Raw genomic sequence first — 72,089 nt, forward strand, 5'->3', positions numbered from 1 at the left:
ACACAAACATATTGAGGCAATGTGTACATTTACATAAATACACCCATTTCAGCCATTTTGTACTTGATTCAATTGCCTTAAGTAACGTTTATAAATACGTCAATGATACATATCTGTACCAAATTTCAAGTCAATTTCACCTTTGGTTCAAGAGAAGAGGAATTTTGAAGGTTTTCCCAAATTATCACAGTACAGGAAAATCCATCATGGCGGACCTTATGGGTCTTTGAGGCTATTTTGTTCCTCATGAAAAATGAGGCATGCACACCAAGTTTCAGAAGAATTGGAGCAATGGGGTGGAAATGCCATCACTTTGAAAATCGGACTTTTGGGCGTGGCCTGTGGCGCCCCCTATGGTCCGATGTGGCCCATATTTGGTGTGGGGGTACCCACTTGGATGTAGTATCAATGTGCCAAATTAGAAAATTTATGACTAGGGACTTTTTGAGATATTGGGGCGCAAGGAGAAGAAAAATAAATATAGCTGCAAGCTGCGATGTGGGTTCCTCCGCAAAATGACAAAATATTATAAACATGTACACTATCGAAGATCGAGAGTTGGAAAACAAGAGAGCAAAACTACTTCATGTTTGGCCAACAACAGGCTGAATGGGGATTTGAACTCATGAGCATAAGGTTACAAAGCAGTCTCTCTATCCTCTCTGCTACACACCAACTGTTGAGATATAGAACTGTTTCTTTGAATAGAAAGGGCAGAGTATTAGCTTTGGTCAACATTGGGACAAAGGTTAAGAAACAGTTGACATTTCAAGGTGAAATTGCATGAAATTGTGCATGGTATTTCAGAATGATGTCATCCTGTTTAGCTAAACAGATAATCAAAATTATGACAGGCCAAAAGATAATGGCTGGATTCCAACATACTACCTTATACTTTACAGATCACCATCCCAGCCCATTGAGCTATTCTCAGTGTTGAATATTATCATGTTCAGTTACTGTATAAAAAAGTAAGCTGTTTCTCCTGTGGTAAGCGTTGTTAGATTCAGCCAACTTTGAAACTGCTCTAATTCAATCATATTTTCACATACCAAGGTGAAATTGTTTGTGGTACTTCAGAATGATGTCATCCTGTTGAACTGAACAGATAATCAAAATTATGACAGGCCAAAAGACTATGGCTGGATTCCAACCTACGACCTTATACTTTACAGGTCACCATCCCAGCCCATTGAGATATTCTCAGTGCTGAATATTGTCATGTTCAGTTACTGTATAAAAAAATAAGATGTTTCTCCTGTGGTAAGCATTGTAAGATTCGTCCAAAGTTGAAACTGCTTGTACATTTCCTATAAAAATGGGACAACGGAATGACTGGGTTGCTGCTGTAAAGAATAACTTACTCATAGTTTTTTTAAAAAGGTTGTTAGGAGTGCCATAACTTGTCAAATTTCAAATCATGCCTAGCATCAGTGGGAATGTGTCCTGGCTCAGGTTACTGAAATGAATTTGTGCAACAGGCAAGGGATCCACCTGAACAATTAATTTACTTCATTAGAGATAACCATTAGAGTTATCTCTACCATGCGTAGACTACAAGTAGCTAGCTACTGTGGTGAACCTGGCTTGTTTTGCAGTGGTTTACACAGTCTCGCTAAACAGATGATCAGAGTGTTGTGATGGGCTCAAATAAACACGCATTGCTATGTTTTACAACCGGAGGATTTATCGGGAGACTAGAAACCGTTTTGCCAGAATAAAAAATTAAAAACTATGCTTCTGACTGGTTTTGAACCTACAACCATTTGCTTACCAGCCAATTGAGCCATTCCCAGACATGGATTACACAAAACTGGATAATAAAAAAAGCTGTTTCTCCAATGGCGAGCATTGTCAGATTTGGTCGAAATTCAAACATCTGTAATTCAGTCATATTTCAACATATCAAAGTGAAACTTTGCATGGTACTTCAGGGGCATCTCACCTTAAAGCCTATTAAGTTTGAACCATCCTTCAAAAATACATTTGATTTAGTGACACAAACATATTGAGGCAATGTGTACATTTACATAAATACACCCATTTCAGCCATTTTGTACTTGATTCAATTGCCTTAAGTAACGTTTTTAAATACGTCAATGATACATATCTGTACCAAATTTCAAGTCAATTTCACCTTTGGTTCAAGAGAAGAGGAATTTTGAAGATTTTCCCAAATTATCACAGTACAGGAAAATCCATCATGGCGGACCTTATGGGTCCTTGAGGCTTTTTTGTTCCTCATGAAAAATTAGGCATGCACACCAAGTTTCAGAAGAATTGGAGCAATGGGGTGGAAATGCCATCACTTTGAAAATCGGACTTTTGGGCGTGGCCTGTGGCGCCCCCTATGGTCCGATGTGGCCCATATTTGGTGTGGGGGTACCCACTTGGATGTAGTATCAATGTGCCAAATTAGAAAATTTATGACTAGGGACTTTTTGAGATATTGGGGCGCAAGGAGAAGAAAAATAAATATAGCTGCAAGCTGCGATGTGGGTTCCTCCGCAAAATGACAAAATATTATAAACATGTACACTATCGAAGATCGAGAGTTGGAAAACAAGAGAGCAAAACTACTTCATGTTTGGCCAACAACAGGCTGAATGGGGATTTGAACTCATGAGCATAAGGTTACAAAGCAGTCTCTCTATCCTCTCTGCTACACACCAACTGTTGAGATATAGAACTGTTTCTTTGAATAGAAAGGGCAGAGTATTAGCTTTGGTCAACATTGGGACAAAGGTTAAGAAACAGTTGACATTTCAAGGTGAAATTGCATGAAATTGTGCATGGTATTTCAGAATGATGTCATCCTGTTTAGCTAAACAGATAATCAAAATTATGACAGGCCAAAAGATAATGGCTGGATTCCAACATACTACCTTATACTTTACAGATCACCATCCCAGCCCATTGAGCTATTCTCAGTGTTGAATATTATCATGTTCAGTTACTGTATAAAAAAGTAAGCTGTTTCTCCTGTGGTAAGCGTTGTTAGATTCAGCCAACTTTGAAACTGCTCTAATTCAATCATATTTTCACATACCAAGGTGAAATTGTTTGTGGTACTTCAGAATGATGTCATCCTGTTGAACTGAACAGATAATCAAAATTATGACAGGCCAAAAGACTATGGCTGGATTCCAACCTACGACCTTATACTTTACAGGTCACCATCCCAGCCCATTGAGATATTCTCAGTGCTGAATATTGTCATGTTCAGTTACTGTATAAAAAAATAAGATGTTTCTCCTGTGGTAAGCATTGTAAGATTCGTCCAAAGTTGAAACTGCTTGTACATTTCCTATAAAAATGGGACAACGGAATGACTGGGTTGCTGCTGTAAAGAATAACTTACTCATAGTTTTTTAAAAAAGGTTGTTAGGAGTGCCATAACTTGTCAAATTTCAAATCATGCCTAGCATCAGTGGGAATGTGTCCTGGCTCAGGTTACTGAAATGAATTTGTGCAACAGGCAAGGGATCCACCTGAACAATTAATTTACTTCATTAGAGATAACCATTAGAGTTATCTCTACCATGCGTAGACTACAAGTAGCTAGCTACTGTGGTGAACCTGGCTTGTTTTGCAGTGGTTTACACAGTCTCGCTAAACAGATGATCAGAGTGTTGTGATGGGCTCAAATAAACACGCATTGCTATGTTTTACAACCGGAGGATTTATCGGGAGACTAGAAACCGTTTTGCCAGAATAAAAAATTAAAAACTATGCTTCTGACTGGTTTTGAACCTACAACCATTTGCTTACCAGCCAATTGAGCCATTCCCAGACATGGATTACACAAAACTGGATAATAAAAAAAGCTGTTTCTCCAATGGCGAGCATTGTCAGATTTGGTCGAAATTCAAACATCTGTAATTCAGTCATATTTCAACATATCAAAGTGAAACTTTGCATGGTACTTCAGGGGCATCTCACCTTAAAGCCTATTAAGTTTGAACCATCCTTCAAAAATACATTTGATTTAGTGACACAAACATATTGAGGCAATGTGTACATTTACATAAATACACCCATTTCAGCCATTTTGTACTTGATTCAATTGCCTTAAGTAACGTTTTTAAATACGTCAATGATACATATCTGTACCAAATTTCAAGTCAATTTCACCTTTGGTTCAAGAGAAGAGGAATTTTGAAGATTTTCCCAAATTATCACAGTACAGGAAAATCCATCATGGCGGACCTTATGGGTCCTTGAGGCTTTTTTGTTCCTCATGAAAAATTAGGCATGCACACCAAGTTTCAGAAGAATTGGAGCAATGGGGTGGAAATGCCATCACTTTGAAAATCGGACTTTTGGGCGTGGCCTGTGGCGCCCCCTATGGTCCGATGTGGCCCATATTTGGTGTGGGGGTACCCACTTGGATGTAGTATCAATGTGCCAAATTAGAAAATTTATGACAAGGGACTTTTTGAGATATTGGGGCGCAAGGAGAAGAAAAATAATAATAACTAGAGAGGGTACAATTTCTGGGGAAATTGTAGGGTGTGCTTGCTTGCGTCGGTTGCACAGGGGTCCGTTTTTGAATGTCATTTTTACAACTGATATTTCTGTATATTTTATATAAAAATGCATACTTATTATTATTTATAAAGATTACATAGATTTAAAAGCATTTTTTTTTGCTGCTCATTTACAACTGAAAATACGAGTGAAGTGTAGAATGAAATGGATGTCTTCTCATTTCCCCTGCAAGAGGCAGCCTCATCGTTGAATCAAAACGAATAAATTTGGCAGACCGGTGTACAAATTGACCTAATCTCTATGACTTAAACGTCCTTTTAAGTTTTTCCCTTCTCGTGATATTTTCATGCATTTAGCCTACTCATTGCATTCATTCATTAATAAAGAACCCCCTTTGAAGATTATTCTATGACGTTACCCGGCAGTAGAAGATGGAATCGCGATTCAAACAGTACCATCTGCTAACTGAAAATATGCCCCCCAAAACGTAAATAAGCTTGACATTTATTTAGTGGAAAATCGCTCATTCATAAAAAGCTCACTGGTAGCGATCATTGTAAGGTAACAACGCAAAATGCGATATAGCCCTGTGTGGAGAAGCTGTCCCGGTAAATTCTACTACTACGGTACAGTACTAGACTACTGCTGTGTTCGTCTCGGTAGCGATTGCGTTGGTTGAATTCGATTAAACGTTCCGTTGTACGGTTTAGGCTGAAATTAATTATTTTCATGAACAGATTGACAAAGTTTAGGCTGTAGCAATGAAGTTCAGGTTAGTAGTTAGATAGACTTTTGATTTAAGTAAGGGGAGTGCCGAACATGTTCTGTCGCCGTTTGACTTCCTTAACAGCTGTGTATGTTAGATGTTTTTGTGTCTCGCGTAGGCTACAGCGTTGCAGTGATACACTGGATTGAAACCACAGGTAATGATAATTTCACCCACAAATCGTTTACTTGTAATCTAATGTCATAATAAATCCTACAACGAAAATGTATATGTGAGGAATGTTTATTTTAACGATTGAAAACAGATACATCATAGACCACTGTAGTATTTGTTGCCCGGGCAACAGAGGCTAATGTCATGATGCTAATATTTCAGTGAAATAGTAGACAACCGTTTCCGAAAGTAGATGTGGGCTTACTTCCTTAATAATATCAGCTAATATTGTACATTACACATCACAATTGTGTGTCATATCACAAAGTAAAATGAGTAAATAGTTATCACCCTGGCCTCTTTGCTTGTGGCGTTCCTGCAGCTGCCTTGCAGTAAAGCTATAGTTAGCCTAGCTATCCCCCAAGTTAACAGATGCGAAACGAATGTTCTGCTACAGGTAGTCACGCGTGTTTTAGTGACGTTAGTAACGTCAATGACTGTGGCTAGCAAATAGCCACCGTTAGCTTCACTTTTCGCCACAAAAACTTAACTTAAGCCCAAACCATGCAACGGAACGTAAATTCCAATAGAAGCAACGCAATCGCTACCAAGACGAACCTTTTGACACCGCCGTTGTGTATGTAGGCCAAATATTGACTGAGTTTTAGGGGGGCGAAAATAAACAATAAATAAATATATATATGAGAGAACAAAGGTTGTGCTCTCGCCGAAGGCTTGAGCACACTCAATAATAAGAATACCAACAATAACAATAGGTTCCCTCCTACCGGAGGAACCTAATAATAAGAATACCAACAATAACAATAGGTTCCCTCCTACCGGAGGAACCTAATAATATATATGTGAGAGAACAAAGGTTGTGCTCTCGCCGAAGGCTTGAGCACACCCAATAATAATAATAATAATAATATATATGTGAGAGAACAAAGGTTGTGCCCTTGCCGAAGGCAAAGCACACCCAATAATATATATGTGAGAGAACAAAGGTTGTGCCCTTGCCGAAGGCAAAGCACACCCAACAAGTACTCTTGTTTTGCAAGGACAAGAACTCAGGTAGCAGTTGTTCAGTACCAGTAACACAGGTGTCAGTAAACTACCAGTAACGCAGGTGTCAGTAGACTACCAGGTGAGCAGGTGTCAGTAGACTACCAGGTGAGCAGGTGTCAGTAGACTACCAGGTGAGCAGGTGTCAGTAGACTACCAGTAACGCAGGAGAAGAAGAAGAGGACAAGAGAGGAGGATAGGAATGGAGAGGAGGGGAGGGATCATGAGGGGAGGAGGAGGATATGAAGGGAGAGAAGAGGAGGAGGGGTCAAGATGGAGAGGAGATGATATGATACAAGTGAGTTCTGCAGTGCGCTCTCACTCACACCCTACCCTGACCCACACACACACACAGACAACACAGAAGAAGAGTCCGTGACAGCAGTAGACAGCCTGTTCCTCTCCCTCTAATACCAGGAGAATATTTCACAGCCACGGCCGATTGGTTCGTGATTGGATTTGTGCGCGTGGCAAATAAAAGGGGGAGCGGTGAGGCGGATTTCTAAATGAACGAGGGGGGGGACGGGACGAGAGACGGCCAAGGCAGCAGATCGATGCAAGGTGAGCTGTAGGTGGGATTGAGCGACGGAGGGGTGGAGGGGAGGGAGGAGTTGTCCTGTGGTGAAGGAGTCTGAGGGAAGTACGGTATTTCGCACAAACGTCACACACGCACACACTCTCTCACACAAGTCCTCTCTGTCTCACACAAACACACACACATACAGTTTCTCGCACACAATCTCTCACACACACACACAGTCTCTCATACACACACACGCTCGCTCACTCACACTGGTACTGTACACACAGGTGCACACTCATACACACATTAGACACTCTCACGCACATATTGTACGTGCATGCACAAACACACTCTCTAAACACACACAAACACACTCCATTTCTCTCTTACACACGCATCCACTCACGCACAAACAAGATGTCACAGTGTCACACACACCCTCTGTCCTCATAACTCTCTGTCTCACACACACGTACACACCTACAGAGTGAAATTGTGCAGCGACCCATCCTCATAGTTTGTCATCCATAGAAATGTTCTGCACTGTACAGTGGGCAGTGTGCCAACTCAGGGAGTCCACATCCTCATTGAGTTCAGCAGCTGAGCTTCATATTGGGAAAGGGCAAACCGTCTCCCTTTAATTCAAGAACAGACACATTATCTGTCTTAAACACATGCATACCCGTACTCGTAATCTGGGGTTTACTACAAGAACAATCACACAAGTTCACCATCTGTTCAAGTAGGGCCCACTGGAGTACACAACAGGCCTCATTTACTAACGCTTTTGTGCCCACTTCAGGCGTATGTGTTTTGCAATTTGCGCGTAAAAGCATGGCGAGGTATGTACAAACAGCCTGGGTGCCAGCCAAACATAGCCCGCCCACAAACAAATTTGGTCGGGAAGTTGGGTCTGGGGTCGCTCGGTTGGGGAAAAACTATGTCCGAACAAGAGCTGTTCGGACCAATCAAATTGTCAGGGCGGGCTTTATACGATGATGGACAGATGATCAACAGTAACATAATCAACCACTTCACCAAAGAGCGCTTGGGTTGAATTCGTTTTCATCAAACAACATACTACGTTGCTCTGATGGGTTGTAGGTCTATCCAATTGAGTGAAGAGCCATTTTTTTCCGGGTTCGGTTGAAACACGCCCCATACTCACAGCCCAACGGAGCGGTATCAGACATATTCTGACTAGAATTATGAGTATGACAACGTCAGGCTAGTACAAACATGCCACACTGGGATAAAAGCGCAGACTGCCTGTCGCGGGAACTGAAAATGGCAAATTGCGCTATTCCGTGTCATGCATATGCATTCACGGGAGGGTCAAGTGGAAAGTGGGAGTTTCCCATAAAGAGACTTGAGGGGATGCGTAAAGTGTGCCTAATTATGTATTCCGCGGTATGTACAAAAACCGCCCGTGAAAGTGCGCCTCTATTTCTGCTCCTCTTAAAAGCAGGTGTAAACCTGGATGCACGCGGGTTCCCTCGCATATGCCTCCTGGTGAAATGACAGCAGTAATCCGAAGACATAGGCCGAGGAGACCATCTGAAAGGATTTTTGCCACAAGGATCACACTTTTCAGTTGAGTGAACACGAAATCATTACGTGTTACAGATTAAGCAGCCATGCAATATTACAGTTACTGGAATTTTTCATTTCGGTCCAGATTGCATTTTTTGGTGTCGGTGTGGAATTCCGGACTTGTATAATGTAATGTATGGATACACAGGAATAATTATTGTTTTATTTTGTATTGATGTGTTATACCATGACCTTTGACCTGGCATGTTGATTGGATAGACAGAACTGTATAAATGCTTGCGCGCAATCCTTGAGCGCCCTTCTCTCCCATCTTCTTACGTACTAATGGTACATTGTGTAATGAGCTCAGATAATTTTACTGCGTTAGCAATAAAAGTGAAAAAGATCAAAGAACCTGTTTCGGAGTATAATACCTTCATTGTAGATACACGACATATAATATTTAAATTGAACAAGCACATCAATTTTGTAATCACTAAATCTTTGTTTTTGCTGTTTTGACTTTGGTGGCTGATCCATGATGGAAAGAGAGAAGGAGGCCCAATCAATTGCGCGTTTCAATGCTCACAATTTATGGTATAGTGGACGGAGAAAGGCGCTGATTATCCGATGAACTGCAGGTTTCGTAAATACAACGTAAACTGAAGTATCACAGCGTGCGCAATCTGCGGGTTGGCCATGGCGCTAATGATACGTTTGCAAATGTAGGCTCTGTGTGTTTTTTTCAGTTGGTCCAGTTCAAAGTCCCACACAAATCCTCTCTCTGGCTCGCTTTCTGCAGGCTCCACTGTAAATCACACCCGCCCACAAGCACATACACACACACACATTCTGCTGAGTTATAATACTCAAGTCTGATTTAGGATTTCATCCCTATTGATCTGTGAGAAGGAAATCCTACTTGTTAGCTCATCAAGGACACACGTGCACACTACCACATACAAGTTATATTCTTGGAATAACGGACTTTGCAGATAACTTGGCACCTTGGCCAAGAAAGGAGAGGAGAGGGAGAAGAGACGATAGCAGGAGAGAAGAGGAGGAGGAAAGGAAATGGAGGGGAGGGGAGAGGAAGGATACAAGGAGGACAGGGAGGAACAAGAATGGAGGAGAAGAGGAGAGGAGGCTGGCAGGGGAAAATAGAAGAAAGAATTAGGGGAGAGGGGGAGAGGAAGAGAGAGCTGTTATTTTTCCTCTAACTCCATGCCCACCCTGGGGTGAGTCGATAGTCCTTCCTTGAGGACACACCCTGCATCAGCCAGCATGCCCTGTGAATACTGATAGGGCAAGTTTGGGATCCGAAACTCATCAACAGAGATGTGTGTGCGTGCGTGAGAGTGTGTGTGTACTTGAGTGTGTGTGCATATGTGTGTGTATGCATCTGTGTGCGTATGCATGTGTGTGTGAGTGCGCGTGTGTGTGTATTTGAGTGTGTGTGTGTGCATGTATGTATGTGTGTGTATGCGTGTGTGTGTGTGTGTGTTAAATGCTCTGGCGAGGAGGAAAGAGCTCCCAGCAGGAGAGACAGTGGGAGGCAGCAGACAGACTCAGGAATCTATGTTCCTCTCGTGTTCTCCCAGGGTCTCCTACTGGGTTCCTCCAATGGGTTTCCATAGTGGGTTATCCTAGTCTTTACTCCTAGTGTGTTCCCAGTGTGTTCTCTAAGTGTTCTCTTAATGGGTTCCTCCAATGGGTTCTCATAGTGGGTACTTCTATTTGTTTCCCCTAGTGGGTTCTCATTGTGGGTTATAGTGGCTTCTAGTGGGTTCTTTCAGTGTTTTCTAGATAACCGCATGACAGGAAGACTCACTACTGTAGACTTTACTCATACCTAACCTAAAACTACAGAACACTGGGTTGATAATTACAACTAAGCAGAGAGAGAGAGAGAGAGAGAGAGAGAGAGAGAGAGAGAGAGAGAGAGAGAGAGAGAGAGAGAGAGAGAGAGAGAGAGAGAAAAGGGGGGAAAAAAGTTTTGGTAACCAAAATTACAATGCCCAGATATGTAAATTGTCAACACTTTTGTCTACTGGATAAAACAATGATTGCGGTGATTTCGTTGTCAGCTATTGTGATGAGGCTTGACAAGTGAGCGGGGCTGTCCTTGTTAGGCAGATTTTAAAAGCACTTCAAACTTCTCTAAATGCTGCTTCTTCAGATCATGCAGTGAACTGAGCCTGGATCCTCAGGGACACACAGAGCTGCCAAGCAGCCCTCTGTCTCTGCCAATACTCTCCGCGTTGCTGATTGATGCTGTCCAACATTGTGGAAACACACACACACACACTCACTCTGACACAAACAAACACACACACACGCACACACATACACACACAGTTTTCCTCTTCCTCGCTCACGCAGTCTTTATCTTTCTCAAACACCCACGCACACACTTGCTCTTTCCATCACACTTTGGAACAAACAGATACAAAAGCACACGCCCACAGGTACACGCACATACACACGCACACACCAGTCAATGCTGTGCAATTAAATTAAATATATTAAACGGTGTTGACTGTCCTTCAAAGGTGTCATTACATCAATACAAGGCGGGGCTTGGGTTAGAGTTAGATTTGGGTTGGGCCAGGGTCAATCTGGAGCTTGAGTTGGGTTCGGGTTAAAGTTAGAGATTGGGATTGGGGTTGGGATAGGGTTTGGGTTAGGGTTAGGTTATTTGGGGTTGAGGTTATTATCACATGCTGAACATTCTTTTATCAACAGTTTGTGACCAAATTTGATTATCAGCAATGTACTAACCAGCATTCAGGTGCATCAGGTGACATGAGATACTAAGGCTATGCTTTCTGTATACCTGTAAGGCAGGTTTATGTTATGTTGTACACTCAGCATCAACAAGATATCTAGAAGATACTGCATACGGTAGTAGAAAATGTGGAAGTCTCAATGCATGGTGGGAGTTGTGGTCCCCTGCCTGTCTGAGTGCTGGAATAAAATCCAGCTGTCTCAACCTCCATGTTGTTACATTTTCCTCTCTGTCTCCTTGATCTCTCTCTCTCTTTCTTCCTTTCTCCATCTATTTACCTTGTCGTTTTGTTCATTCCGTTCCCAGCACAGCGAGTGTACACCTAATTGAAACTGACTTGCCTCTCTCTCTCCCACTCTCTTTCTCTCTCCTTTCACTCTCTCTCAATCTCCCCCTCTGTCCCTCTCTCTTCTTCTCTCCCTCTCTCTCCGTATCTCTCTCCTTCTCTTTATCTCTACCTCTCTCACTTCATCTCTTTCACCTCATCTCCCCCTCTTATTGTCTCTGTCTGCTCCCTCTCTTTCTCCCTCTATCTCCCTCTCTCTCTCAACTTACCTACTGAGATGTCTGCCTGTCAACCATGTCAGTGACAGATCTGTAATAAGTTTATCTGCTCCACCCAGCCTCCGTCCAAATACACATACTGTCCACAGGCTGTGTGTGTGAGCATGTGTGTGTGTGAGAGCATGTGTGTGTGTGTGAGCATGTGTGTGTGTGTGTGTGTGTGTGTGTCAGAAGCAGGCTGAATTAATGATACACATCTCTTTACGTCTACAGGCCTGCAGGAGAACAACACAGGGAGTGAATAAACCTACATTAATTACTCATAAGGATAAATTGCATGGGTTCTCTCTCTCTCTCTCACTTTCTCTCTCACTTTCTCTCTCATTGTATCCCTGTTTCTCTCTCTCTGAAGGTTGTGGACTGAACTTCCATAATGCTGGTTGCTTGGGAAGGTAAAATAGTTTCCTGCTGTGTTTGGGGATTGGGGTGTGAGATGGATATGTGATGAGAAGGGGGTGATGAGACTGCTACATTAGTAACACATGAGTCTGTCATCTTTTTTACTGTTGAACTTGACTAAAACACACGTTTGACTCTTGATTTCTGTACAATAAAATGGCCTTTATTTAGCTTTAAAATGCACTTGAAAGGCTTTTAGAATTCAAACGATGTCTCTTCTGACCTCTCTCTATGTTTCCCTTTCTCTTCACTGCCTCTTTTCCTAATCTGAGTCTCTCTCTCTCTCTTTGCCTCTGACGATCTCTCTCTCCTTCATTCCTTTTTCTTTCCTCCTCTCTTCCTCCTCTCTTCCTCCTCTCTTCCTCCTCTCTTCCTCTGTCCATCTACCAAGTCTCCTTGTTGGTCTTTGATGTGTCTTCTTCCTCCAGACAATGAAGTCAAGGTTGACAGGCAGGGTGGCTGCAATGTCTGAAACAGAGGTCAGACACCCACACACACACACACACATGCACACACACAAAGGCACCACAGACACACACGCACACACACAGGCACCAGACGCATGCACACACACACATACACGTTGACAGAAGCAGTGCCGTGCATACATATTCCAGAGGTGCCCTCTAGTCTTGGTGACCAGAAGGCCAGCCACACCAGTCCTCCCCAGCACCAAGCCAGCTAACGGGCTGATAGACCCATCGGAGCCTCTGCTCTCCCAGAAGAGGCTGGAGCAGTCTCAGGCCAGGCTGGAGCAGTCTCAGGCCAGGCTGGAGCAGTCTCAGGCCAGGCTGGAGCAGTCTCAGGCCAGGCTGGAGCATGATGCACAAAGCACAGAACTGTACATGAGGAGGGTACAATGGTCCATTCAGTTACCATTCACTAGAAAACCATGTTTGCAGGAATCCCAGCATGGGAAATGGGCCAGGGTCTCTGTGCAGCAGGGGGAACAGTTCAGATCTCACTTGGTACATGTGGAATATTTTCCTAGAGGGTTAGACCCTCTGCCACAATGGCAGGAGGTGCAGCAACACGGACGGTCGATGAGTGTTCTAGAATGTTCCTGCGAAACATATGCAGACATATGAGAGCTTCTACTAGAGAGCAATCTTAACCCTATATGTTCTCCCAAAGGAACACTGACCCCATAGGTTTTACCAGAGAGGAACCCTAACCGTATAGGTTCTACTAGAGGAAACCTAACCATATAGGTTGTGCAAAAGTAACTCTGACCCTATGGGTTCTACGAAAGGAACCCTACAAGCTTGTGGATGTCTGAAGCGGACCTAGCGTGGTGTGTATCACAGAAGAGCCCCAGTCTGAGAAGTTGTTTCATATGCCAGATGTTGATCCCATCAAATCCATCTAATCTGGGGTTGTAGAGGTAGGGAAGCAGCAGGGGGTGGGGTGGGGTGTGGAGGGAGACGGGCCAGACACTTCATTAGGGGATGGAGGGAGAGAAGGACGGAGGGATGGAGGGATGAAAGAAAGAGGTCTGTCTGTCCATCTGTGAGCTGTTGCTTTCTACTCTGTTTGTCGTCCTAATGATGTCCCTCCACTAATGACCTTCTGTCCAACAGCTTTCCGTCTCTCTCCCTCTCTCTCCCACTCTCCCTCTCCCCTTCTCTCTCCTCCCTCTTTTTGTCTCTCATTTCCTCTCCTTCTCTCCCTTTCTAATGCTCTCCTCCTCTCTCTCTCTCTGTCTCTCTCTCTCTCTGTCTCACTCTGTCTCTCTTTCCCTCACTCCCTCTGTCGCTCGCTCTCTCTTCCCCTGCCTGTCTCTCTCCCTCTCTCAACTACCCCTTCCTCTCAATCTCCTGGCTACAGCAGGTTTTTGAGGTTGTCACCATCATTTAAATTGATGTGAGGGAGATATGATGTTTGGTGACAGAGTGATCCTAACAAGAGGATCTTTATTCTGTGTGTGCGTAAGGAGTAAAGGGTTTATGACCATGAGCAGCTTAACCTGCCTTGTTAAACCCCCCCCCCCCCCCCTCGCTCTCTCTGTCCATTTCTTTATTTCCCTCCCTCTTCTATGTCTCTCCCCCTCCCCCTTTTTTGGCCTTAACTTAATGAAAGTGTTGTTCAACAAGGCTCGGAGGCATGGTGTCGTAACCCTGGAAGGCAGCAATCCTCCAACCCCAGTCTAGATGCCCTTGGTGGGGGCCGGAGTGGATTGTTCTCAATTCAATCATCTCAGATCAGCACGCGACAGGAATTTATTACTGATGTACAAGATTGGAGGATTGGAGGTCCATGACTGTGTTGTGTAACTGGCCCTCGGGTTATCTTTTCCTCAGAGGCCAGGACTGTCAGACAGACGTTACTGATAACACCCTGTAGTGATAACACACACCCTCTCATCAGCCCCCGGGTTGCATGTGTGTGCCTTTGTACGCTACGTGGGTCTACGTGCGTTTGTGTGTGTGTGCTGGCGTGCATGCATGTGTGTGATTGTGTGTCCGTGTGTGAGTGTGTTTGTGTGTGTGTAAGGCGTACCTCCATTTGTTGTTTGTGCCTGCCAGCAACCAGGCAAACACAGTTATTGAAGCGCTCCACAGGGCTGTAAAGCACAACTGGACTTAATTATAGAACACTGTCTTTAATCAGTCGCTCACAGGGAAGGAATGGATTGTGTCAATCTGAACGAGTGGAGGGGTGTGGGGAGGGAGGGAATGTAGTGAAAAATGGCGGTAACAGGGGAGAGAGGGGAAAGGAGAGAGAGAGGGATGAGAAAGGAGAGGATTGAGAAGTGGAAGAGAGAGGGGGGGAGAGGTGGAGGGATGAGGCGGCAGGGTCAAGGTGCAGGAAGGATGAGAAAGAAAGAAAGAAAGAAAGAAAGGAAAAGGTAAAGGAAAGGAGTTATAGATGTGGAGCAGGCTTCCCCCTCTTTATGATCATAAGCCCATCTAATCCAATCTATCCCCTCTAATGCTGATCTCTTCGCGCATCTCTCTAATCATCCCTCCCTCTCTCTGCCTGTCATCCATAAGTTATTTGTCTTATTATCCTCCCTTCCTCCAAACATATTATCGCCCCCTCAATGCCTGACACACACACACACACATCGTCCCCCATCCCACATCCCGCACCCCCAGACATCTCACACCCCCCCATTACTATTACTACTACGACACAGCAGACCTAGGCTCACCCCAGAAGCATCTTGTTGTCCCAGCGTTGCATAAACCGGGCTTATTCATCATCCCTCTCACCCACAGCAGTCAGCCCCTGCGTGTTAGCCAAGCAGTTTAACTGACAGTCCTGGCGAGGCGGGGACAGCTAAGTAGCCATCGAGGGGGGTTCCGTGTGTGTGTGGAGGGGATTGGGGAGGCGGGGGTGCTTGATGGATGGCGGAGGGACGTTCATCCAGGCCTAGGTTTATGGGCGCAAAAGGAAAGAGGCGGTAAGGGAGATGGATGGAGGGCTGGAGCCAGAGGCAGAGATGGAGAGGATGATGGAGAGAACGAGCGCTGCAGTGTCAGAGTTGGGCTGGGGGAGGGTGGTGCAGAGGGGAGGAGTGGTGGTGGGGGGGTGGGGTGGGTGTAGTGAGGGGGAGGGCGGTGCAGAGGGGAAGAGTGGTGTGGGGGGGGGGGTAGTGAGAGGGAGGGGGGTGCGTAGGGGAGGATGAGGGAGGGAGGGAGGGTTAGTCAGAGAGAAACTGCCGGACTAAACTAAAGCAGAAACTGGTATCCAGGTGTGTAACCACGCCAACGAGGCGAGAGAATAGTTTCTGTGTTGTTTATGTGTTGCAACAATGTTGGTTTGTCGCTATGGTAACAGTATTATTATGGTATAGTGAAGGGAGACCCCATCAGGATTTAATTCAAGGCTTCGGATGACTGCTTCTCTATTAAAACCAAACAAAAACTCGGACCTCAAAACAATCTCCATTATCACAGAACAACAAAGCTCTCTCTGTATCTCCCTCTTTCTCTCTATCTCTCTCTGGAGGAAATAAATGTATCCATTCAGCTGAAGAGCCCAACTCGATCTCAGGCTACTTAGAGCTTGTTAATGTCTGTTACACTTTCTATTAGTGTGGCTGGAAGCACCCAAAAGACCACTGGGTCAGTCCTGATCTGGCCAATGATCTACAGATGACAGTCTGAGGGTGAGGGTGACAGGGTGAGGGTGACAGGGTGACAGGGTGAGTGTGACAGGGTGAGGGCAATAGGGTGAGGGTGTCAGTCTGAAGGTGACAGTGTGAGGGTAACTGTTGAAGGATGATATTTGGAGGATGACGGTCAGTGTAACCATAATGAGGGACAAGACACAAGATAATAAAAATTCAGTAATAGAGTTTATTTGTACCAATATCAATAAACAAATAGGGGTATGAAAGAGGAATGTTCAAAGTCGTGCATGAGTGGGTGAATGGATGCATCAGTAGATAAATGAATGAGAAAGTGAGAGCTAAAGAAATAGAATGGGGAACAGATTGAAAAATAAGTCAAAGCGCATGTGTGCGGGAGAACCTCAAGATAGTGCCTACAAATAACCAAAAAGAAATTCCCCCTGAGAGAGAGAGAAAACCCCCTTGTATAGCCCCACCCTAAATACAGGTGCAGGCAATAAAGCACTTAGGCTCAGGTTCTGCCCCTGCCCGTGCACTGGCAGAGCGAAGCCTGAAGGGGCACAGGTGGGCGTCACATCAGGCTCCACCAGGCCAGATGGGATGATTCTTTTAGCGGGCTGTTCTCCAGCACCAGAATGTTGGGTAGCACTAGAAACTAAGAGACACTATAAGTGTAGTACTAAAGGAAGAAATATGGCAAGATTGTGTGATTGTGTGTGTGCGCAAATGTGTGCACTCTGTGTGTAGCTGTATTGAATAAGTAATTTGGAGTGGCTTAATGAAAGCTAATGCATAGTTAATGGCCTGTCACAGTAAAGAGTTTGCTTATGGAAGAGCAGATCATCCAAGATTCTCATTTCCACCCTGTGACTCAGACGGAATGTTATTAGTTCTCAGCGTGCAGACAATAACACACTCACACGCATACACACACATCCATGCACACACACACACAGCCAACAGGCTGAGCTGCAGTCTGGTTGTCTGTGTGTGTGAGCAATATCAGTAACACACTCAGACTTCTCAGAAGAGGCCCCTTATATGGTGGATTAACAAACAGAGCAGAGAGGGACAGAAAGAGAGAGGGATGGGAAGGGGAAGAGAAGGAGGAATAGAGAGGGGGGCTTACAGTGGTAGAAAAGGAGAGAGGAGGTTGGGGAGAGGGGTGTAGAAAGACAGGAAATAAGAAGAGGGGTAGAGAGAGGGGGGGTGGGTGGAGAGGTAGAGAGTTAGAGAGAGATGGGGAAAGGGGTGGAGAAAAAGAGAAAATAATGGAAGGAGGTATGGAGAGAGGGAGAGAGTGAGAGAGAGAGAGATGGGGAGATGGATAAACAGACATATTTAGAAGGTTTATATTGCTCTGAGACTCCCATTGTCAACTACACTCAACTCTCTCTGACATGGAGAAAGTGTTTATGGTTTAATGCTTACAGCATGCTTCTTTTTTACCAACCTAGCCCGTTTAGGAATTCTCATGTGAAAGCGTCACTACTCTCTCTCTTTCTTTCTTTCTTTCTCTCTCTCTCTTGAATCCCTCTTTCAGTCAGAGACACAAAATTCAGTTTCAGAATGTCTGTATGTCTCTTTCTATCATTGTCTTTCCCTCTCTCCCTCTCTCCAAAAACCAAGTCAAAGAAGTTAACAAAGTAGTGTTGAGTGTTGGGGGGGGGGGTTGACCCCATCATCTCCTCAACCTTCTGCTCAGCCCAGGGTGGAAGTGCTGACTGTGCAGTATGACTATTCCACCAACCAACAGCCCGTGATGTATGGGCCAGGAACACTCTGCTAGCATCAAAGTACTAGGCCAAGCCTTGGAGTCCACAATCATAACATCACCCTCTCTATTTTTACCTCGACCAGAAGGAGATGATTTATCCGTAGCCTATTTTCCTGTGAGGAATACACAAGACTAAAATAGTGAGATGTTGGGTGTCATCTATCTCGATGTTGTATGTGGCATCATGTTGTGTCAGCCCTCCTCTCGTTGAGGGTGATGGATTGGGAGAGTGCGGGGGGGGGGGGGGTGCCGGAGTGATACTGACACTACAAGACCTGCCAACTGCAACGGGATGTCACTTTAGGCATCTGCAAAGACCTAGGCAACCTTACTCACACACACACACAGACACACACACATACAGACACACACATACAGACACACACATACACACACAAACACAGGCAGACGCACGCGTAGATACACACACAGGCAGACACACACAAAGGTACACACACAGACAACACACACACATAGACACACGCACACACAGGCAGCACACACACACAAAGATACACATATAGGCAGACACACACAGGTGGAGATTTTTGGCCAAAACAGTAGATCTACCAATAGGGAAGAATATGAGGACAGGAGAAGGTCACAGCGACATTTAAAGGCCCTGTTCACCCTGACCCTGAGACAATGAGAGGAAGTGAAACATGTTTACAATGACACATATCTTGGTTACATACAATCACACACAGACACACACACAGGCAGGCACACGAACACACACATCCATATCCTTCTGTGTTTAGACTAAACTTGTCTACTTCAGCATTTAAGAAGACAAATAAACACTCTCCAAAAACGGTCAGAATCTTCCAAATAATGCCAGGAATCTATGTGTGTGTATGTGTGTACAAATTAGAATGGGTTTAGTTTCCCACAATCAGCTCAGGAACTGAGCACTCTGCAAAGTTCATATTCTGCATGTGTCCTCTGTATAGCCCAACGGAGTGCAGTGCCGCGATTGACATTGTTTTTTTGGCTTGCTCTCTTCACGTCATAGCCCCTTCACTCTGATTGGTCCTCTGGTATGCAGCAATGTTCCTACGAATATCTCGTCGGAATATTTGCAGGTGTCCTTTTTATAATCCAACAGTGTAGTAGGCTACAGCGATTGAACTAATGCAATTAACAAAGGCATTCGCAATTAAATGAAACGATGATGATAAGCAAAGAAAGGAAAATAGGGAAATTCTGTTTCATTACTTTTACAACCGATAATCAGCTCCTTTCAAAAGCCTGGCTAGCGGACTGAACGACAATATAAAGTGGACATACTTTTAGTATAGATCAGTGAATTTTGTTAGAGGATTTTGCACTGTGCACTATTGGAAGCAATGGAAGAATCCTCTCCCTGGACACAGTTGGATAGTTAAGATGGATAATGTTGCTCTGAACACCACAGTGTAGATAGATAATGTTGCTCTGAACACCACAGTGTAGATAGATAATGTTGGTCTGAACACCACAGTGTAGATAGATAATGTTGGTATGAACACCACAGTGTAGATAGATAATGTTGGTCTGAACACCACAGTGTAGATAGATAATGTTGCTCTGGACACCACAGTGTAGATAGATAATGTTGGTCTGAATACCACAGTGTAGATAGATAATGTTGGTCTGAACACCACAGTGTAGATAGATAATGTTGCTCTGAACACCACAGTGTAGATAGATAATGTTGCTCTGAACACCACAGTGTAGATAGATAATGTTGCTCTGAACACCACAGTGTAGATAGATAATGGTGGTCTGAACACCACAGTGTAGATAGATAATGTTGCTCTGAACACCACAGTGTAGATAGATAATGTTGCTCTGAACACCACAGTGTAGATAGATAATGTTGCTCTGAACACCACAGTGTAGATAGATAATGTTGCTCTGAACACCACAGTGTAGATAGATAATGTTGCTCTGAACACCACAGTGTAGATCAATAATGGTGGTCTGAACACCACAGTGTAGATAGATAATGTTGCTCTGAACACCACAGTGTAGATAGATAATGTTGGTTTGGACACCACAGTGTAGATAGATAATGTTGCTCTGAACACCACAGTGTAGATAGATAATGTTGGTCTGAACACCACAGTGTAGATAGATAATGTTGGTCTGGACAACACAGTGTAGATAGATAATGTTGGTCTGAACACCACAGTGTAGATAGATAATGTTGCTCTGAACACCACAGTGTAGATTGATAATGTTGCTCTGAACACCACAGTGTAGATAGATAATGTTGCTATGAACACCACAGTGTAGATCAATAATGGTGGTCTAAACACCACAGTGTAGATAGATAATGTTGCTCTGAACACCACAGTGTAGATAGATAATGGTGGTCTGGACACCACAGTGTAGATAGATAATGTTGGTCTGGACACCACAGTGTAGATAGATAATGTTGGTCTGGACACCACAGTGTAGATAGATAATGTTGCTCTGAACACCACAGTGTAGATAGATAATGTTGCTCTGAACACCACAGTGTAGATAGATAATGTTGCTCTGAACACCACAGTGTAGATGGATAATGTTGGTCTGAACACCACAGTGTAGATAGATAATGTTGGTCTGAACACCACAGTGTAGATAGATAATGTTGCTCTGAACACCACAGTGTAGATAGATAATGTTGCTCTGAACACCACAGTGTAGATAGATAATGTTGCTCTGAACACCACAGTGTAGATCAATAATGGTGGTCTGAACACCACAGTGTAGATAGATAATGTTGCTCTGAACACCACAGTGTAGATAGATAATGGTGGTCTGGACACCACAGTGTAGATAGATAATGTTGCTCTGAACACCACAGTGTAGATAGATAATGTTGGTTTGGACACCACAGTGTAGATAGATAATGTTGCTCTGAACACCACAGTGTAGATAGATAATGTTGGTCTTAACACCACAGTGTAGATAGATAATGTTGGTCTGGACACCACAGTGTAGATAGATAATGTTGGTCTGAACACCACAGTGTAGATAGATAATGTTGCTCTGAACACCACAGTGTAGATAGATAATGTTGCTCTGAACACCACAGTGTAGATCAATAATGGTGGTCTGAACACCACAGTGTAGATAGATAATGTTGCTCTGAACACCACAGTGTAGATAGATAATGTTGCTCTGAACACCACAGTGTAGATAGATAATGTTGCTCTGAACACCACAGTGTAGATCAATAATGGTGGTCTGAACACCACAGTGTAGATAGATAATGTTGCTCTGAACACCACAGTGTAGATAGATAATGTTGGTTTGGACACCACAGTGTAGATAGATAATGTTGCTCTGAACACCACAGTGTAGATAGATAATGTTGGTCTGAACACCACAGTGTAGATAGATAATGTTGGTCTGGACACCACAGTGTAGATAGATAATGTTGGTCTGGACACCACAGTGTAGATAGATAATGTTGCTCTGAACACCACAGTGTAGATTGATAATGTTGCTCTGAACACCACAGTGTAGATAGATAATGTTGCTCTGAACACCACAGTGTAGATCAATAATGGTGGTCTGAACACCACAGTGTAGATAGATAATGTTGCTCTGAACACCACAGTGTAGATAGATAATGGTGGTCTGGACACCACAGTGTAGATAGATAATGTTGGTCTGGACACCACAGTGTAGATAGATAATGTGGGTCTGGACACCACAGTGTAGATAGATAATGTTGCTCTGAACACCACAGTGTAGATAGATAATGTTGCTCTGAACACCACAGTGTAGATAGATAATGTTGCTCTGAACACCACAGTGTAGATGGATAATGTTGGTCTGAACACCACAGTGTAGATAGATAATGTTGGTCTGAACACCACAGTGTAGATAGATAATGTTGCTCTGAACACCACAGTGTAGATAGATAATGTTGGTCTTAACACCACAGTGTAGATAGATAATGTTGGTCTGGACACCACAGTGTAGATAGATAATGTTGGTCTGAACACCACAGTGTAGATAGATAATGTTGCTCTGAACACCACAGTGTAGATAGATAATGTTGCTCTGAACACCACAGTGTAGATAGATAATGTTGCTCTGAACACCACAGTGTAGATAGATAATGTTGGTCTGAACACCACAGTGTAGATAGATAATGTTGCTCTGAACACCACAGTGTAGATAGATAATGTTGGTCTGAACACCACAGTGTAGATAGATAATGTTGGTCTGAACACCACAGTGTAGATAGATAATGTTGCTCTGAACACCACAGTGTAGATAAATAATGTTGGTCTGGACACCACAGTGTAGATAGATAATGTTGGTCTGGACACCACAGTGTAGATAGATAATGTTGCTCTGAACACCACAGTGTAGATAGATAATGTTGCTCTGAACACCACAATGTAGATAGATAATGTTGCTCTGAACACCACAGTGTAGATCAATAATGGTGGTCTGAACACCACAGTGTAGATAGATAATGTTGCTCTGAACACCACAGTGTAGATAGATAATGGTGGTCTGAACACCACAGTGTAGATAGATAATGTTGCTCTGAACACCACAGTGTAGATCAATAATGGTGGTCTGAACACCACAGTGTAGATAGATAATGTTGGTCTGGACACCACAGTGTAGATAGATAATGGTGGTCTGAACACCACCGTGTAGATAGATAATGTTGGTCTGGACACCACAGTGTAGATAGATAATGTTGGTCTGGACACCACAGTGTAGATAGATAATGTTGGTCTGGACACCACAGTGTAGATAGATAATGTTGGTGTGGACACAGTGAGAATAGATCAGGCTGGCCTGAACGACATCCCACTGTAGATAATGTTGGTCTGTTTCGGCTCCTAGAGATGCATCCAAGCTCAAAGCAGCACCTGAGACGAGCCCGAGCGAACATCTAGACACTCATTACCTGGACCACTGAAGCACAGCATGAAGATAGCATGTCGCTGATCGACACACTGACGTACGTATGCACACACCCCCACACACACACATGCATGCACACACAGTCACACACGCACACACACCGGGGCGGACGCATGCAATCATACCTGAACACACGTGCGAGCACACAAAAACAGACTTACACACACATTGCATTGCACTGGAGTCCTTCACCAGCAAGTATGTCAAAGGCAGCAGTTCTCTGAGAGCTGTTGTGGGTGTTGAGGGAGCTGTAAAGTCAGAGGACTCTTAACTAACACTCCACGGTGCTGTAGAATACTTATTAACTAACACTCCACGGTGCTGTAGAATACTTATTAACTAACACTCCACGGTGCTGTAGAATACTTATTAACCTGTTTACGCTCCTGTTTCGCCCGCGAGACAAAAATGCTGCCTCCCCCTTCCTCAGTTACGACGCACTAAATTCTAAAAAATATATTTTTTAGACGCTACACATGTTATACATCGTTGGAAAGCTACGATTCTTGTGCTTCCATTGAAATAAACCAATTCAAGATCAAGTCGCAATAGCAAGCAAAGTCAACGTCTTTTTCCGGTGAACATTCCTTCAACAATGCCAAAGAAAAAAGTTGTACTCACCCTAAGTTGTTCAAATAGGTCCAGGTGTGCAAATCATGCCATCAAAACTTGATCTGCGTAAGTCCCAAGGGTTCAAAGTATCTAACCATGTAAAGTAATTCGTCCAAATACAATGTTTTACGTTCATGAATAGCCATTATCCTTTGTTTCATTATGCAAGTTAGCCGACGGAAGAAACAACTTGTTCACATAAAAGTGTTATTTTCTCCGATTTATCAACGGAGTATTTACAAAATGAAGGTCTCAAAATGTCCGTTGAACCCTCCCCTTTTGATTGACACCTTGTTCGACCCAATAGGAGCTTCCATGCCCCGTTGACAGCCCTCTAAAGCCAACTAGGTCTGTGCGTCCTGCCCCCCCCCCCGCCCCCCCCCCCCCACACTCGTTCTAAACAAATTTCTCGAACTGGCTTCGACTGGCTCTGAAATTAGCTCGTTAGCCTTGTAGCTGACAGCTAGCTGAAAATGCCAATACCTCATTTGTATGCGTCTGTGGAGCCTTCAAAATAACAGTCGATTGCGCAATATGGTTGACAGAATCAGTGTTCTTTGTGCGCCAATCCTTGGAATCAGATAAAGCACTCCAATGTGTTCATGCTTCAGTTTTTGTGTTTCAGTATTACTAATTAGGGATTTAGCTATTATATATGATATTTCTAAGTACCAGAGATGGGCCAGAGATAACAATTATGAAAAATAATACCTTTTTATTTGACCTTGACCTTGGTTACAAAGGGTCATTTTGGAGTCTCCAAAAGACCCTTTTAGAAAATTCCTGGATGTACTCTTATAAAAACATGTGTCAAATATGAATATATTGTGGTATTATGTTTGACTTTTGATTTGAATTGGGTAAGGCTTCAACCTGTGGTCCAATTTAGTCTTCCAGATAATACCTACCACCTCTAGGCCTCTTCAGGCCTCTGTTTTCAAAACAAAATCTAGGCGGAAATAGAAATTTTCACTTTCCTTGTGTTCAAGCTTCTATTACTCAACACTAGAAGGACTGACAGGGGTCCTGACAACAGGGGACATAACTTCAGAGTGTCAGCTTTCAAAAGAGATCATTTACATGCATGTACTCCAAATGGTTCAAGAACAGCTTCCAATTTACTTTGGGTATGCTGTTTAGGCGTTTTCAGGCAAATTTAACAGGAACATGAAAAGGTTAACTAACACTCGACGGTGCTGTAGAATACTTATTAACTAACACTCCACGGTGCTGTAGAATACTTATTAACTAACACTCCACGGTGCTGTAGAATACTTATTAACTAACACTCCACAGTGCTGTCGAATACTAACAGTCCACTGCACTGAAGAGTATGTGCTAACAGTTTACACTACTGTGGAGTACTAGTTAACTTCTACTCCACAGTGCAGTAGAATACTAACTAACACTCCACAGTACTTGAGTACTATCCATAATAATGTGGAGCATGGGCACCAGTTACTCTTCTTAACTCAACAGAAATCTCACTACATGAATGAAGGCTCATGGTCAAAAAACCATTCTGTCAGACATAATGTTGGTGAAGAGAGAGAGAGAGAGAGAGAGAGAGAGAGAGAGAGAGAGAGAGAGAGAGAGAGAGAGAGAGAGAGAGAGAGAGAGAGAGAGAGAGTGTCAGGGAAGCCTGAGATTAGCAAGAGTCTCCCATATTTTAAAATGTACAGGTTGATCTTGGCCGCCTGCTTCACACTATCTCTGTGAGTATGTGGGTGTGTGAATGTGTGTGCAGTATGTGTGGGTATTTGCATTTGTGTGTGTTTGCATGCCCATGGGTGGGCATGTGTATGTGTGTGTGTGTGTGTGTGTGTGTGTGTGTGTGTGTGTGTGTGTGTGTGTGTGTGTGTGTGTGTGTGTGTGTGTATCATGCGTGTGCGCAGTATATGTACGCATGTGCATTTGTATGTGAATGTGTGGGCATGTGTCTGTGTGTGTATGTATGTGCGTGTGTATGTGTGGGCATGTGTCTGTGTGTGTGTGTGTGTGTGTATGTATGTGCGTGTGTATGTGTGGGCCTGTGCTAAATCTTCATATCCCTGAGCTTGGGCAAATGGACCACATGATAGCTAATATACCAGAGAACGCTCCAGAGCTTTGGGACCCAAAGATAGCTTCACCCAACAACGCTCCTGACGACGTCAACGCTCCAATAAGAAACCAGAGATGATTCCAATGCTCCTATAAGAAGCCAGAGATGATTCCAATGCTCCAATAAGAAACCACATATTTTTCAATCCTCCAATCAGAAACCAGAGCTGTAGCATCACACATTGAGGAGTCCCAGTCTGCTCTGCTCCCTCAACCCTCATTCATATGCTTGGATTCAATCGGCCTCTCCAAACTCCTGGCGCTCTGTCCAATTACTCTGACAATCAATGCTGTACAGGACCACCTCAGGGAAATGGAGAGAGAAGAGGGAGAAGAGAGAAAGAGAGAATAAATGTATGTGTGTGTTTGTGTTTGTGTGTGTGTGTGTGTGTGTGTGTGTGTGTGTGTGCGTGTGTGTGTGTGTGAAAGAGAGAGAGAGAGAGAGAGAGAGAGAGAGAGAGAGAGAGAAGAAAGAAAGGGAGAGAGAGAAAAGAGTATGTGTTTGTGTAAGAGAGACCAAGGGGAGACAGAAAGAGAGGGAGGCAGAGAGAGAGAGAGAGAAACAGAGAAAACAAAAGCATTAGCTAATTCAGGGATTAGCTAACACGGAGCCAGCTCTTTATGGAGCACCACCTCAGTCTGTCTGCCACGCTGCCATACACGGCGAGCCAGCTCCCTCATCTCCAAAATAATTACTAGTATTAGCACCTTTATTGACAGGGCGTCAGTCAATGAGTCAGTGTGTGTTTGTGTACCTCAGGCCACAGCTGGGTATTGATCGAGGTACTGGCGTGTGCGCACGCTGATCCATCTGAGTCTTTGTCCACGCTGCCTTCATCCCGGCATGTCATCCACTTAAAACTGGCATTTACTCCAGGCGGTCGATACAATTATAAAGTAATGAAGTGTCGTCAGACTCGTTCATGTGAGTCGTGTCTCTGGTCTATGGAAGGAAACGTATTCTTCTTCTGTGGTGTGAAGCGAGGCAGGGGGATGACTCCAGGGCTCCATCTGTCCTCTGACACTGGGTATGGTGTGTGTGTGCGTGTGTGTGTGTGTGTGTCTGAGAGTTTGTGTGTGTGTAAGTGTGAGTGTGTGTGTAAGTGCGCCAGATAAGAAGGATTTAAATCATCAACAGCACACAATACTGAAAACGACATCATACGAGCCAGTGATAATCCCAGAAGAATGGCCCAACCCTTACAGGCACATCCTGTTCAGAATCCTCAAGTCAGTGTGTTGTGTTCTCATCCAAAACAATGCTGACAGTTACTTCAGCTCTGTTGAAGAGGCATCCTTCTGTACTGGGCAGCACTCTCTCTTTCCCTCTCTCTTTCCCTCTCTCTTTCCCTCTCTCTTTCCCTCTCTCTCTCTCTCTCTCTCTCTCTCCCTCTGTATCCCTCTCTCTCTTTCTCTCTCCCCCTCTTTATCCCTCTCTCTCTCCCTCTCTTTATCTCCTTCTCTCCCTATCTATCTCCCCTCTCTGTCCATCATTCTTTCCCTCTCTCTCCCCCTGTCTCTCTCCCCCTGTCCTCTCTCCCCCTCTCTCTAACTCTCTCTCCTTCTCTCTCCCACTCTCTCTCTCCCCCCTCTCTCTCCCCCTCTCTCTCTGTAGTAGTGAGAGAGTAGATAGAGTTAAGTCAGGAACAGTTGAGTGGAGGCTCCGTGCCACCTAACAGCAGCTCAGAGCAGGGTCCACACACACACATCTTGACACACACACACACAAATTCACAAACATCCTGACACACACACATTCACACAAATACACACACACATCCTGACACACGCTTACAGACACAGAAATACACCAACACACACACATACACGCACAGTGGTGGTTCACCCATCCACTGACACACACACAGGCACATACACACACTCAACAGATAAACACACATACAGTACACCCACTCAGCACTGGTTACAAACCCAAACTGACACACACAAACACACACACTGACATCTCTTTCCCGGAGGACAATAAGGAGACTTCACACACCATCAGTGGCAATGTCAGTCACACACGAACACACACACACATGCACACACACGCACAGTCTAGACAGCCCTCCAACCACCTGGCCCTAAGACAGACCTGGAACTGAAACAGATGTCTTAATCCACATTCCAGAGCTCTTACACACACACAATTTCATGTTTGCCAGGATAAATATATGGATTCACATTTCGGACAATTTTATGAGGAGCAATGTCATAGCTCTGTCTTTAGGTCTAACATATATATGGGAAACAAATGCGCGTGCGCACACACACACACACACACACACAAGGCGAGCTATAATGAGATTCCTACCTATTACTCAGTCAGGCTATTAGGTAGCATAGGTAGGTGTAATAGTGTTGTGGAGGGAAGGAGCTGGGATCGATAGCTTGATGCTCCAGCGCTCCATTAGACCTGGATATTTATGTCTGATTGGAAAAGCAATGCTGTGGCCATCCATTCTCATAACCCTACCTAACATAAATACAACGCCCCCACAACGCCCCCCACACCCCTGCCAAAGAAAGTAAGGAGAGGAGATGAAGTAGACAGAGTGTGAATAAGGAGAGACAGACAGAAGGAGAGAGAGAAAGAGAGAGAGAGGTGGACAGGCAGGCAGGCTGACAAACAACAGGAAGGCAAACTGAAAAACAAACAAACAGTCAGGCAGACAAACAAACAGGCAGACAAACAAACAGGCAGACAAACAGACAGACAGACAGAAAGGCAGACAGGCAGACAGGCAAGCAGGCAGGCAGCAAGCAAGCAAGCAAGCAAGCAGACAAAGAAGAAATATCTGTAGCTGCTTGAGAAAAGTGTGTAAAAGTTGTAAAACATTTTCCGCTTAACAGTGTCTAGAATAGCATATTGGTATGATCCGCAGCGACAGCAGAGAAAGAAAGAAAAAGATAGAGGGAAAGAAGAATAGAGAGAGAGAGAGAGAGAGAGAGAGAGAGAGAGAGAGAGAGAGAGAGAGAGAGAGAGAGAGAGAGAGAGAACAAGGTGATGACAGGTAGTCACTCATGTCATATTTGTCTTGACAGCAACACAAAAATGTGTCAAAAAACACCTTCAATATGTAGCCACATACACACACGCACACACAGTCAGACACACACACAGACACACACAAACACACACACGTCAAGGGCATCCAGCATCTGTTAAGCATGTGGTAGCTGAAACATTAATACTGACAGAAAGAAAAAAACAGTCTTCCCTAAAAACCACTAGTTTTATCAGTTCCCAGAATTCCCAGTGGTCCTGGCCAGGGTGCAGGATAGTGGGTGCTGGAAGGTATAAATCGTGTGGTTGCTGGTTTCTATATTTAGTAAATATTGATGAAGGGGATCACTCAGGGCTTAAAGGAAAGCCAGGCTGAGCCATAAAGCATCAATACAAACACATGTACAGATTGACATGGCACACATACACACACATATACACACACACATATACACACAAATGTTCATAGAGATGCATTTACACACTGTACCGTGCATACACAAACACATACATACACACACACACTTGGCAAACAAGCAGATGGGCCAATTTCTGCAGATAAATCACATGTTTCTACCTAACTCGTTTTTCAGGGGCACACCTGTGTTCGATGGGGGCTCAGTAATGACAGTAGGGATGCGGGAAGGAAAGGAGGAGAGGAGGCAGGGAGGAGGTGAGAGAAATGGAGCGGACTTTGAAGCACACGCCCAACTGAAGCGGTTCTCGTTCTTGCGTAACGGAGAGACGCTCCATGATGAAAGAAGAGATGGAGCGAGGTGGAGAGCGGAGGAGAAAAGGGGGAAAAGAGGACAGGAGGAGGAGGGGAGGAGAGGAATAGAGGAGAGAAGCCGGAGATTTTGAGGACTTTTTCTCCTTTCCTCTCCTCTCTCCCCCCCTTCTCCTTTCAATCTTCTCTCCCAGATGAACAAAGAACAAAGATGGACATAGGAGAAGAGTGCAAGAGCAGAGGAATGAGGGGGAAAGAGAGACACATGGAGAGGATAAGGAAGATGGAGGGAGCACTCCAGGGGAGGGGAACGGGAGGACAGACAAATCAGTGTGTCTGGCAGAGGGGAAAAGGGTGGACAGAAACCTCGGGGTATGGAGTGAGAAATGGAGGGAGGGAAGGAAGGAAGGATGAAGGAAAGGATGGAGAGAGGGGGGCATATAAAGCAACAGCACTGGAGGCGAACTGTCTGAGAGATGAGAGAGAGGTGGACTGGTGGGTGTCTAGCTACACCCGTTTCTCTCTCCCTGTCTCTTGCTCTGTCTCTCTCCCCTTGTCTCTCGCTCTGTCTCTCTCCCACTCTTTCTCTCTCTGTCTCTCGTCCACTCTGTCTGTCACTGTCTCCTTTTCCATCTCTCCCTCGTTCTCTCCTCCTCTCTCTCTCTCCCTCTGTTTCTCGCACTTTTCTCTGTCTCCTTCTCACTCTCACCTCCTCTCTCTTTCTCTTCCTCTCTTCCTCTCTTGATTTAGGATATTGCATGTTACATCTCTGTTCTGTGTATCGTATTCTCCTCCCTTTCTCAGGGACGGTGTCATTTTTTCTCTCTCTTCCTTCACACGCACCCATTTTGTTCACACTCACTCACCCACTCTATCTATCTATCTATCTATCTTTTGTGGTATCATGAGAGGTTTTACAAATAAGCAGGGTGTATGGCAATGCGTCACAACAGGATAGAGCAGGCAAAAGTGCTTTCTAATAAAGAATCTGGTTTATTCACTAACAAAACGTTTTTCAGGAAGCAAACATAAGAGTTCTTCAAAGGTCAAAACACAGGCTTCATAAAGTTTGTGCCGCGTACGATGCCCCCTGCTTGGTGTGGGGGTCCACTCCTTTGTTCTCTCCCTCTCCCACACCTGAGCTCCCGCTTTAATCAGAGGGCCGAGGCATTTGCACTGGTTGAGTAGTGCATTCTGGGAGATGTAGTTTTTCGGAAGCCATCTTGTGGCGTGGTAGCCACTCCCGGAGAGGAACATAATGCCACACGTCCTCAAACGTCCTCTCGTGATGCCACACTATCTATCTATATATCTATGTATCTATCTATGTGTCTATCTATGTATGTATCTATGTGTCTGTCTGTCTGTCTGTCTGTCTATCTATCTATCTATCTATCTATCTGTCTATCTGTCTGCCTGCCTGCCTGCCTGTCTGTCTGTCTGTCATGTCTATCATCATGGAAATGTGGAAGTAGGGGAACGGAACAGCTGGCTCCACAGACAAAGTAGTAGATGCTGATCACTGGGCTGTGAAATACTCAGAGATGAGAAGGAGGGAGAGAGAGAGAGAGAGAGAGAGAGAGAGAGAGAGGAGAGAGAGAGAGAGAGAGAGAGAGAGAGAGAGAGAGAGAGAGAGAGAGAGAGAGAGAGAGAGAGAGAGAGAGAGAGGAGAGAGAGAGAGAAAGAAAGAAAGAAAGAAAGGAGAAACGCAGGGAGAGAAGAAGGCAGTTAGGGAGCGAGGGAGTGGCTGTGTTCTCGTCTGTCTAGGTGAGATTGAGGGTCATGGCTCAAAAACACATTTGATGAGTTTTCAGATTTGTGTTGATTCATGTAGATCTGGACACTGAACATCTGGACACCTCAACTCACTCTGCTCTCAGTCCTAAACGAACCAGAACCTCCTGGTAATCCAGGATCTCCACTGTACCAGACCGGAGCAGTGAAGCACCTCTACAAGGAGGAAAAGAAAAACCAGCAGTGTGTAGCTAAACGCTCTTCCCCTGTCAAAGGAAGGGACTAATTCCAACTCTTTCGGTTCTCACTGTAAGGGTGCAGTGTGAACTGGAAGGCTGGCAGGGGGGGTGGGATGGGTCTGTGAGGAGGGGGGGGGCTGTGAGGGGGGGAGGGTCTGAGGAGGGGTGAGCGAGATGGGAAGTGGGGTGGGATTCATGTGGAACATTACACATGGCATTTACTCTCTTAACGTGTTCAGTGGCCTTTGGGTACTGAACGCATGGTGACTGGAGTGCTCTGGCTTTTTCTCCATCTCTTTCTCTCTCTTTGTCTCTCTGCTCCTCGCTCTCTCTCTCTCTCTTCCTTTCTCATTTCAATATCTTTCTCTAAGCACTCTCTCTGCCCCTCCTTTAGTCTTTCTATCCATCATTCTCACCACTTCTCTCTCTTTCTAATTCTCTCTTTCTTTCAGGCCTTTTCCCTCCCGGAGAGAAGCTAATTTCTTCCAGCTCTGACCAACACAGTGTGCTGTTACAGATCTTCTAGTCAGGAGGTCATCCAGATTACATTATCATGCTTCTCAGTTTCTCCCTCTCCTCTCTTCCACACACACGCACTCTCTCACTTTCTCTCTCCAAAAGTGTGGATGTGCAGATTTTGTGTTATGTAATGTGTGTCTGTGTCAAGTGTTGGTGTACGCAACTATTTCTTGTGTTAGTGGTTGTGAGGGTATTGTTCACCATCTCTTATGCAGGACAACAATTGTCCTTCATAACCAAGAATCAGCTATAGCACACTTCACTAACGTCAGATCAATAGACCCGAACATCTCACAATCAATATCAATCTCCTGTTTCAATAAATTCATTCTCTCGCCCCCTCTCTGTCCCTCTATCTCTCTCTCTCTCTTCCACCCACGTTTTTGTGACTTTATCTCCCCTAAACCACCCTTGTTTCTCTCTTTGTCTCTCTCTCTCAGACGTAAATACATCTTCTTTTTGTCATCCTCTCTCTCTCTCTCCCTCCCTTTTCCTGTGTTCTTTCTTCTCTCAGTTCCATTGATTCAGGAGGCTCTAAGTTTTGGGAGACCTGCAGTCACCTTGGAAACTCATGGGAGGGAGGGAGGGAGGGAGGGAGGGAGGGAGGGAGAGAGGGAGGGAGGGAGGGAGGGAGGGAGAAGGAAAGAGGAGGAAGGGGAAGGGAAGAGGCAGTAGGGAGATGGAGGGAGGAGGGAGGGGAAGGGAAGAGGCAGGAGGGAGAAGGAGAGAGGAGGGAGGGAAAGGGAAGAGGCAGATGGGAGGAAGCAGGTGGAGAGGGGAGGAGTGTGGAGGCAGGCAGTAGTGAGGAGGGAGGAAGAAGATGTGGCAGGAAGGGGGAAATGGAGGGAAGGAGAAGGCAAGAGGAAGAAGGAAGAGGGAAGGGAGAAGGAGCAGGAGGGAGTAGGTAGGAGGAAGAAAGAGGAGGGAGGTTAGCAGGAGGGAGACGGAGGAGAAGGAGGAACGTCCGGCTTCTGTTTATGTCTACCAGCAAGACAGCCCTGTAAGAACAGAGGGATGGGGGGGAAGAGAAAAGAGAAGGACAGGCCCGGGGTGGGTAATCGGGAGAATCGGGAGAGTTCCCGGTGGGCCGCTTCACTTTTGGACCGGTGGGCCGCTTCACTTTTGAGCCGGTTGAGGATTATTTTTTTTGACATTTGTCACGTTAGTCTATCTTCTCTTAAAGTAGGCTACACACGTTCTGCATTCTGACACCTCAGCCTCTACATGGGTTGTACCATGTGAGGGAGTTCTCCCCTCCCAAATAGAGTTGGTTGGGTCCATAACCCGTCTTTTCCAAAAAGTTTTCTCAGATAGGCTACCGATAGCTGGGCGGGCGGCCCTACATTAAGATACGCGTCAGGGAGGATGGATGGGAGCAGGGCTGGAGTGATGGCATCACTAGACAAGGTTTTACCAATTGAAAAACGGCTATGTTTATTTTACATAAAGCTCAAAAAACTATTTTGCGCTCAAATAATGGCCAACATTTTTCGCTCGCGCCATGTGCACACCTGCATTAAGTGTGGAAGTCCCTTGCATCAAATCAAACCAATACGTCCTAGGGCTAAGCCCCGAATGGGTACAACGTCTGGTTCCGTGCTGATTAACACTTGGATCGTTAAGCAGTCTCAAAACTTTTATCAATATAAAAAATACAATCCCTTTCTGTATTCATGATACCCCCCAGAAAAGTTCACTGCACCCCCAGTCAAAGCAGGCTGCATCCGGATCCGTAAATGCATGGCGAGGTGTGTACAAACATGGCGGGAACTGAAAATGGCAAATTGCGCTTCTCCGTGTCATGCATATGCATTCACGGGAGGGTCAAGGGGAAATTGTGAGTTTCCCATAAAGAGACGGGAGGGGATGCGTAAAGTGCGCCTAATTATGTATTCCGCAGTATGTACAAAAACCGCCTGTGAAAGCGCACCTCTATTTTGCGGTGAAAATTTTAAAAGCAGGCGTAAACCAGGATGCGCTAATGCCTCCTGGTGAAATGGCAGCCGTAACCCGAGCAAGACGAAGACATAGGCCAAAGAACTTTTGGTGGCTGATCCATGATAGAAGAGAGAAGGAGGCCCATTCAATTGCGCGTTTAAATGCTCGCAATTTACGGTATAGTGGGCGGAGAAAAGCGCTGATTACCCGATGACCTGCAGGTTTAGTAAATACGACGTAAACTGAAGTATCATAGCGTGCGCAATCTGGAGGTTGGCCATGGCGCTAATAACGCTACGTTCGTGAATGTACGTGAGGCCCTGAGTGTGGGTCTCTCATGACTCAAGGACGAAGAATGAAAGAGTGTCATCTCTTTGTCTTAACACTGTAATCAGACCTAATTGTTGTTGCCAAAGCTCAAATCCCTCCCAACTCTCTGGGGCTTTGTGGAAATTAGCTAAGACGTCAGCGCTAATGGCTTTGGTCTGATTGAAAAGTGGAGTTTATCTAATATGTTACATCTCACAGCTGTTTGAATACACACATAAACAATTGCATGCAAACAAGTAATGCAATTGTTTACAATCTGGGACACACACTCAGCAACCTAAATGCACACACACGGGCACGAACACACACACTCAGACACACAAGACACACACGTATACACAAATACATACACTTTGCCGCAAACACACACACGTACACACACACACACACACACAGAGCTACAGTGTAACAGCACAGGGAGGGTGTCACTCCACATGTGGTGTCACAATCACAGCTAGTGACACGGAGTAGCACTTGAATCACAACTGTGAATCAGAAGTCTCAGCTGTATGTGTGTGTGTGTGAGTGTGTGCTGTGTGTGAGTGTGTGTGCGTTAGTGTGTGTGTGTTGTGTGGGTGTTTGCGTGTGTGTGTGTGCGTGTGTGTTAGTGGGTAGGTGTGTGTGTGGGTGTGTGTGCATGAGAACAAATCCTTACCACACAAGTGCCTCACATAAAAGAAAATTAATATTTTAGCTCTTTATTCTTGCACAGGTTTCTCATCATGTTTAAAGTCCACCTCTCCTTCATTGATAATGGTCTACCATAGTTATCATCAAAAACACATATAACGTTGGTAAAAGCAGCATAAAGTCTGCTCAAGAACGCAAAGAAAGCCTAACGTAAGGGTTAACGTAAACACATTAAAAAAGGTCAAACATCTAAAAGACCAGTGTCATTCCTACGTAATAGAGGATACTTTTCAAAGGGAACGTAAAACAAAAAATGCCTGAGCGTCCCCCCTACTGCGTACATGCACAAGGACTGTAAAACACACATACCGGATCTAGAATGGTGACTTGCAACTTGACATCAAATTAATGTATGACAACAAATGCTACACTACTCCTCTTGTACACAACTCAGTGCGCGTGATCCAGCCTAACTACATACTGAGTTGCTTCTGTGTTTCGTACATTGCTGTGTCATGTTCTAAATCAACCGATTCTGTGGTTTTATAATCCTGGTCAGGGTTGTGGCAGGTCTCTCAATCTTGCCTCGCCACCAAAGGCTTAACAACTTAACACATGCAGCACTTCACATTTGTAGAGAACTTCACCTCCATTATGAAAACAGAGAGCAGAGAGGCATGTCGACTTGGGCTTGATCTTTGTTTGAAAACAAACCCTCCCTCACATACAGAACACTTTTACCTTGTCAGTTTCTCTCTTTTTCACTCTGTCTCTCTCTTTCTAATTTTCTTTCTATTTTTTTTATTTATCTTGATGTCTTTCTGTTTCTCTTTATCTCTCTTTATCTTTCTTTCTCCCAACTAACTCTGTCTTACTCTCTTGCTCCTCTACAGTATATTGAAATGTGCACACGCCTTGCCATGAAGATGAAATATTATTTAAAAACATGCAGAGGGAATGTTCCCTCCAATCACTGTGATGTAATAATCTAAAATACAATACGAATATGGAAATCTCATAAGTGGAATTGCATGACTCTCCTCTCATCTTCCTCTCATTCTCTCACTTTATCCCTCCTTCCCTCTCTCCCCCTCTTCCTCTCCCACTCTCTTTTCAGAACTTCTCTTATATTAACCGTCCGTGACAAGACTTCTTCCAGACACAATTACCAAGTCTTAGATCTCTGGAATCGCATGAAAATTTTAAAACTAACTGCAATAAAAAAAAGGCCAAAGAACAGTTTGGCTTCTCAAAGTGTATAACAGTGCCATATCCAGTGGCTTTTAATGCTTTTAGTACTGAAATCAGAGATTCTGTCTTCTGCTCTGAATCACGACGCAGATCTATGGAAGTAAACTGCATGTCTATAAAAATAAGCTGAAAATCTATGTCTACATGCATCAAATTTATCGTGATATACAACAGATACATTTTATACAGTAAATACTTGTTAATTAAATTAATGTACAGCCGATCAAGGGTAGTATGCCGCAGATCAATAATAATATACAACATGTCTATAATGATACACAACAGAAATATATTTATATACAGCAGATTTATAATAATATGCAGGACATTCGTAATAATATAAAGCAGATATATGATACCATACAACACATCCATAATACAGTAATATGGAGCAGATATATAATAATAATTACACAGCAGATCTATGATCGCATCCCAGTGCTGTCTGAAAAGGGGGGCAGAGTATTTATCAGTCGTTGTCTCGGCAGCACACTTGACGGTTTGAGGAAGTTGTGGTCTATGATGTTTGATCCGTCTCAGGCAGCGAACACAACAGCAGAGCTCCTGAGAACACCAGTCTGTACAGGCATCCTGTCAGAAGCTAAACATAGATTAGCCAGCGTACAGGGCTTATGAGTGAAGAAGAGTTTGTGTTTCTGTGTGGAAGTGCGAGACAGGGAGAGAGGGGGAAAGATAGAGAGAGAGATGAGAGGGCGACCGAGAGATGGAGGTAGATTGGAAAGAAAGGAGAGGAGAAAGAGATAGGAAAGAGACGGAGAGGGGTAGGAAACAGAGGGATGGACACAGAGAGAGAAAGAGAGGGAGAGCGGGGGAAAAGAGGGATAGAAAGACAGAAGAGAGAGAGGGAAAGAGGAGAGGAGCAGAGCCGGAAGGCACCCTAACAGAAGTCTGAAAACACCGGCTAATTACCCTCTCAGCTGGAAAGAACTGAACGAGGAAACAACAGAGCAACAGAACGAGAGAAACAGTGAGGAGCCGGGAAGAAGACAGAACTCCGAGAGAGCTGAAAAGACGGCGACAGAGAAATAGAATGAGGGGAGGTTGGCGAGAAATACAAGAATAGACAGAAACGGAAACAATCTAAAGAGTGATCTAAAAAGTGATGAAGGCGGAGGGGAGGGGGGGTTGGAGGAGTAGAGGGGAGGAGGAGAGGACAGGAGAGGAAAGGTACAGCATAGGAGGAGAGGGGAGGCGAGGAGAGAGGGGAACTGAGGAGAGAGGGTAGAGGAGGGCTCATTACAGGAAGTTGAGCATTTCTCTCTCAATGGAGAGACTGGGATTCCTCCATTCTCTGCTTCAACACCCACTATTTAACACAGGTCACTAACACACACAGACGGCTGAACATAGGTCCACGACCTTAACTGCACGATATGGGCTATTTATACCAGGAAAAAGTGCACAAACACAGACCACACACGCATGTAAACACTCACACAAACGGGCGCACACAAACACACTGATGTGCGGTGATCACACACATATGCACACACAAAACCAGATACAAACCAGCTTGAAGCACACGGACGCATGCGTACATGTATAGTGTGCACAAACGCATATTGTATGTACATAAACTTAGACACACACTGTACTCCCATGTTTCAGGCTGTAGTGTGACTGAGGTTATAGAACATGATGGTGTTCCATTATGGCAAAAGCCTGCAGCTCTGACTTCTCTGAGCCCATGACTCATACATGCACATACACACGGAAATAAGGATACATGCAGGCATATAAACAAAGGCAAACACACTCACTTACATACGCGCACACATACACACTTCCTCACTCATATGCACCTACACACATACGCACGCACAGAGCCTTTCTACCAGAGAAAACTAATAAACCAACAATAACTAGAGTCAGGGAATAGGAATCCTATTAATAGAAAGAAAGAGAGAGAGAGAAAATTGAATCATTTTCTCTGCCAAGAAGGTGAACAACTACAGCCATCTTCCACCTTTCCTCTCTCTCTCTCTCTCTCTCTCTCTCTCTCTCTCTCTCTCTCTCTCTCTCTCTCTCTCTCTCTCTCTCTCTCTGTCTCTGTCTCTGTCTCTCTGTCTCTCTGTCTCTGTCTCTCTCACACACACACACACACACACACACACCTGCCATCCCAGACAGATAGATCATCATTCCGGCAGCTATCCCATGGCCCCAGGCCCTCCCAGATGGGCTTTCTGAGTGGCCCCTCAACAGCCAGTAGATACTTTACCAGGAGGGACAAAATACACACATAGACTCACTCAAACACACACTCGCACACACACACAAAGATGTTGAAATGCCCATGAATGTCAACTGAAGACCACGCTAATGCATGAATACTTGTTATAATGTATGACACATGCAAATCAACATATCTGCGGCCAAGTAAATGTGAGATGGACCGCACTGAGTGATGGTCTGCTATTTCCCACCCACACATATCAGGGGAAAGCTATAACTGCTTATCAGACTGGATTTACCCTATAATGAGGCAGTCATGTATACACACACACTCACACACACTGGCACACACATACACATCCATTGAAATGAACACACATCTAGAGAAACACCCACAGTCACGCGTACAAACGCATAGACAATGCACACAGACAAACACACACGTACACAGACGCACACACCTCGAAGTTTGACAGCTGCTGCAGTCTTCCACACCTCCCTTGTGATAGAATAGCTGTCGTCAGCAGGTAATGCTCTGACTGGACATCACCCACCTAACCATCCTAATAGGCTGACACATACACACACACACACACGCTTACACACACTCATACACACACTCTTCTCTAATGAGCTGTCAAGTATTTGCTTATATTCTACTTCATTTAAACGTACTGTTTCAACCAATCACACAGACAGGCAGGCAGACAGGCCGATAGGCAGACAGACAGTTGGACAGACAGACTGTTACCATGGAGATACACCTGGAAAAACTGTCTTCAGCACTCTGCATCCCAACATATTTCTTCATATGTTTTTTCAAACAAACTCCACACACGAACCCAACCACACATACACACACATGCTGTACACCCCCTGACGTCAACATACACACCCTGTCCCCACACACACACATTCAGTCACATGAAAAATGACAGCCTGAGTGCGAGTCTATTAGCCTGCTGCTGCACTAGAGTCCACCTTCTATCCTCCCCTTCACACCTCTAATCCCTCCATCTCTCCCTCCCTCCTTTCTCTCCCTTCATCCATCTCCACCATCCTCTTTCACTTCTTTTCTCTTTTCGCCATCCTCTCAGTTCTCCCTCCTTCCATCTTCCACTCTCCCTACCATCAGGTCCCCCTCTCGCTCCCGTCATCCCTCCCTCCCTCCCTCTCCTTACCATCCAATCCAAAGCTCCCTTCTCTTTATCTCGCTCCCTACTTCCATCCTCCTGTCCAGCCCAGCATGTGGTACGAGGCTGGAAAGGCATCAAGTACTACACACAAACATTTTGGGAAAGGGATACTGAAGCAAATTGATTTATTCTGATTCATTCTTGTATCGACTTCAATAGTCAAAATGAAAAGGTGTTATTTTTGTTCTATCATAAAATATTGATTCAAGTGGAAAATAATTCCAACTTCAAATATTCAAGTTTTTGTAATGCTCCCAGTGGTTTTGTTTTTGAGTACAGTGTGTTATGAGTTACGCATGCTTTCTGATTAAGAATTGTTGCCAAGCTTATTTTAGAACATGTACAAGGTGTTTTGGTGGTTTGAGTGAGTTTTGGAGGAGATTAACTGTTTGGCCAAGATGCATATTGGTAGTTCAGAAAGTGTGAAGATTATTTTGTGGCTTCAGTATTGACTAATGCATATAAGCAATAGCAAAAAAAAGAAAATAACACAGGTTTCCATCTACTATAACTGTTAAGATGAAAATTATGATTTTTCTAGTGTTTTACATACAGTTGAAAACCATCTGTCATGTTCTATTCATGCATTGGTGTGTGTGTGTGTGTTCTGTCCCAGTCTGGCTCTGTCATGTTCTGGAACAGTCTGAACTCTGACCTCTTACATAGAGGACTGTCTGTTATGTTCTGCATCAGCTGCAGGAAGAAGCACAGTGTGTGTGTGGGTGTGTGACACACCCCGCAGGCTTCATGTTAAACTGCACTGACTGGGGGTCAGCGTCACAGCGTTATTGCAGTTTCACTGTTCATTGTGTGTGTGCGTGCATCTGTGTGTGTGTGAGTATATATGTGTTTCTGGGTGTTGTTACCATGGGAATCTACCATAGGGGAATATGGCCTGACAATAAGGCAAGAGGATTTGTGTGTGTGTTTGTGTGTGTGTTGGTGTGTGTGTATGTGAGTGCTGATAAAATGTATAAGACTATGGGATCACATTCCGCTGCTTGATTTTTTTATTTTTCTGTCCGTGCCCTCAGGCTAGCTTGGAGAATGGAGGGAGAGAGATGGATAGAGATGGAGGGAGAGAGATGGATAGAGATGGAGGGAGAGAGATGGATAGAGATGGAGGGAGAGAGATGGATAGAGATGGAGGGAGAGAGATGGATAGAGATGGAGGGAGAGAGATGGATAGAGATGGAGGGAGAGAGATGGATAGAGAGATGGAAAGAGATGGAGGGAGAGAGATGGATAGAGAAGGAGGGAGAGAGATGGATAGAGAGAGATGGAAAGAGATGGAGGGAGAGAGATGGATAGAGATGGAGGGAGAGAGATGGATAGAGATGGAGGGAGAGAGATGGATAGAGATGGAGGGAGATAAATGGAAAGAGATGGAGGGAGAGAGATGGATAGAGATGGAGGGAGAGAGATGGAAAGAGATGGAGGGAGATATATGGATAGAGATGGAGGGAGAGAGATGGAGAGAGATGGAGGGAGAGAGATGGATAGAGATGGAGGGAGAGAGATGGATAGAGGAGGGAGAGAGATGGATAGAGATGGAGGGAGAGAGATGGATAGAGATGGAGGGAGAGAGATGGATAGAGATGGAGGGAGAGAGATGGATAGAGATGGAGGGAGAGAGATGGATAGAGAGATGGAAAGAGATGGAGGGAGAGAGATGGATAGAGAAGGAGGGAGAGAGATGGATAGAGAGAGATGGAAAGAGATGGAGGGAGAGAGATGGATAGAGATGGAGGGAGAGAGATGGATAGAGATGGAGGGAGAGAGATGGATAGAGATGGAGGGAGATAAATGGAAAGAGATGGAGGGAGAGAGATGGATAGAGATGGAGGGAGAGAGATGGAAAGAGATGGAGGGAGATATATGGATAGAGATGGAGGGAGAGAGATGGAGAGAGATGGAGGGAGAGAGATGGATAGAGATGGAGGGAGAGAGATGGATAGAGGAGGGAGAGAGATGGATAGAGATGGAGGAAGAGAGATGGATAGAGATGGAGGGAGAGAGATGGATAGAGATGGAGGGAGAGAGATGGAAAGATGTGAATAAAGAAAAAAAGGACATGGAAGGCGCGAGTGTGTGGGAGAAATCAAGGATTTTGTATGTGCTCATGTTAGTCCCAATCAGTAGATCAGATATTTCCTTATTATCTGTTTATGTATGCTGTCTTATTATTCATTCATGTCCATGGGTTCCTGTAGTCACCTATGTTGTGTTCTGATGACAATCATGGGTCTATGATGTTGTATCTGCTTGATTGAATAACGAACACCTGATAGCTGTACGTTATCTTTGCTTTTCCCTTTCTACCATGAAGGTTGTCTTCTGACCTTCATGCCTCAGAGAGACTTTGCTAAGACCATTGTCTTTACTGTTCATTTTTAGGTTGTTTATCAGCTGGTTGTCTGAAATGCATAAACCCAGAACTTAAACTATAGTAACAATAGTAACACTGTCTAGTGATTATGTTGATATTCATTTCTTGCACCTTTTATGAAATATAAGTGTCTGCTTTGGAGTGCACAGGAATCCTAAAACAGGTGCCTGTAACACACACACAGCTCCTGCGCTGATGAAATATTAATAATACCGACCCACTGGAAGAAATGAAATGGTTTCAAACAAATATTTCTAAAAAGGAAATAGGTCATGTTTTCTTCACTTTACCTCTACAGTATTCTTGCATCAAACGCAGAAACAACATGTCTGAAAGCATTAGTGGACGAATGCTCTTCATTCTGACTCAAACTGTTTGGTTTGAGTGCGTGTGTGCGTGCGTGTGTCTGTGTGTGTTCTGCTCAGGTGAATATTGATGGATGCGCACCACATGCGGAGGCCAGGAGTACAGTTAGGTTAGACCTTTTCAATTATCTCTTGATAAAAGTTCTCCATAGTTCTCCATTGTGTTCCACCAGTCTCTACTGAGATCTACTCACTATACAGAGTTCTCTGTGGTTGTATAGAGTTCAAGACGGTTCTATAGGCTTCATGGCAGTACTGCAGTCACACAAGAAGATCTCTGTAAAAGCGACACATCTCTTCATCCCCCACCGTCCCTATCAATCTCATCCTCTTCAGTAACAGCCTTGTCCCTGAGTGCGTGCATGTGTGTTGTGTGTGTGTGATATCGGAGATAAACACGTGTGTATTGCACTAATTTATGTATTATTGTTATTGTTATGTTTGCTCCATACCTATTTTTGTGTGTGTGTGTGCGTGCGTCTGTGCCCGTACCTGTGCGTGAACACACATTTCCTTGCTCATTAAAAGAACTGACAGAGTAAAGGAGATGAAAGGAGAGAGAGGGGGAAAGAGAGAGAGGGGGAAAGAAAACTGTGGAGAGGGAAAGAGGAAGAGGAAGGAAGGCAGGCATCATAATAGAAATTTGAGATAAGAAAAAGATACAGCTACACCACTGTCACAGTTACAGCCACATCACTGTTACACCACTGTCACAGTTACAGCCACATCACTGTTACATCACTGTCACAGTTACAGCCACATCATTGTCACAGTTACATCTCAATACTGTCACAGTCACAGCCACATCACTGTCACAGTTACAGCCACATCACTGTCACAGTTACAGCCACATCACTGTCACAGTTAAAGCCACATCACTGTTACATCACTGTCACAGTTACAGACAGATCACTGTCACAGTTGCAGACACATCACTGTCACAGTTACAGCTACAAGACTCTCATGGTTAGAACACTGTCACAGTCTTTTTGCAGCTACAGCAATTCATATAACAGACTCAGAGTGTTTTGACCTGGAAAAAAGAACCGCAAAAAAAAACGATTAAAAGTTGAAAATATAGAAAAGGAAAAATCCAATTCGAAGGAAAATCAGTTCAAAAAGAAAATGGTTTGAAGGGGAGGATTTCCAGTGTCAGACACATAGGGATACATTAGAGAGATGAGGCAGAAAGAAGAGTTGCTAAAATATGCACATTCAGAAACCATCCACCTTTCATTACCCATCATTCCTCCTTCATAAGGAATGAAGGTTGATATTTTTTTTTATTCACTTAATTATTTTTTTTAATTTTTTGTATAACATGTCACGTTTCTTATGAGGTAGTATTAATTAGTGCTACTATGTGTGTGCTTGTAATATGTTGGCACTTCACGTTCTCCAGGAGAATGCTCGATCATCTCATTTCAGAGAGGTCAGGGAAGACATTTTACATTTCTCCTATATTGGCCCGATCTGTTTTTTTGCTTCCCTCTGGAAAACATCTGTGTCAACAGAAGTGTTTGTATATACAGTATGTGTACATATGTAAAAAACTGCAACTAATAAAATGCCTACAAACATAACTTAACATAACTTTATATATTTGTCCCACTCTCTTTGTCTCTTTCTCTATCTCTCTGTCTCTCTCTACATGGGTGAGAAAAGCCTTCCTGTTTGGGGCGGAAGCCATAGGGGAAGAAAGAGAGAGACACACACACCAAAGTGATAGTGGAAGAACACTGTCAGTGAAACATTTTGCATGGCTTTGATACTTCCACTTGATTTCACTCACCTGACAAAAGGCTTGACACCACAAGTGTGTAAAACCAGCAACCCACATTCAACAGACGGGAAGGGAGGAGGAAAGAGAATAAAAATGCAGGGGTAGATAAAGGAGGATTTAGATACCACTCAAGAGTTCGGCTGAATAAAGACATGGCTGATTAATGACACAGGAGTTTACACACACACACACATACATACACACAAGCGCGCACACACACACACACCATCTAATTAAAGAGAAGTGCGTGACATAGACAGGCAGTTTGCCTGCCTGGATTTCTTGGGAGGGGGGATGACAAAGTAGGATCTGCCAGTAACATGAGCCAGGAGAAAAGAGAGAGGGGAGGAGAGAGGTAGAGAGGGGAGGAGGTAGAAGAGGAGAGACAAGAGAAAGACAAGAAGAGGAGGAAGAGGTGAAGAAATATGGGAAAAGGAGAAGAGAAAGAGAGGAAGAGGTACAGAGCAGGTCATTCTGCCTCTGCATCCTGGAACTTTGGCACAAGAGGGGCAGGGCTGCACTTAGGCTGTCAACTCACATTCTGTAGAAAAAGAGAGTGTGTGTGTGTGTGTTCGGAATGTAAGAGTGTGTGTGAGAGGGTGTTTAAGAAACAAAGGAAGCCCTTCGACAGAGCAGACATCATGGTGGCATGCTGTAGTTACCTCAGCTAGAGAGGAACAAGGGATTATACCACCCCACACCCTCTTTCCCTCCCGCTCTCTCGCCTTCTCTCGCTCTCCACCTCTTCCTTTGTTTCTCCCTCTCTCTCCTCTGTCTCTCTCTCTCTCATGCAGATTAATGGCATAATTAAGGTGTGTTAGAACTCTCTCCCTCACATATCTGGTATAACTGTGAGTTCTAATGTGGTGTTGCCTCACAAGAGTGCTTCATCTGCCTGTCTCTGATTTGACTGCTTCTTTATCCACAGGCTAGACTTCCTGCTTCTCTCCAATTAGCCTCCTTCATAAGCATAAATCACCTAATTAACTGGAGCAATTATGATCACAAACAGGACATTTTTCCCTTCTAGCATCTACACAGCAACACAGCATCCAGACAGATAAGCTAACTGGTGGGTGGCAAGTGTGTGAGTGTATGTATTTGTGTATTTGTGTCTGTGTGTGTGTGTGTGGATGCTGTCAGGAATATTAATCTATCAAGCATTGCACAGTCAGTCGGTGAACAAGTTTAAGAAAGCTTTATTGCTTGCGGCCAGCCCACAAGGAGACAAAAACATCACACGCCATTGTGCTACAAAGTTTGTCTGCTAGCATGTTGCGCTAGCTACCTATTTAAGCAGCCCCGCTCTTTACAGTCATTGGTTAAGACAAAGGCATGCAAATGTCCCAAGGCTCTAATTCATTGGCTTCCTTGCATAGACCTGGAGCGTGTGTGCGTGCGTGTTTACGTGTGTGCGACATCAACCCTGATTGAAACACAACAACAGGATCTCCGGTCCTGGGGTCGTAAACTCCTTCACATAGGTGTCAACAAATGGTCACCAGACCTTGCGTCTCCACCTATAGTCCTTGTCACAAAGTATCTCCTTAAAACAACCAAACCAACCTCCTTCTTCCTAGTCCTCAGCCCCAAGATAAGGGTCTTGTATGTTTACCCAGAGTTCAGATTTGGGGGTAGGCTTCTTTGCACCCAAGGAATGCTGAACACAGAATCATTCTTATACAGGATAAATGTGTTACATCTTCAATTTTTCCAACAATGCAAACCATACATAACTTCATCTAAGGCAGCATCTTGCACTGGTATGCACACAAACACGTTTTTATCCTAGTGGAGCCAGACCATTCACTCCCATTTAAAATCGTGTTCTCTCTAACCCCTAACCCTAACCTTAACCCTTAATGTAATTCTAACCCTGATACTAATTATTAGCCTTGACCCTAAAACCCCATAACCCCCTGAATACTAATGACTCAGCAAAAGGACCCCACAAGGTCAAGATTTTCATATTTTTACTATACTGGTGAGACTAGTCAGTCCCCACAAGGGTAGTTAAACAGGACACACAAACACACACACAGACTGAATGGATTCCCCCTCTAACTCTGATCACACGTCTTCCATTAATACTCATGAATCTGTACGCTCGTAAAACTCCCCTCGTCTCCCTCTCATAAAACACCCTTAATTCTTAATCCCCTATTCTGCTGGCAAACACAAGCACACACCCACACACACACATGCGGATCTTTGTGTTGAGGTATAGCCGGTGCGTGGTGTGTTATATGATGGCCCCGGGTATCTCCCTGTCCCTCAGCTGTGATTTACACCCCCTCACACCACCCAGACCAGGACAGACACCCCCTTCTCCCCTGCGTCCTCTCTGCCTCGCCTCCCCTCTCCCTGTCTTCCTCCCTCCTTCTTTCCCTCCTACTCATTCTATTGCTGTCTTCCTGTAATTTTTCTGCATATCTCCCTCTCTCTCTCTTACTCTCTCTCTGTATAGCTCTCACTCTCACACACACACACACACATTCTGTCTGTTAAGGCCCTCATCGTGAAGATTCTGTGGGTATATTACCCACAGAGTGTGAAACATTGCGTCTGGGCTATATACGCCTCCACACTGTTTGCGGGACTGTTACGTCTCCATCAGGCTTGGGCATTGAGGAGCAAGGAAGCAAGGAAGCAAGGAAGAAGTTTCCTGGAATTCAAGGCTTTGCTAAACTAGGAGATGCATTTGTGTGTGTAGGTGTACACGTGTATGTGGTATGTGTGTGTGTTTTCAGGGAGGGGGGGGGGTGTGAGTACATGTGTATGTGGTGCGTGTGTGTGCCCAAAGGTGAGGTTTGGGGGTAACAGGGGCTAAGATCCACATGATGTATGTTTCATAGTTTGATAATTGAATGGATTGAGTATGACAATGTCACTCAGAATCAACTCATCAGGTAAGATCAGCAAGCCATGTGCATCAGGGGGTGTCCAGGGAGTGGCTTGGGGCACCTCTAAACTACTGTAAGATCCTTATCTTGCGGCACTTTGATCTAAGTCTATGACGAGTAACTAACCTTTTGTTTATAGACGCTATTCAGTCTTAAACATGAGCGACAGTAATGCACCCGAGTTTTGTCAAGCCTGCCAAAAACTCAGGGAAAGTTTTTGATTTTGAGCAGGGCGGTTATCATTGAGTACCAGCTGGCAATAAATCAAGAGAAGAAGAGCTGTCAGCCAACCATGCCTACTGTTGGAAGTACAACTTCTTTATCTTAAACATTTTGCATGTAATGACTTGTTCAAGGAACTGATGCCAAAATTTTGGGAGGAAGACTATTCAACAAAGAACCAGTATAATACATTTTGATCAACATGACAATTGATAATGTAGGAAACAGCAAACAATTGTACATAATCATTTGCACGACTGCACCAAAGCATTGACAATTTGTTCAAAATATGACTGTGTGTCTGACTTACTGTCTGTATGACTGACTGTGTGACTGACTGTGTGTCTGACTGTGTTACTGACTGTCTGTGTAACTGATTGTGTGACTGACTGCGTATCTGATTGTGTGACTGTCTGTGTGCCTGACTGTATGTCTGACTGTATGACTGTCTGTATGACTGACTGTGTGTCTGATTGTGCGACTGTCTGTGTGACTGACGGTGTCTGACTGTGTGACTGTATTATGATTGGCGCCAGAACAATTGTTATCAGAACCCAGGCTAGAACAGCAGCTGTAATTGGACATACTTTGACCTTCTGAATGTCACTTTTTTCCTTCCTTTCTCTCTCTCTTGTCCTTTTTCTTTCTGCCTCTCTACTTCCCTCCAGAATAATGCCTCTCTCTCCTTTCTCTGTCTTACCACCGCTCTCTCTCCCTCTCCTTCTCTCTCCCTCTATCCCTGCTCCTTCTTTCTGCCTCTCTCTCTCTCTTGCCTACACAGCACACAGCCTTTTCCTAGCTGTCGAGGAAGCAGGGGAGCACAGAGGGGAGCAGAGGAATGGAGGGGAGGCGAGGCAAGGGGAGAGGAGGGGAGAGGACACCCAGTGTACTACTTCCCCAGGCAGCACAATAGCTTTCAAACTCTGACACCTATCCATGAAGGTCTATAACCAGTGGAGGACACACATCCAACAGCACACATGCACACACTAAGACACACACACACACTCATTTACATGCACACCCACACACACACACATTCTAACACAACCACACACAAAATCAGTGTTCTCCACTTACAGATGGTTCTCCACTTACAGATGGTGCTACCTGCAGAAGTATAACAGTAGTAGGTGTGTCGTCATAGCAACAAAGCACTTGGCGGGGAGAAAAAGTGTTTGTGTTTTCAATGCTCTAACTATTACATAAACACCTTCTTTACACAAGATTGGATGTCTGCAGAACGACTGAAAAAGAACGAGTGCAGAAGTTGCTGGATTAAAGTACAGCTGTGAGGAGTGAAACTGTTTTCACACCCAGGAAATGATTGATCTCCTTTTAAAAGTTGTTTACACAATCCCTGATTGAGACCAGTACTCAATCTCTATCAGAGACTTCACCCCGCCCTCCTCCGACAGCTGAGCCTGATCACAAAACAAATGCATCTTTTATGACCCTCTACATGAGCTCTGTGTGTGTGCGCGCACGTTCGTGAGTGTGTGTTCAGTAATCACCATCACCATAACCCACATCATAAACAGAACAACTGTGACTGATGACCTCTTTCACTGGAGCCGTTGCCGTGAGTAACACTGTCATCGAAGAGGAAACTGGTGTAGGCTTCTAAATCGGACTCCCCTCTCCACACGCCTGACTGCCTTTGTGACTCTCAGAATTACAAGCCCTTTTATATGACAGGTTTTTTTTACAATCGCTATGACAATTTTTTCAATACTTCTAACAATTTTCCTCTTAACGCACCAACACACCTACAACACACAATTGGAAAAACGGTTAATTTCATGCTCAAAATCACATTGTAAACTAAACTCCAACACTAATTTTCATAACACAATCATAACACAATACCCTATGTCTACCAAAACACTAACACATGTTCTCTTTCAATAGGAACATTTAGTCAATCATAGCACAATATCATAAAAACATTAACATCAGATGGAACTACAGAAACTGCATTTCTTTGTATTTGTCAGGTTCCACAGTACATTACATTTACATTTAGCAGACGCTCTAATCCAGAGCGAATGACAGTAAGTGCAGGGACATTCTCCCCAAGGCAAGTAGGGTGAAGTGCCTTGCCCAAGGACACAACGTCATTGGCACAGTCGGGAATCGAACTGGCTAACTTCTGATTACTAGCCCGATTCCCTAACCGCTCAGCCACCTGACTCTCCGATCATAGACTGTGTTTTGCACTGCAGTTTCTTTTGAAGCCTCTCTACATTTTTGTTTTGTTGAGTTTCGTAAATGCATGCCTTTCGTTTCTTTTGCTGCAGAAATTAAGAACAAAAAATGACTGACCCATCTCAGAGTAGCTTTATAGAACGTACGGTTACTGTATTGAAAAAAAGAAGACAGAAACATAATTGCTGCAGTAAAGGCTTCATTTGCAACAGGACATTACTGCAATAAATATGCAATATAGTTGCCATTTACAGTATGTCATCAGTTACCCTAGCTCTGGCCCTTCTCTGAGCGCCACCATACATTCTAACTCCTCTCCCTCTCCCTTGTCCTGGTACTTGTCTTCCTCTCCCTCGTGCAGGCATTACATATTACAGTTTTTTACAGTCGCTAGGACCCATTTCTCAATACTTAGGTCACTTTTTAAAAACTCTTCACACAGTTCTCTTAACCAACTTTCAGCTCGGCACATCAGTTAATTTCACATTCAAAACCCACTAAAACTACCAAATCACTTCATATGTGTCTCAAATCAACTCATTCTTCCATAACACCAAGAGCGTAACCACGCATTCTTTGGGGGGGGGTCGTGTCCCCCCAATATTGAGAAAATACCAATCTGTCCCCCCCAATATACAGCAGAAAATATGTAAAATATATGTTCTCCTTTTATGAACACTGTCAATGGATCGGTCTCTTGTTATGTCTTATTTATTTTCAATTTATTTCTGTTTGTTAAGAAAAACATAAGTGTGTGAATCCCCCCTCCTAATAGGCTATATGCACAAGTATGTGATGACGTACTTCCGCTAAAATCTCGGCCAGTCGAGCCTTTTCCGCATCCGCTGAGGTTTTTTGTTTACCAAACGATAACGATAGCCATAACGATATGTCTGGTAAGAAACCGTTTAAATTTCAGCGAACCAACAGCAGCACAGCTGAGCATTGTTGTGTGCCTCTGTGTCAAGCCACGAGTAAGTTCAACAGTGTACTTAGTTTTCACACATTTCCATCTGACACGGAAATCAAGCGAAAATGGATTCTCGCTATCCGGAGGGACAACTTCACAGCTAGTCCACATACCCGAGTATGTAGCCGGCATTTTAAAAAGGAGGATGTTCGTGAGCCAGTGTCAGAGACGGGGAGACGGCTATTAATCAAGGGAGCTGTTCCAGCATTGTTTGAGTGGAACAATTTCACCCTTCCCACTTCAAGACCGGGGGTATGGGAGCAACCGCCGCCGCAGTTGTCGGATGTTGACGCAGCGTGCGAGGAGGCTGATATCCTCATGGACCACGACTACGCTTCGGCTCCAGATCCCGCAGTTGTTGATTTATCCCTTGATGACAACATGTCTCTCAGAGAGGAGATCATCAAGCTGAGGGAACAAGTCGAGAATCTGAGAGAGAGGCACCTTTAAAGACCCAAGTTCCTCTGTAGTAAGTAGTTATTTACATGGACCATACAATTACAACTTAACAAAGACCAGGGCTAATGGAAGTTGAGAGAAACATAATGTAAATTGTATTTCTTTTGAACAGACTTGTTCCCTGCAGCCCATTGATGAGATGTTCTTGTTTCTCAACTACCTGGCACTGGGTTCAAAACAGCGTGACCTTGCTGACCGGTATGGAGTCCACCAGTCCACAGTCAGTCGGATCATCACTACGTGGAGCAACTTCCTGTACACTGTGCTAGGGTCTGTGAGGATCTGGATACCAGAGGAGAAAATTAGGGCACATCTGCCAGCTGAGTTTACCGTTGTGCTGCCTTCGGGTCACATGACCCAAAGGTTCATAACGAACCATTGTTGTGTTTACCCAATTTTACCCAATACAAAAACAAATAAAAATAATTGTATTTTAACCTTCGCAATGTGGGGGGTCTGAGACAGCCCAACGGTTAAAAGAAAATGCTTCTTTGTTTTTGTATGCTGTAAAGTTGTCGCAATACGACGGTGGGTCACAATGACTGATGGGTCAGAATGACCCGAAGATAACACAAGGGTTAAAGGGGTGATTGATTGGGTTTTTGGGGTATTTCACACTGTTCCTTAAGGTCTCTGAATAGGGTATGTAACATTGGTTGGGCTGATTGTGTCTACAACACTGTTTTCAACAGATTGACTAGATATCATTTGAAATGATTACATTAGTTGTTTCCTCTTCTGAGCTTAGCAAACAATAAACTATCGTGATTCAACTCAGCTTCAGTTAGCTCAAGCTATCTTACTGAAAAATAGATCTGGACAAACATGCATCTTGAATTGTAGAATTACATGACAAAACGTTTTATTTATTTGAATGAAACAGTCCGGAACATGAAATAACATTAGCCCCATTGCCAATAAACTAGGCTAAATCATCACACATTCTACCTATGCTCTTGCGTTAGCAAGCTAAACTAGTTTCTTATATACTAGTGTAATAATTGGACCAATACGCTGTTCCTATTGGTCCAGAAGACGTTCTCAAAAGTTAATAAATCCGTTTATATACCTCCTGAAAGTTCGCAGTGGTAAATAAACGTTTTTACGGACCTAGCAACAAGCGGTTGCCTTGGAGATGTAGCCATTGACCTTAACAAGGTGGCATCTGCTCGGCAACAAAGTAGCCTAAATTGCCCCCAAAAAACTAAAACAACCAAATATGGTTTTTGCAATCTGAAGCAGACAGAAGACGAATTGATGTTGTTGATATGTTGCCTTGGAGATGTAGTGACGTCACCAGTGCAAGTACAGCTGATTGCTCTGACAACATGGCGTCTGCTCCAGATTCAATGTGTTTGATTTGGGATCTTCCCACGTATTGTTATAGTATATAAGAAACCAAATGTTTACTCCTCGACAGGTCAGCAAACGACCTACGGTCTCGGTTAACAAACGTTTTAACAAATCTCGGTTTACAAAGGCGTTTGCAGACCTGTCGAGGAGTAAACATTTGCTGATCCTCTCCCCTCATATACTGCTAACTCTCCTCTCCTACCTCACATCCACCTTCACTTTATTTTTTGCACTACTGGAATGTCAATTTGCACTACTGACTGTTTATTACAGTAACAACTGTTTACTTATGCATCTTGCACTACAATAGCTTAACTGGATTATGCTCATTTGCACTGCCGACTGTTATTTACAGTACCAACTGTTTACATTTGCATTTTGCACCGTACTTTTAACTGTAATATGCAATCACTTTCCACTGCACTTTTACACTTTTTTCGGATAGCTTCTGTCCATACTTTATTGCACTACACTGTATATCCTGCACTTGCTGCTATTGCCCTTCTGGTTAGACCTAAACTGCATTTCGTTGCCTTGTACCTGTACTTGTGTAATGACAATAAAGTTGAATCTGATCTAATGTGTTAGAAGTAGCCTAGTTGGAGAGCTCACTGTCTGCTGTCTCTGGTGTCCATTTTTACTGTTACAGCTCAGGGGAACATTTCATTTATATGCATCTGTATGTTTCACTCATTGAACAAATAAATTCAAATTCTATATGGTTTTGTTCGGCTTGACATAGCGTCTATTATCTGGGTCTGAGGTAGGCACTAGGCAGCGAGAGGCGGAGCTTCAGCTCCTTCAGGCGACACGCCCCCCCAGTCTCAAGCAGAGAAGACGCTGATTTTTTCACGATTTCAAAGCCTAATTTAGTATACTTGTCAGTGTTATTTTTTCATTAGAATTTGGATGGGTAGTTAATAACACATTCTGTGGTGTGGCGAACTTAAAACTCGTTTTCAGGTACACTTTACAGGATCTTTGAAATAAATATTGAAGTCACTCATTGTTGTAAATGCAAGTTAGCTTGTTAAAGTCTTTCAAAATTGTAAATGGAGGCTTTGACTCCGTCCCGGTTGTTATGGTTACTTATTTCAGACACTTTGTATGACGCGTCATATATTATATATATATTATAAAAAGATTCAGAGCTGCCGGTAAATTTCATTCAGCATTGCAATGCACTACCGGAAGTGCAGGGAGCAGTATCGCGTACATTGTCTATATGCACCAAGGCATAGACATACCAGAGCCTGTTTAAGGCAAGCCCCCACCCCTCACCCCTCGGCTTGAAGCAACGGCCCCGGTGGATGTAGGTGGTATTGCATTTCTTGTTAGACTTCCGGCTCTTCCGGTCGTTTTTATTCTATTAACTCCAGTCAACATTTACAAAACTATCTCCCCCAATAATTTTTGTTTGATTCTCGAACCTGGCTCATACTACTAGCTTTTTCATAGAATAATTTTTCCTGATTTTTGCTAAGTTTGAAACCATTCCGAAATGGGTAAACTAGCACCCCATTTATTTGCTTACGTCAATAAAAGTTGCCTGCAAATGTGCTCGCGGATACTAACAGGGCACGAGCACAAAGGTTCACATTGGCCGATAGCAGATTTACCTGGAGCTGAATGAGCACAGGGAGAAATGGCTTGAGCTACCTGCCCTGTTGTAGCAAGTTTAGCAAATGGTTGTTACACATACATGAAATGTTGTTAGTATAGTTTATTCCCGTTATTTTAAAACAGATTTGATTTTTCTGTCAAGAACGTTTTTACGTTCATGACATGATGGCAAATATTATATTATGTTAACCGTGAGCATAGATTGTTGACATGTCTATCTGGAGCAAAGACAAAGATTAATACTTATTAACTGATAACCACAATAAGAAGTGATATAAATATGATTAGTCTTGCCTTCAGAAGCTTTTGTTAAACACACCCATTATTCTTTTTTTTTAATCGTGTCATCAAGCCAGACTGCTTTTGTGGGACAATGAAGGTCCTCAGTGACTGTTTCACCCCCACTTATATCTGATGGAAATGTCTTGTATATAGGCCTAGTTCTGTTAATATGCCCCTTTCAAAGGCAAATGTTAAATAAAGTATATTTTAGACACACTTCTCAATCTTTTATTTATTACATTATTTCCAAGTCTTGTTAGATCACGTTATATCCATTAATAGGCATTTGGTTTTGTAGAACATATAAAACACAGGCCACATTTATACACTGATATGTAAATTGAAGGCAGTGTGAATTTCGTGGCATTTCATTTGAAAATACAGTTGACAGTAAGCTATGGTAAGTCTGCAATATACAAGATTTCTGTTACCAAAATAACTATTGAGCTTTCTTTGCCTGGCGAGAACAACGACGGAGCTAGGTGTTCATGTTAAAAGTTTATTTAATCCGATACAATGCGTTGGAAATCATACTCAAATCACAAGAAAAAAAGCAACATATGTGATGAGTTCCATCTAGAATACCCCTATATTTAGCCCTATAGCCTATTTCTAACAACCAAGTGAAAGGAATACTATACAATGACAGCATACATTTACGTAAAGTTTGCATCATGTCTCTGATTCTTATCGGACTTGTACCCCATTCTGCCACTGCAATGCCTTAGCTCACACGCTCGCAACCATATAAATCTATGGTCGCCACTGGCTGTCGCAAAGTATGACGTGTACAGCTAGTTGCAAGCGTGCACAAGGTCTCGGAGCTAGGGAAAAAAAGAGCCACTGTTTAAAGCTAGACCGGACGAGTCGGAAGTGGAAAGATGGCGCGGTCCAGTTTCGCGCTCTCGCTTGCCTCACTGCGCCACTGAGCACTTTTCATAGAAATGAATTGGGACACCATCTTGGAAGACAAAAGTTGCTTCCAAGAGTTATATTAACTCTATGGTTTAAGGAGAGCCTGGCCACTCCCTATTAAGCCCCATTGTACCGAATTTTGTTGCAGTTCCACCAGAGTTCCACTGGGAGTGATCGCGGTCGAGTGCAGAATGAATGGGAGTCTATGGAGCTAAATGGCTAAATTTGTTTCTTTCACCTGATTGTCGTTGAGAAATCTCAGATTTGATTGTAGTTTGTGCATGTTCAACATGGATTACAGGTCGAAAGTTGAATAAACGAGTACTTATGTCCTTTCGATTTCTTACAGGGTAAGTCGTTGTTGCCCATAACACGCTAGCATTCTGCTAACGAATGCTTATTGGTTAGTGAAGGACTGACTACGACCAGAGATCCCGCTTAATGGCATCCGAAGCAGAACCAGAATGTCAGAGCATTAGCAACATTAGCAACAACATTAGCAAACCAAAACTCTTTCTAGCATGTGTATTGACAGGGAGAGCCTAACCTGTCAGCTGTGTTGTCGATGCCTCGAGAGAAAAGTGGAAGTAACCAGAGCTTGCCGTCAAGCAGTATCTCAGGCCGTACAATGTGTATGACGTCAATTTAAAAGGCTTTTTAGAACAGAAAGCCGACTTTAAAAAAATCTATCACCCAGCGGTGTGTATTTTTTTTGCCTCCCCTTTCGAATTCATTACTAGACAAAAAATTATATCCTGAGAAAAGTGGATTTTGAGGGGTATAGCTCCATAGACCTCCATTCATTCTTCACTCGACCGTTAGCGCCCTCATATGGAACTAGAGTGGAACTGCAACCAGTTCAGAACCCGGAAGTTTCCCGAGAGTGGCAGTTCTCTCTATGGCTGTCTACTACCGCGCACTTGTGCACTTCGAGCACTGACTTTCAGTGCTTAGGGCGCTTACACTGACAGAACCAGCAGAATTCAGTGCACTGAAAGTACCCGGATGACGCACTGCAAACGGTCAAAAAATGCAGTGTACAACGATGGACACTACTCGCCCTAAACGGGCGCCATATTGGCTACGTAGCAGAAGAGGAGGAGCCCTTTCGGCAGCTTTTCATTTAATTAAAAAAATAATGGCGGATGAAATGACTCGCGAGCAGATTCGCCTTAGATTCGCGGGTGTCACAATCAGATTTGCGTCCGTCACTTCCCGCCAAGTGGTTAATTTAACCCTTGTGCTGCCTTCGGGTCACATGACCCAAAGGTTCATAACGAACCATATTTGTGTTTGCCCAATTTTGCCCAATACAAAAACAAATAAAAATAATTTTCTTTTAACCTTTGCAATGTGGGGGGTCTGAGACAGCCCAACGGTTAAAAGAAAATGCTTCACTTTGTTTTTTTATGCGGTAGAGTTGTCGCAATGCGACGGTGGGTCACAATGACTGATGGGTCAGAATGACCCGAAGATAACACAAGGGTTAAGTGTTCCATTTGAGACCGCACTACTCAGCGATGGAGTGCACTACAGATGTAAGTGCACTGTATTGCAGTGCACTGTATTGCAGTGTACTTAGTAAAGTGCGCGGTAATAGACACAGCCTAGATTAGACATTCTCTGGACATACATACACCAAGGCAAAGAAGAAGAACGTTTTTGAATCATGACGGAACAGAGTGTGGGAGAGCCGAAACAAGCTAGACCGAGAGCTTCAAAAGTCTGGTAATATTTTACCAGCAAACAAAATAAAAAAGTACAATGCAACATCTGCAAAATGGAATTAGCATTTCATTCCAGCACCACGGCAATGCATGAACATTTGAAACGGAGGCATCCTGGAGCCACCACGTCTTCTCCTGCTGATGGTTAAGTTTAAGTTAACTGCCCAAGTAACGTTAGCCTTGTTAACTTATCGTAAGGTTTACGCTTACATGTTGGAAAACAGAACGTCTCATGGAGGATGCTTGCTAACGCTATTTCAGTTATTGGGTGTGCTCAAGCCTTCGGCGAGAGCACAACCTTTGTTCTCTCACATATATATTATTGGGTGTGCTCAAGCCTTCGGCGAGCACAACCATTGTTCTCTCACATATATATTATTATTATTATTATTATTTTTATTTATTTTTGCCCCCCTAAAACTCAGTCAATATTTGGCCTACATAGACAACGTAAGTGTCAAAAGTTTCGTCTTGGTAGCGATTGAGTTGCTTCTATTGGAATTTACGTTCCGTTGCATGGTTTAGGCTGAAGTTAAGTTTTTGTGGCGAAAAGTGAAGCTAACGGTGGCTAATTTGCTAGCCACAGTCACTGACGTTACTAACGTCACTAACGTCACGAAAACACGCGTGACTACCTTTGGCAGAACATTCGTTTCGCATCTGTTAACTTGGGGGATAGCTAGGCTAACTATAGCTTTACTGCAAGGCAGCTGCAGAAACGCCACAAGCAAAGAGGCCAGGGTGATAACTATTTACTAATTTTACTTTGTGATATGACACACAATTGTCATGTGTAATGTACAGTATAAGATGATATTATTAAGGAAGTACATCTACTTTCGGAAACAGTAGTCTACTATTTCACTGAAGTATTAGCATCATGACATTAGCCTGTGTTGCCCGGGCAACACATACTACAGTGGTCTATGATGTAGCGTTATCTGTTTTCAATCGTTAAAATAAACATTCCTCACATATACATTTTCGTTGTAGGATTTATTCTGACATTAGTAAACGATTTGTTGGTGAAATTACCATTACCTGTGGTTTCAAACCAGTGTAGCTCACTGCAACGCTGTAGCTTACGCGAGACACACGACAAAAACATCTAACTTACACAGCTGTTTAGGAAGTCAAACGGCGACAGAACATGTTCGGCACTCCCCTTACTTAAATCAAAAGTCTATCTAACTACTAACCTGAACTTCATTGCCACAGCCTAAACGTTGTCAATCTGTTCATGAAAATAATTAATTTCAGCTTAAACCGTACAACGGAACGTTAAATCCAATTCAACCAACGCAATCGCTACCAAGACGAACACAGCAGTAGTCTAGTACTGTACCATAGTAGTACAATTTACCGGGGCAGCTTCTCCACACAGGGCTATATTGCATTTTGCGTTGTTACTGACAATGATCGCTACCAGTGAGCTTTTTATAAATGAGCGATTTTCCACTAAATAAATGTCAAGCTTATATACGTTTTGGGGGGCATATTTTCAGTTAGCAGATGGTACTGTTTGAATCGCGATTCCATCTTCTACTGCCGGGTAACGTCGTAGAATAATCTTCAAAGGGGGTTCTTTATTAATGAATGAATGCAATGAGTAGGCTAAATGTCTGAAAATATCATGAGAAGGGAAAAACTTAAAATGACGTTTAAATCATAGAGATTAGGTCAATTTTTACACCGGTCTGCCAAATGTATTTGTTTTGATTCAACGATGAGGCTGCCTCTTGCAGGGGAAATGAGAAGACATCTATTTCATTCTACACTTCACTCGTATTTTCAGTTGTAAATGAGCAGCAAAAAAAAATGCTTTTAAATCTATGTAATCTTTATAAATAATAAGTATGCATTTTTATATAACATATACAGAAATATCAGTTGTAAAAATGTCATTCAAAAACGGACCCCTGTGCAACCGACGCAAGCAAGCACACCCTACAATTTCCCCAGAAATTGTACCCTCTCTAGTTGTACGTGCAATGTAGTTAATCAGTGAATTATCAGAACGTCTCATGGAGGATGCTTGGTAACGCGACTTCAGTTATGTTACGTGCAATGTAGTTAATCAGTGAATTATCAGAGTAGCCAGTCTTTTCGTTCGTTCTGAATAGTTAACCTCCGTAAGCGTAATTTCAACATTTTGAGTCATTATTTTTTTTTTGGGGGGGGGGGGGGGGGAATAATCATTAGATTAGTCGTTTAACCGAAAAAATAGTCGATAGATTAGTCGATTACCAAAATAATCGTTAGCTGCAGCCCTAATCCCAGTCCCCCCAGGATTTCGCAGGCCTTTTTTGTGATAGTTGCGGGCTAAAATTCCTGATTTCGCAGGAGCTTTTCCAAAAAGTTGCGATGAAAGTTGCGGTGTTTTTTAGGTGTTTGTTGAGATGAAATTGCGGGAGCAAGTTGCAATAAAAAGATGCGAATTTCCCTCTTTGTAATTTTAATTGAGTTATTGGTTGAACATTAAGTAATTAACAAACATTCATCAAAGAATAAAACCATTGAGAAATGGTCCCCTAAATCAGGGGTTCCCAACCTTTTTCCCGGGAGACCCCTAATTTAACATTCAAAATCCTTAACGACCCCCCCCCCCCCCTCCTCCTGCCTTTACTATTAGTTAATCAGACAGATTACATCATCTGTTCTCAAATTTTTTATAAATGCAACAACAGCAGAATAATAAACACAAAACGCAACGATTCAGAAGGATATTTTTTTTCTTGCAGCATCAGGCTCCACTCCACTCGTAATAATTATAATAATAAAATAATAATAGGAGCAAATCATAATCTACTCATGTTCAGTTAATCAGAGAAATCACTTATGAAACAAAAGTAGCAATTGAATTTTCTTCCATAGGCCTATATACAAAAAAAACGTATTTTGTCATGTCTTGTATTGTTTTCCTTTAATTCCTTGTAGCCTATCCTTTCCTTTGGGCCTGCATTTCTTGAGCTAGAGATTGGATGTCAGGTGCGATTTTTGTTACAGCCGAACGAAAGTCATTGTGCACTTCTAACTTGTTGCGTGCCTTCGTTTTGGTGGTTACCAAAGAACCGAAAGCAGTCTCCGACAGATACGTTGTGGCAAATGGCAGGAGGAGTCTGGTGGTGGCATGGTGTGCAAGCTTCGGCGCAAAGTCGGGTCCTTTCACGAGCCAGAAACGTTTGTACCCGTGTTCGGGAAAAAATCTCTTCAGAAGAGAATTTGTCTTAACATCCACAAGCTCATCCTCCGCTTCTAGATACTCCACGTCCTCCTCTTTTGCGGTGAATGGATCCATTACCCATGCGCATTTGGCCACATGTTCATTGACATCCGAGAATCGTGACTTCATCTCCTCTTGTAGCAGTTCCATGTGACGTGTGAACTCTTTGCTCAAGGATTCCGGCAACTTTCCATCAGTATGTTTGAGAAGTGATGTAAATTGTTGTAGGTCATGTTTCAGCAGTTTATTCTTTCTGAATTCCACTTTTTGCACGAACGCGTCTGGGATTTCCTTGCATTCCAGGATGTTTGCATCTGCGCCCTGCATGCGCTTGTTTGTTTCATTGTATAGGCTGAATATGTCAGCCAGGTATGACGTTCTAGTAAGAAATTCACAGGTCATTTGGTCATGAAGTTTCTGGTTTTTCATGAATTCCTTTATTTTTTCTTTCAGTTCAATAAAACAAACCAACAATTGGCCCCTTGATAGCCAGCGCACTTCGGTATGAAGGAAGAGTGTCTGATGCACCTCATCTTCACACAGTTCTGCAAAGATTCGTTTGTTCAGTGGATGGGCTTTCATAAAGTTGACTATTTTAACAACGGTATCGAGCGTTTCATTCAGCTCATCAGAGAGGTGTTTACTGGCCAGGGCTTGACGGTGTATCATACAGTGAGGAGCCTTTTCCTTTACTCGTGCATTAAAGCCCTTATTTTTCCCCATCATTGAAGCAGCTCCATCTGTGCAGCACGCAACTAAATTATTATAGGGAATGTTTTGCTTGGTAAAGTACATATCAATCGCATTCTCCCTGTGTCGTTGTTGACAAATTAGTAGACAGAAGAATGTCTTGCTTTATCTCTGCGTCTTCAATGTACTGTACATATGCAATGAGTACTGCTTCATCTGCCACAGTAGAAGTATACATTTAGTCATTTTAGCAGACGCTCTTATCCAGAGCGACTTACAGTAAGTACAGGGCCTTGCCCAAGGACACAACGTCATTTTGCACAGCCGGGAATCGAACTGGCAACCTTCAGATTACTAGCCCGATTCCCTAACCGCTCAGCCACCTGACTCCCTAGTTTCATCAAGTTGGATAGAAAATGGGTACATCTTTAACTTTTCAACCAACGTCTTCTCAACATCATCTGCCATTCTGTTGATTCTGTCTTTTACTGCATTATTTCATAAAGGCACAGTTTTAAGTTTGGAAGCCACCTGTGCGCCGCACATTATTTCTACCATCTTTACGCAAGCGGGTTTAATCAGTTTCCCCGATGGTGTGTGGCTTTTTGGTTTTGGCAATTAGGAGAGCGCACTCAAAAGACGCAACAGTTGCCTGTCTGTTTTCATTTCCAGCTTTAGTAAAAGCATCTCTGATGTTCTGGGGCCTGTTTTATGTAACCAGTTCTTTTTTCCTGAGGAAAAATTCCCTGGGTTTACCGATTGTCTGTGGGTGTTTGGTGCTCTGGTGCCTCTTCAGTTTGCAGGGCTTCATGCTTTTATTCGCTAGCTTCTCACCACATATTACACATTCGATTTTCACTTTGTCCATGGCTTCAATAAAACCAAATTCAAGATAACTCTCCAAATAAATACTAGTTTTTTTTTTGCATATTCACCTTATTCCGCCCCGCCCACTTTTTTCATCTTTTCGCACTTCCGTTGTATTTGGACTTCCGCTTTACCAGGAATATCATTCAATTCAATGGAGAACTGCCGAGAAGTCCTGCTGCTAAAAATGAATTAAGGTAGGTGGATTTGTGCCAGATGTGCTATGTTCGTGTGCTACAACAAGTCAACAATACACCCTTTCACTGGATGGCTTGAAAACTTTTTTTTCTTTTTGGGGGGTACAGTAATAGCTGCTGAGTTGATTCCCATTTATGAGTATGTTGTCTAATCTCATCATGACATGATGGAGTAAGGTAAGTAAAGTAACTGCAGGTAAGTAAGCATGCCTTTATTGGCATGCTTGTATAATGCAGATCACAGACGAGTTTGCGTCATTAAAACAACAATTTAAGGTAAGTTAATACACCTACTGTTAACTCACAAAGAAGTGTGCAGTTGAAATGCAAAAAAACTATATTTAAATTGTACATTTTATTACTTTAAGTTAGAAAAATAATGAAAAATTATCACCACATGTACAGGCAACTTTCCTTCTGTCTAATCACGATCAGTTTCATAAGGTAAGGTTATGTAGGCCTCCAATTTGTGTAGATTAATAAAGTGTGTCTGATTCTCCTCTTTGTGGCTGAGTTTTCTTTTTTGGTTTTGATTTAATAAATATAATTGTCAAGCGTTTGTCACTGCTTAACATTGTGCTTTGTGTTAGGTGGAGAATGCAGTATCGAGTGGGCTCACTGGACTGGCCTGCACTGATGAGCAGCGGCAGTGGAACAAGGGGACCCAGAGGAACCTTGAGCCCAAACCTCTGAGGGATATCCTCTTCTCCCATCATAAAATGTCTGACACTTTTAGTGGCACAAAACCAAGAGTGGACCCTCTCCCTCCCACCCCTCTTTTCCACACCCAAGAGCAGCTCAGCACAGCCTTTCTAAATCAGGCTTTGCCAGTGTCCAGCCTGCTGTTCAAGTGTATTAGTGCTACACCCACTGAACCACCTGTGGATCCACCTGTTGCTCTGCCCCATGCTGACCACGATGGAACCAGCTCTTGCCCAAGATGCATGTTATTTTATAATACCTTTGTGGCTATTGACGGCAAAAAGCTGGAAGAGGCAACTCGGGAGCAGAGTTCATCCCAGGTCTGGCATGACTCAAGAACATTGAGGATAACTGCCAGCACCTCCAAAAAAGTACCCATTAGAACAATCCCGATGCTTATCTCAAAACCCACGTGCATCCCAGGTTTCATGGGAATGCTGCAACTCGACATGGGACCATGGGTGAAGCTAAGGCACTACAGTGGTTGGAGGAGCAAGGGTATAGTATTTCCAGAAGAGGTACAATGCTGTGTCCTGGAGAGCCTTGGCTGTCAGCGAGTCCTGATGGGATTATCGACTCGGGTATTCTTTTGGAAATTAAATGTCCTTTCCTTAAGGCTGGCGAGACGGTAAAAGATCTGATGGAGAGCAGGAAATACGACGTGAAGATGGTGGACGGGTTTCCCCAGCTGCAAGAAAATGGTCCTCGTGGTTTTTTCATCCAGGTTCAACTTACCATGATGTACACTGGGCTAAGGGCATGCAAGCTCCTCATCTGGTCCTCTTCACAACAAGTGGTGGTTGATGTTCCCTTCAACAACGAGTTCTGTTCTAAAATGCTTGCAAGGCTCAGAACATTTTATTTCAAATCTATGCTGCCTTACGTGTCTGATGAGCACCAGGAGGGTCGCTTGGTGCTTTGTGCGCGATATGCACAATTGTTTTGTTGAGATTGTTTATTTTACAGGGACCATGTAGTATAACTTGATTATTGTTATTGTGGATGGATCATTTTATGTATGAGGAAAGAAACTCCTTGATTAAATGTATAAAAAAAAACTAAACATTTAATGCACATGTTTGTTGATTGTCATTTACGTGTTACGTACAAGTATCACACAGTCAGATTTGTTCTCATAAACACAAGGGACAGGATGTTGACGGGGATAGCCGAAAACAGTACAGTACTCAAACATGCACGAATCTATCAATATACAACATGGAATAAGATAATGATGTGGAAATACTGTTGTAACAAGGTTAAAAGCTCATGAGTTGATTCTGCATAACGTCCCTTTTAAAATTACATAAGCATTTCTACACAAATCAACATTACAATCAATTTACTTTTAAACAATTATTGAAAATATAAAATATTTACAATCATGTACAATTATTTATTACCAACTAATCCTCTTCATGAATGATATCCCCACGTAGATTAGATAAAGCTGCACAAATTCTCAGGATTTTATCAAATTTGTGAGCCAGGTTTACTGGTATAATTTGTGAAAGGATTCTGAAGTTTTTTATGCGGCGAATGACCCTTTCAACGTGGACGCGCACATTGGCAATGCGCCTGGTGTTGGTTGTGTCCTCTTCAGACAGTGGCATCCCCTTTTTGGTGAATGCTGGCAAGATCAGCTTCACTTTTCGTTCATGGAGGAGGTCTGAAATGACAAATCCTCTGTCTGCCATAACAACATCTCCTGGACGCAGGTACTCCAGAAAGCCACTATTAGATGTAATGAATATGTCACTGCATCTGCCTCCATATGCAGCGGACACAAACATGATCAGACCACTGGGAGCAATTGCCACTAGATACTTAATTGTATTTTGGCCATAGTAATGACTATAAGACTCGCCTCTTGAATCCAGGTTGTGGGGTTTCTGCAGTGGGGTTTCAGAGCAGTCGATCACACAGGTTGTTGTTTGATAGTGCTCTTTAAAACACTGTGGCATTGTTGCTTGGATAGTTTCCCTGGGCAGCCAAGGGATGTAACTCCTCATTTTCTCCTCCATGATGTCATACCACACAGACGTGATCTTGCTGACTTGAGACTGAGACACATGAAACCTCTCAGCAAGATCATCCTGCAGCAAATTCAGCCGTAACTTCATCAGGGTCATAAGGACCTGATCATGGGCATCTAATTGAAAGGAGTTTTTGTAATCCTTTGTTAGCTGATTGGCTAAAAAAGAAAACGCATCCAGAGGCAAACCTGTGTAGAGCAGACTTAAGCGATCAGTGCACAGAAGTTGTCGATGCAGTTCGGGAGGTCCTGAACACTGCGTTGCCTGATTACAGTTGAGTGGCTGATCTATTGAAGGGCTGGCATTCTTTCCATAGTTGTGTTCAGGAGGAAGTGGAGACGTTTCTTCACAGTTATCATCTTCCACTGCACAGCTGGCAGATGCAGCTGAGGAAACAGACAATGTTCAATGAAACAGCTTTAATAGTATATATATATATATATATATATATATATCTATATAACTATACAATATAAATAGTACAACATTCTACGATATTTCTGCAAGTTATGATTCTGTTGACAAAACACATTAATCTGGGTAGTTTTCACAATTTTTAAACGCATCACATAATTTTTATATATTGGATATTATTAAACACAATTAACGCATACTCTAGGCACAAGGCCCCGCACTGGAGACTGTATTTTCGGGATGATAAGTAGCAACCAGGCTAGGCTAGGATGAACCCTGTCCACATGCAAAGTAGACTTACGCGTATATTTTTCAACCACCCGCCGAGGTCTCTTCAGAGGAGCGTTGTATCCCAACCATTTCTCTGGGTAGGGATGTTCAGGTGTAGGTTTACCATCCACAAAATGATACGAGCACACAAAAGGACACTTCGGTGGGTTTTTTAAATTCAGCGCCTTCAGCCAGAGACGCAGATCCTCAACGTCGGTTGGAGCTCGGTGCAAAGTAAATAGCGGCCCACAACACTCAGACCTCTTCTTTCCATGGTCAAAACAATCGTAATTAAGGGTCTGATTCCGTTTTCCCCATGTGTTATGGCAGCCACGAACTGCGCAGTTGATGCTAGGCATCTCTATTATCGTTAAATTTGTATCAGAGGCTTTTTAAGACGTTCTCTTTTTGTATGTTATAAAGCGGAAAGTATACAAACCGGAAACGAGAATACGCGGATGGCAGCGCCCATCGCGACTTCCGGAATAAGGTGAATAGGCCTACATCTTTCTCTTCTCCCTGGCGCTTTGCCATAATTGTTTGTTTTACTATAGTCGCTATGTTGTCTTGAGCGTTGCAATAGAACCAAAGAGTATATCACTTCTAGTTGCTTCAGTGCTTCTATACTCTGCTAAATAGCCGTTTGAATTTTGCCGCGTCTTTTTTAGCCGCTTCTCTGATTTCCACTCTAGCTACACAGCAATAACAAAATAATCTTGATGTTAATACAAACTTTCTTTTCATATAGCTTACACACTATTATTATACTTGTAATAATTTTTATTTATTTGTGATGTTTAACAGTTTTTATTTGTGTATTATTTTTTCCTCTTTACACTCTCGAACTAGAGTGAGCTTGGTGACCCCTCAGAAAAATCTTTAGCGACCCCTAGTGGGGGTCGCGACCCCCAGGTTGGGAATCGCTGTCCTAAATAACCTTACCAACATGCCAATTTTCATCATATCCAAGGCATGGATATGATGCCAGGCATAGACAGCATGGGCGTAGGTTTAGGAGGGGACGCTAGGTACTCGTCCCCACCAATATTTTAAGATGACAAAATTGTCCCCACCAATATTTTAGCGAACTCCTTTGTGCTGCAATTTGGATCGATTCAGAAAAAAATATTTTGCACAATATATGGCTGAAGTGGCAAAAACACTTTGTGAATCTTGACATGCAGAAAGAGAGCTGTCAGTCTGACACAAAATAATAAAGGAAATAATAAAGCCTCCAACTTGATAGACAGAAGAAGAAAGCACACGCAGCGATTGACTGGTTGGGCAACCCTGGATACAGGACTGTTAACGGTGTGTTTTTCGCCTGGAAGTCTCTAGAAATGGCACCTTATTGAACAAATGTTGCGCTGAATTCGCGTGAATTGGTGCGATCGCAACATTGCAAATTCCTGGAGGGTCTGGTATCCGTTCGCCCGCCCATCCGTAAACGGAGACGCAGAAGCATATTTTGGCCTTTAATTAACTTGTTGGAGAGGAGGGAGCTAGAGTAATGGAGGATTTGAAGTTAGTGCTACCTAAAAAGCAGAGAAAACTGGACCAGCAGCCAAGCATTTGCGTTTTTTTTCAGACAGTAAGTAACTTGATACCTATATGGAGGACTAAAAGTGCCACAATGAATTAAATAAATACACCATTAAATAATTACTTAAATGTGATATTAATTAATTAAAATACGAATTAAATACATAAATGTGTTCTTAAATGTGTCATGAATTCATTAAAATACCAATTCATTTCATGTAAAATACATATATAATTATTTCACTATTTAAGTATTTCATGGTCCATTTACAAACGCTAAACAGCGCCCCCAGTCGATTGCATTTACATTTCACAACGTGTCGTGTTGCAGTGCTTCATTAGGGTGATATCAGGTAAAATGGGCCATCAGGTAAAATGGGCCATTTAAGGTTTGGGGGTCCCAGCCCCTCTGGAATTTAGAGCCAATGACTGCAAAGGATTTCAAACTGTGACTATGACTGTTGTCATAACTGTGCTTAACAAGTAACAGGGGATTTGATTGCTTTATGGTTGCTATGGTGGGCGGGGCAATAATTCAAACAAGACTGCACCAGAAAGCTACATGGTAAGTAGCCTGGCATACCAAATCTAACTAAACTATTATAAGGATGATAAATCTATTTTAAAAAAAAAACATGCACATAAAAAAACTGCATAAAATCTGTCTTGATGGCATCAATCAGAAATAATGTTGTTAGTTTGGTATATGAACATATTTTTTGAAAAAGTGATGTTTTTCTTGGTGGCCCAATTTACCTTAACCCACTGAGGTCAAATGGGCAAGATGGTTTCAGCTAAAATGGGCCATCATCTGTGTCACTCACAAACACACATGTGTTTGAGTGTGTGTGTGAGTGTCACACCATGACCCCCCCAACAGTAATAATGGTAGTAGATATTTTATTTACAGTGAGTATGGCAAACGAGAAGGAAGCGAGAGGAGAGGAGAGAGGGAGAAGGAAAGATAGAGGAAGTGAGAGGAGGAGGAAGGATGAGATGAGACAAGCAGAGGAGACAGGAAGTGAGAGAACAGGTGAGGAGAAAGGAATGCAGCGGAAATGAGAGGAGACAGAAAGAGAGAAAAGAGAGGAGGAGCAAGGACCAGAGAGGAAAGGATACAAAGATAAAACAGGGAGGGAAATGAAGGCCAAACAATTACAATCTGTGGAAAGAGGAGAGGATGAAGGGGGCCTTAGATGAATACATGGAGGGAGTGAAGAAAGGAATTACAGTGAGTGTGCACCTCTTATCAGGAGCATGGGGTGTGCCGCGATCCACACTGCAAAGACGCATCAGTGGAAAGGTGACTGGCAGTGAACATGTGTCAGGGCGGAAGCCCTACCTTCCACAGGAGGCGGAAAGGGAGCTTGCTGCCACCCTCAAGACATTGGCACAGAGGGGGTTTCCCTTCACAAAACGTGATGTCCAGCAAGTGGCCTTTGATTTTGCAGCCAAGAACAACATATCTGGTTTCTCCAAGACAGCAGGGAGGGACGGATATTACTGGTTTAAGAACTTTCTAAAGCGCAACCCAGAGCTTGGGATGCGCAAGCCAGAGGTCCTGTCTGCAGCACGGGCTGCTGGACTCAACAAAGAGGTGGTTAGCCAGTGGTTTAACCAGTATGAGAGCCTTTTGGTCGAGCTGGGTATTGAGGGCACACCGTCACATATATGGAACTGTGACGAGTCTGGGCTTCAGGATCAGTTCAGTTCGATAAAGGTCGTTGGACAGGTTGGCCAGCCATGTGTGTAGGTGTGTGCCGGAGAGAAGGGGGAGACAACAACTTGTCTGGCAGCGTTTAATGCAGAAGGCATACAGTCGAACGATAATTATTTTTAAGGGGAAGCGTGTTCATTCTGAGTGGCTACGGGGATGCCCGGAGAACACCAGCGTAAGGTGTTCAGACAATGGCTGGATTACCTCTGACCTCTTTCTGGAGTGGGGTCAAATGTTCATTCAGTCCCTCCCCAAGGATTACCCCAGGCCCCACCTTCTCCTCCTTGACGGCCACAGTAGCCACGTCTATAACCTGGAGTTTACTGAAGAGCAATAATGTGCACATCATGTGCTACCCTGCCCACACAACCCATGCGCTGCAACCGGCAGACAAGGCCCTCTTCAAGAGTCTAAAACATCACTGGGACCAGGAAGCGAGGAAGTGGACAAGGATGATGGCTGGGCAGAAGCTGTCAAGGATGGAGTTCTTTGCGGTGTTCATCAGGGCTTGGGCAAAGGCTGCCACTATTGAAAATGCCCAGGCAGGGTTCCGGGGGACAGGGATGTTCCCTCTCAATAAAGATTTTGCCCCCAGCTTTTGCCCCCAGCAAGACCACCAAAAGAGTGCTACAATCCACTCTACCATCCCCGCCCACAAGGCCGCAGTCTCTCCCACCCCCGCCCACTGGACCATGGTCGCCCCTGCTGACCTTGACTCACTCTGCCCGCCTACCATCAGCCCTGTTTAGTCCCTAATCATATAAAATGTACACCAAATAATTATTCTATTTCTTGCAATAACATAGGCTCTTTTTGTTATTTTCTTTCTGTTCAGTCTGTGAGATCGGTCACATTTACTGACTTGATCTCAACGCTGCAAAGGGAGAGGACCATCAGAAATATAGTGAAGCCACCATCATACAACCTCACAAGTGAGCAACACATTGAATATATTAAAACAAAAAAGTCATCCAGCAAGAAACCAGCCAAGCAAGCCAGCAAGTACCCGGGCGGCAATTTCAGGCCATTTGTGTATTTGTACATTTCGTTCTAAATGTGTTCACACACACAAACACACACAAATACACACACAAACACACCACTGACATCAGTTCACTGATCTATGCTGTTCCAAAATGGACTTTTTTTAATTGCACATTTGAATATGTGGGTTTGCACCCAAAATGTTTTTTCCTTTTTTATGGCACATATGAATATGTTTGTTTAATGCAGTTTAAATGTTATGTGGCTGTATAAGCAACTGCGTTTTAAAATGAAAATTTATGATAAATTACTATTTCCCTTTGCAGTTTCACTGGCCCTTTTACCTGAACAGCTGGCCTATTTTACCTGAAACTGCTCGTGCAAAAAAAGTTGGCACAACTGATGTTTCAAGAACTGTAGGGCCTAATCCATTGCGTTGGTCTGAAGTAGAGTGCCTGGATAGAGACGATGGATAATCTTCATGAACTTTCAAGGGAGTTGGTGAGAGACGTTTTAGACTTAACTGAGGATATGGAGGACCTGCTGACCCAGAGCATGTAGCGAGTAAAGCAGAGGAACTTATTGAAGTTCTTGGAGTTGAAAATTAATGTAGAGCATGGTGTCGCGTCGCTGCAGTGTGAACGCACTGTAAGGTATGGAAGCCCATTTCCGCCAGTAAAAAAAAAAAAAGTTGACAAATTAAGTCATAATTATGAGATACTAAGTCATAATTATGAGATACATAAGTAATAATTATGAGATACTAAGTCATAATTATGAGATACCTAAGTCATAATTATGAGATACTAAGTCATAATTATCAGAATCAGAATTCGGTTTATTCGCCATGTATGTTATACAAACACAGAATTTACTGTGGCAGGGAGGTGCAAAACACTAAACATATACAAATCTTAAATTAAGTAAAAGTACAAAAGTTTAACTATTTCTAAGAACTAAACAATCTAAGAATACAACAATTTAAATATAAAATAAAATATATATAAAAATAACAATAAGAATGAGCAGCGTGAGTGGTCAACATAGTGTAAACGGATACTTAGGTAAGGTGGCTTGTGCATACTGTAATTGCCATTAGATGGACTTGTAATAGTTAAATGAATGAATAGTTAAGTGAATGAATGTCAATGGGAGTCCTTGACCTTGTTGAAGAGGCCAGTAGCAGATGGAAAGAAACTGTTCTTATGGCGTGAGGTTTTGGTCCTGATGGTCTTGGTTTTGGTCCCTCCCTGCCAGAGGGGAGTAGCTGGAACAGGGAGTGACCAGGGTGGGAGGGGTCGGCCACAATCTTCCTCGCACGCCTCAGGGTCCTCGAGGTGTGCAGGTCCTCGATTGTAGGCAGATTGCAGCCGATCACCTTCTCAGCAGTGCGGATGATACGCTGCAGTCTGCTCTTGTCCTTGGCAGTGGCAGCAGCGTACCAGATGATGATGGAAGAGGTGAGGATGGACTCAATGGTGGCTGTGTAGAAGTGCACCATCATTGTCTTTGGCAGGTTGAATTTCTTCAGCTGCCGTAGGAAGTACATCCTCTGTTGTGCTTTTTTGGTGAGGGAGCTGATGTTCAGTTCCCACTTGAGGTCCTGGGAGAGGATGGTGCCCAGGAAGCGGAAGGACTCAACAGTGTTGACTGGGGAGTCGCACAGGGTGATGGGGGTGAGTGGGGCTGTATTCTTCCTGAAGTCCACAACCATCTCCACTGTCTTAAGAGCATTGAGCTCTAAGTTGTTCTGGCTGCACCAGGTCACCAGGTTGTCAGCTTCCCACCTATAGTCAGACTCATCCCCGTCAGAGATGAGCCAATGAGGGTGGTGTCGTCCGCAAACTTCAGAAGTTTGACAGACGGATGACTGGAGGTGCAGCTGTTGGTGTACAGGGAGAAGAGCAGAGGGGAAAGGACGCAGCCCTGAGGAGATCCGGTGCTGATGGACCGGGAGTCAGAGACTTGTGTTCCCAGCTTAACGCACTGCTTCCTGTCAGACAGGAAGTCTGTGATCCATCTGCAGGTGGAGTCAGGCACGGGAGAGCTTGTCCTGAAGCAGGGCAGGGATGATGGTGTTGAAGGCAGAGCTGAAGTCCACAAACAGGATCCTGGCATAAAATGCTGGGGAGTCCAGGTGCTGTAGGGTGAAGTGGAGGGCCATGTTAACGGCGTCATCCACAGATCTGTTGGCTCTGTAGGCAAACTATGAGATACTAAGTCATAATTATGAGATACAGTGCGTGTCCACTACAGCGGAGCGGGCGGCGCGTCGGCTTCCAATTCATTTTCAATGGAGCTGGGCATTCCTGTTCAGAACAAAGTCCCGAAATGTAACAAGCCTGAATTTAAAGATTACATTAAAATAATAATGAATGGTGCATGGTTGCCGATGTTGTCAGTGTCCCTGGTGTGTTTTTATACTTTAAATTCAGTCTCGTCACATTACGTGCCTGTTCTGTGCCACTGCTAGCTCGCTAGCCCAGCAGACACGCGACTGGTTGAGTGACCGGTGGCGTAACATGTAGTCTACTGTAATCTTGCACTAGTAAAATATTGTATATTTTTACACAAATGTTGTGTAAAAGTGGTATTTTGATCGATATTGTGAGTACATGACCCCAAGTCTGCACGCTTGGCCATGACTACACAATAGTGACCCTAGAGAACTAGTACAACTGTATTAACCTGTCGGACACGCCTCCGAGCGTGAACTGTGGGAAGGCAAGCAGTGCA

This window comes from Osmerus eperlanus, chromosome 6 (assembly GCF_963692335.1).
Source record: "Osmerus eperlanus chromosome 6, fOsmEpe2.1, whole genome shotgun sequence".
In the NCBI taxonomy this organism is placed as follows: domain Eukaryota; kingdom Metazoa; phylum Chordata; class Actinopteri; order Osmeriformes; family Osmeridae; genus Osmerus; species Osmerus eperlanus.